The 60948-nt window shown below is 47.6% G+C and overlaps 3 protein-coding genes across 4 annotated transcripts; all 3 read right to left on the minus strand.

Annotated features, from left to right (window-relative positions):
- Nucleotides 1-4083: 4083 nt before the first annotated feature.
- On the minus strand, nt 4084-21557 carry FIGLA (folliculogenesis specific bHLH transcription factor). 2 transcript variants are annotated; one of them, XM_087863211.1, is made up of 5 exons: nt 21357-21557; nt 16916-17068; nt 15171-15324; nt 4399-4433; nt 4084-4161 (listed from the first exon to the last, which is right to left on the minus strand). In XM_087863211.1, the coding sequence occupies exons 1-4, from the start codon at nt 21555-21557 to the stop codon at nt 4429-4431; spliced, it is 513 nt and encodes a 170-aa protein (XP_087719337.1). In that variant the 3' UTR covers nt 4084-4161; nt 4399-4428. The 2 variants fall into 2 exon arrangements, with proteins under 2 accessions (XP_087719337.1, XP_045644372.2); XM_045788416.2 differs by having other exon boundaries at nt 15100-15324.
- Nucleotides 21558-27739: 6182 nt separating this feature from the next.
- Nucleotides 27740-41569, minus strand: CLEC4F (C-type lectin domain family 4 member F). Its single transcript, XM_087863508.1, has 7 exons — nt 41439-41569; nt 40449-40565; nt 40031-40141; nt 37313-38431; nt 30515-30666; nt 29482-29600; nt 27740-28309 (listed from the first exon to the last, which is right to left on the minus strand). Exons 1-7 carry the CDS (start codon nt 41497-41499, stop codon nt 28159-28161), a joined length of 1830 nt encoding a protein of 609 aa, XP_087719634.1. The 5' UTR covers nt 41500-41569; the 3' UTR covers nt 27740-28158.
- A 7474-nt stretch (nt 41570-49043) lies between these two features.
- CD207 (CD207 molecule) lies at nt 49044-53874 on the minus strand. The gene is made up of 6 exons (XM_045788400.2): nt 53799-53874; nt 53590-53706; nt 51857-52231; nt 50926-51077; nt 49829-49947; nt 49044-49395 (listed from the first exon to the last, which is right to left on the minus strand). Exons 1-6 carry the CDS (start codon nt 53872-53874, stop codon nt 49245-49247), a joined length of 990 nt encoding a protein of 329 aa, XP_045644356.1. The 3' UTR covers nt 49044-49244.
- Nucleotides 53875-60948: the final 7074 nt, after the last annotated feature.

Genomic DNA, 60948 nt, shown 5'->3' on the forward strand with positions numbered 1-60948 from the left:
CCATATTAATAGCCTATGTGGAATTTTAGTGGAAGTTCCTGAAGTTCTCACTCAATTCCAAATTCACTTTGAAATCCTACAAAAGCAACAAGAACTGCAGTTGGTTCCACAGGCTATCCTGGGAAGATCACAAGAATTCAGAGTCCCCACCACAGAAAACCCAAGATGCCTAGCCCTTAACTAGGTATAGGAAAGCATAGAAGACTCCACATCAGGCCCAGAAAATCACATTTAACTAGCCCCCAATGACCAGGTAATCTAAAATTAGATTTCCTAACTGATTTGCAATAAAGGTATTTCTAATCCCGTGGTCTCTTGACAGAAAAGGGTTTCTGGTCAGCAATAACTTATAAAGTAAGAAGATGGCAGTGTAAGAGACACCTGTGGTGCCTCCACCTCCTGGTATTCATGTCCTTGTGTAATCCCCTCCCCTTAGGTGCTGGCAGGACCTGTGACTTGCTCCTCACTGACAGAATACAGCAAAGGGGATGGGATGTCAGTTCTGTGATTGCCTTGCATAAGGTTCTTCATCTTGCTGACTTTCTTGATTACCTTCTTAGTTTGTATGCTTTGATTAATTAAATAGCAATGCTAGGAAGACCTACATAGCAAGGGACTGAAGGTGACACCTGGCCAACATCCAGCTAGAAACTGAGGTCATCAGTTCAAAAGTCCTAGAGGAAATGAACGTGGAAACAGATCCTTCACCAGTCAAGCCTTCAGCTGAGACCCTAACCCAGACCAACACCTTGATTTCTGCCTTGAAAGTGAGCTTAAAGCAGAGGACCCAGCTAAGCCATGCCCAGGTGTGACTCCTGATCCACTGAAATGGTGAGGTAATGAATGTGTTAAGTTGCTATGGTTGTGGTAATTTGTTACACAGCAATAGATAACTAATGCAGTGCCTTAGCACCCTCCAGGCACAGGCATACTTATCAATGGCCTTCCCCAGGGCATGTCAGAGGTGCTGGAGGGACTGACACCCCAGAGGACCTGCTCTCAAACAATGACCATCGGGAGTTGATGAATAGCCTGGTCCCTCATTCCTAAGTATTGGAAGGACACCTCTGAAGCATGTTGTACATAGTCTCCCAGAGTGCCTCAGCAGGACTGAGCCCCAGTGGCCCACAGCAGTAACCTGCTCAGTCATGCATCTTTCATAGTCCTCCTTTTCTTCTCTATATTACTTCCCCACTCCCCTACTGGTGGTTCCTGGGCTTGTCTCCCAAATAAACTACAAATCATGGCCTACTTTTAGGGAAATCAAATTTAAGACAAGGAGCGGGGGGCGGGGGGGGGGGGAGAAAGACAGTGCTTTCAAATCAAGACCAATGATAAATTCTAAATCTAGGTTTCCTGAATATGCCCCTCTCTGACAAGCAAAAGTATGGCCAACCCTGTGGCTGAGGACTGCTGTGGAAAGAAAAATGAACTGGGAGTCCAGGGTCTGGGGCTCCAGTCTCAGTCCTAGTGACTGTGTGGACCAAGGAAGACCTGACCCTGGGTCTCACTTCCTAGCTGTAAAGTAAGGGTAACAGCCCTTGCCCTCTGCTATGGGCTGAATTGTGCTCCCCCTACCGGCCCCCTGTCGCCAATTGCTATATCAAAGTCCTAACCTCCAGAATCTCAGAATGTGACTGTATTTGGAGATGGGGTCTTCAAATAGATAATTGAGATAAAGTAATGAGATAATTAGAAGATTAAAAAATTTGGTGATATGGATAGATCCTAATCCAATAAGACAGGTATCTTTATAAGAGGAAATATGGATACAGAGATTGCAGAGGGAAGACCATGTGAAGACATGGGGAGAAGTCAACCACCAATAACCTAGGAAAGGAAAACCAACTCTACTGACACCCTGATTTCTTGATCTCATGTAAACTTCTGTTGTTCAAGCCACTTTGTTATGGCAACCCTAGAAAACTAAGTCTCCTACCACTCAGGGTTGCTGCGCAGACAAAATAGGATACTAAGTGTAAGTACTTACAGTCTTATTACTGATCAGAATGAGACAACCAGCAGCCATAACCCTGGCCACAGAGGGAAGAGCCGCACAGGGTGGGTGGTAAAGCAGCACCCACAGCTGGTGGAGAGGCCCCAGACTCCAGAAGAAAGGCAATCCTTATTATAAAGTGGCACAGAAGTCGGCTAAATTGTGTCCTGGTGTTTTGTAGAAGGTAGAACGTACAAATGATAAAATTAGATATTTAACAGAGGAGATTTCTAAGCAAAATAGTGAAAGTGCAAATAGGGTCCTTCTTACTGCTTATAGTAAAATACAAGAGGAGAGATGAATTAAAGGAAGAAACATTAAACACAAAGGAACCAGAGCTTGAAGACTGGGAAAATTCTCATCTATATTGTAAAAAGTGAAAACGCTTGTTCTGAAGAGAGCACTAAGGGTGTGGCTGAATAACCATTTGATAAAGAGGTCATGGAATGTAACTCATGGACCTAACCAGCCATCTTAGCAGAGGCTAGGAATAGTGTTGGGTTTTTCCAGCAAAGACTGTGCTGGTTTGAATTAAAGGGGACAAAAAAAGCAGGACAGAATGAAGGAAGGATGAGACCACAAAGCTACTCAGTTGCAAACGTGTACTGCTCTTCCAGGAAAGGGAAGAATGACCCCAAAGACACTGCCATTCCAACCACAGGCCCAGGGGTCAAGTTGGTTTCCTCCTGGCTTCAGAGGGCAGGGCCACTGCGGAACTCTATGGGGTGATGCTTCCACCACAGTGGGCCTGGAAGGTAGGACACTGAGCCAAAGAGGATTTTTATAGGCTTAAGATATAATGGAATTTGCTTTGCTAGGTTTGGGAATTGCCTGGAACCCATCACTCCTTTCTTCTTTCTGATTTCTTCCCTTTGGAATGGGAATGTCTGTCTTATGCCTCCTCACCACTGTAGTTTGGAAGCACATAACTTGTCTGGTTTCACAGGCTGATGGCTGGAAGAGAATTTCACCTCAGGATGAATCATACCTCAGCTCTCACACATACATGATTTAGAGGATATTTAGATGACACTTTGAACTTCAGACTTTAGAACACATGCTGGAACAAGTTAAGACTTTTGGGGCTATTGAGATGAAATGAATGTATTTTGCATGTGTTAAGGGCATGAACTTTTGGAGTCAGGGGCCAAAAGCCATGGACTGAATTGTGTTCCCCTCCCGCCTTACAAGAGTTGTATGTTGAAGCCTAACCCCCCAGTATGACTATACTTGGAGATAGGGCTTTTGGGTGTTTGTTAGGGTTAAATGAGGTCAAAAGGTTGGGGCCCTTAATCCAATAGTATTGGTGTCCTTCTAAGAGGAAGGGAGACAAGAGTTTGCTCACTCGCGCACACACTGCTAATTCTCTCCACCCATCCCCACCCTACCATGTGAGGCCACAGAGAGAAGTCTGAAAACCAGGAAGAGCAGCCTCACCAGAAACCAAAACTCTTCTGACCTTGATCTTGGACTTCTCCGCCTCCTGAACTGTTAAACTGTTGTTTAAGCCACCCAATACAGGATTTATATTATGCCAGCCCAAGAAGACATACACATTCTGTGCCTTGGTTTCTCCACCTGTACAAAAAGGATCATCAGGTCTATCTCATAGGACTGTTACAAGAACAAGGTAACATATGGAAAGCATGGGAACAGATACAGCATATATTAAGTGCTATGTCTTTGTGAGCAATTGTTATAAAGATGAAGATTGTCTCCATGCTCAAGGTGCCTTATGGCCTTAGCTGGGTATTTAGACAGCCTTGAAAATAGTCACTGCCAGTGGCTAATGCCTACCACTCCATACTCTTCTAGCTTAAGTTTACATTCCTATTAAAGGTTAATTGCCCCAGGAAGGGTAATAGGCACTTATTCCTCAAGTGATGAAAACAGACAGAATGAAAAATATTCGATTTATGTCCTTGAAAGGATGGAATGGAAGCTGCATAGGGGTTGAGGGATAAGTGTGAAGCCTGAAGACCCTGAAATCTACTTCAAAGCATGAGATTAAGGAAAAAGAGTTGAGTAAGGCCATTTAAAGGGTAACTGGTAAACTTTGAATTATCACGATTTTTAAAGAGACTTCAGAACTTTCAAGACTGTATTTATTTGTCTCTAGAAGGTAGCCCTGGGCTGGCCTTTTCACTTTTCATATTTGGGGGAGCCTGTAACAGAGAAGAAAGTCCCTTATAAATGGCTAAACGATAAAAACAGACAGTTCCCAAAAGAACTATGTAAAAAATGTTTCATTAGTAACCAAAGCTGATTTAAACCATTTTTTACCTATTAAAATCCTATCATTTTAATAGATCCCACTCTTAGCAAGGATATAGTGAAATCAGCACTCAGAGTTGGCGGTATTATAAAGTGGCCCCATGCATCAAGTCATAGATTGTACCTACCTGTGAATCAGAACTTCCACTTCTAGGAATCTATCCTAAAAAAAGAAAGAAGGAAGAGGTAAACACATCATGCTACTTGCCATGTTTATGAGAGCAAAAAACTGAACACAACTTAAATGTCCAAAAATTAGAAAACCATTCCATTTAATGGACCATTAAAACTTGTAGAATAAGAAGAAACAGAACACACAGTGGTATATACCTGTGATTATTTCTTAATTTAGTTGTATAAGAAAAAAATTTTGGAAGCATTTTAGTATATTTCCATCAGTGGTTTTACTAAGATGGTAAGATTATTTTGGGTTTAATATTCTGAAATCTCAACTTGAAGAAAAAAACACTCATGATGAAAAACGAAGTCACTCCAATCAATCACTGTGGATAATAAAGTACTATAGTCACATGCTTTAATTCAGCTTATAAAAACACATTTACCTCTTTCCTAGTCCATTCTCATTTATATTTCAAGGGTGAGTTTTGTTAGAATGAAAGGCAGTAAAGAGTTTAACACTATTACCCATATGCCCTGATTCCATCATTCACTGACCCAGTGGATATTGGGCAAGTTCCTTAACTTCTGTTTTGTTTCCTGATGTGTAAAATGGATATAATTATACAGCACACAGTGGTCATGAAAATTAAATAAGTTAATATATATACACCACCAGGAATAGTGCCCAGCACAAAATAAGTATCAATAACTTTTCTGATCTTGATCTAGTCTTTCCACTATGTATGTGATTAAGCTAACATTTTGAGTTCCAGTTTAGCTTTAAAAGTTTCATTTAAATTTAAATTTTTTTTTCACATATCCAGAGTGTGTTAAACCTAAGAGACAAATTCAGGTATTGCTGGGTTTACCCAAAGAGTTAAAGGATAATTTGATCCTATAGCCTAGAATCTAGTGTATTATAGATCATTGTCTTAGTTTGGTTTTCAGTATTAGCCAGAAAATTCCAGGAATGTAATATTTAAGTATCAGATATGAAAACTTGAAGATTATCAATGTTGCTTTATTCTCATAGTTCATTAAAAAAAAAACAACCTACTGGCCTCATCTGAATAGTTGAAGGTCCAGGAAGAGGGTGGTCTGAGAAACCAGACTCAGCTTGCTACTCAGCCCCTCTGATAGGGTGGGCATACTACTGTTGTTGGTTGTATAGCTGCATGGTTTCACATATTATCCAATGTACCTTTCCCTCCCCCCACTGAGCCAATGCTTGGGGGTGGGAGGCAGGGAAAGAGGTAGATAGATACCAACCAGAAGCCCTCACTTACTTAGCTTCAGATTTCAGTTCCCAGCACACTAGTCTGAAAAGCAAGGCTCTCATTTGAAAGAAGCTGACTTCGTTGAAAGAGAGAATAAACATGAGGGTTCTGGTGGGCCAGAACTCAGATGGCAGCTCAGGTGAGCACAAAGCAGAGAGAAGGCAAGATATGATGTGGGAAAGATTTCCTACAACCAAAAATGGAGATGAAAGTTGAAACAGCAGGAAGTAGTTATTCAGAAGGGATAGAACTAGTTTGTAGAAGCTGGTTGATCCCTGGCGAAGAGTCTTACACCACGCCATCCTGGGCCTTGACCCAGGGATGGGGAAGAGTTACATAAGGGAACAGAACCCAATAAAGATAAAGAAGAATCTGAGGAAAGCAAGGATTTATACCCACTTCATGGGATGTAGCCTCTCACAGGAGTTTAGTGACCACATGGCTGAGGGACATCATCAAGTATGTGCCTGAGGGCAGCTGCATAGCCCATCTGGCAGTGGGAAAGTCAGGGAGACCAGAAGATGCCTGGGTTCTAAAAGGAGAAGGCCCAGTAAGCCTTGCCTAGTGAAGAGAAGCCACAGTGGGGCCATGGACATCCACAACAGATGTCAGCTCAACAAGACTGGGGGCCCAAGAACAAGCTGGGGAAATACACATGAGCATTTCCATTGTAGCCTCCATAGTCCATACGCTTTTTACTGTACCTAAACGAGGACAAGAGGATCTTCTATGGGAGCTGGCATAAGAAGCAAAAAGACCTATAGGGATTCTGAACATTAAACAGATACGGTATTTACTCAAAGAAGTATTTACCCTTAATGGGGTAAGCCAGTCTTCCCACCATCTGAGTCATAGGGTCTTACTGGGTTCTCAAAAGTAGAATTCAACATAGGAAGTTACATTTCTTCCCATCTAAATTGTGCTCATAATTGTCAGTCCTGCTTTGGTGTGTGAAAGTCCAGTCAGGACCCAGAGATCAGAACCAGTATTGTGACTATAGCCTTACCATCTCACATCTACAGGGAGAGCTGCACAGATCATATTCCAGCAAATGAGCTCCTTTATTATGAGCAGGGCTTTGGCCACCAAGGCCCATATGGTCTGTCTCTTCCCTTGGGTGCCTGATCCAACTTGTATGATGCAGGAAAACTCTACTCCTAGGTTCTTCTCACCTCAGAGCACCCCAGTGAGGCAGGTGCCCCAGGCCCATCTTCCACACTAGAAGGACACATTCTTGGGGACAAAAGTCTTCCAAAAAGGAAAGGAGTGATCCAAAGAGGACCAGAAGAATTCTCCAAAATAATCAAGTTGTATTTATAGCCCCTACCCTCCCACTGGAAGTTCTACCTTTAATACTCTGTCTTTGGAATCCATTTTATTGCTAATCCATTCTGTATAATACAGAGATTAGAACAAGCGGAGAAGGTGGAGGGTGGGAGGGCACACTGACTTCCCTCAGGGGCTAGCTACTGCGGTCCTAGTACTTGATGGCTTTCTGCTAACCCAAAGAGCAGTCTGTCTCAAGGGAGGTCAGTAGTACATCAGAGAAGTCCTGAATCTACCTTTGAGAGACCTTCTACTCAATTCTTGTAATTTTCCTCTGTATCTTTGTGGAACCAACGAGATAGGCCTTTTATAAAACTCATATAAATATTCCCTCCAGAAGTCCACTAGAATAGATGAAGACTTACTTCAATTAATTTAACCACCAGGCCCATCATAGGTCAGAGAAATATAAATTATTAGCTTTCTTGAATTATGTTCAGCTCACTGGCAGAGTTAGGAGCACATACCAGGTAGAGATCTCGTCAAATACACCAAACTTCACACACATACACTAAACCCACTTTTGTGACTGATTTAATTTTTCTGTGGGGACAGAAGATTGAGAGTTACAACAAAGGAAATCCCCCTCTCTTATTTTCATGAAGAAATTCATCTTCCCTCTAACATTCTCTTCTCATCCTGATCACAACAGGGCCTCAAGAGTCTTCCTTGGGTGCTGCTTGGATCTCTTCCTGAGTGGCTGCACCCTGGGGCACCCTCCATTGGATGTGGGCATCACCCCAAGGTTAGATGGATCCTGTCTTGTATGCTCCAGATCTCACCTTTCCAAAGTCCCAGGGAAAATAACCAGCATCCTTGTAATCACAGCACCAATCCCTAAACCTCCAAAGTTTAGAAGACACTGTAACATCCTGAGCCAACACAACCACTAGATTAGCCTTCACCCGGAGTCGCAGTATTCTTGGTCCAGGGCTTCAAACTCTAATGCCTAGACTGGTAATGCCAACAAGGGGTGGTGGGGCTGAGAAATCAGAGACCACCCACCCTATCAAAAAGAAGTTCAAGTTTTCAAAATACTCTGCTGGCTAAACCCATCAGAATATGCCCCATAGGCTACCAGTGAACACTGGGACAGACAGACGTGGTTCCCAAGGAGAAGCCTAGACCACCACACTGTGGTAGAGTTTTTGCTATCACGTGGAGCCAGCATCTGGGGGAACTATAAGATGGAAGACAGGAGATAGATGCTTCAAGGCCTTCCCAGGGTGTTAATGAATTCATCCCAGCTGGCTAGACCATCTCATTTCAGAGCTTAAAATGCTAGTAGAAGAAATATCCCCAGTGATTAATTTCATACACAGATTACCACAACCTGCCGATGGGGTAGTGGAAATCTACCACCCAGAGAGGCTTCCTTCTCTCAGAAATCCTTCCAAGGCATACTCCCAGAACAGGCTAAAATTTAGAACTGTGTGACGGCAGCACATTGAAGCCCCATAACAGGCACTTATGTTCATCCACATACTCCTTTCCAGAGCCCTTCTGACCCCAGCACAATTGGCATCTCACTCTACAACATTGAGGATGGTCTTTGTGCAGGGACATGCCTCTATAGATCACAGCCAACTCTGAACAAAATTCAGAGCCTTGCAGGATATGAAATGCCCAAGCCATAAACACAGGTGTCAAATAAAAGTAATAAACAATAGTGGGTCAGTGAACATCTTGGCACCCAAAACAGCAAAATCCTACACCTTGAAAGTCCAATTCTAAACGCGACTTGCCAGGACCTTGACATTGATCCCTATTCCTACCAAGGCCAGATGCCGTGGCTTCACACAGCTTGTGGCCCTCCCCATTTGCACACACACTTGCTGATTCAGTCCCCAAGTGAACCTGCTCTGGCCCGAGAAGTTAATCTCCATGCCTGCCATCAGCAGATTCTTATGTACTTCATTTGGGATTTTTGCCTCTCAGGAATGTTGTTGATCTTGCACAGCTTGTTCTGACCCCATCCTCAAATCCCCAAAAATGCCCATCTCTGCCAGCACCAGGATTCCACCCCTCTGATCCTCTCCTAGGGCAGGAAGAAGGGTGCAATGCCTGCACACTGAAGCTGGAGGGGGCCTGCCTCCCAGATCCTAAGCCCCTCTGTACATAGCATTTCAGTCCAACGAGTCACATCAGCTATACCCAGGTTTCCAGTTAGGGTGTCTGGCCAGGACCCTGAAACCCTATATAATCACCTGTTCAGGTAAACTGCACTGTACCCTTATGAGAATTGTTTGGCAAACAAAGGCCAGGCTGAGCTTTGTTTCCCTGGCCCCTCCCACTCCATCCTGGTTCTTGATTGTAAAATGTAAGCTTTTATAAAGTTATTAAAAGTGACTTTGAATAATTGCTCAAGCCACATGCCAATAAGGATCTTGGAGTTAAATCTATTAATAAGGAGAAAACGAACCAGAAAGATAGTCACACAGTAGGCACTTCAAAGAGAAAAAATCACTTCCCCCTCCCATCCTGAACAATTCAGTCCTAATGCTGTCAGCTCACAGTGAGGTAGGGGGATCCATGGTGGCCCTGAGTGCAGTACTGGAGGCTGAGCAGGGTGAGAATGGCATCCACACATGGAGATGGTCATGTCAGAGGATGTCAGAGACCAAGCAGATAAGGGAAGGGGCCACACAGTGGGGTGGCCCATTGCAAAGTGGTAAAGTCCAATCAGCAAGAGAGAGGCTTTGGAAGGGCAACCTGGCATGGAGAGTCAGACCCAAGCCAGGTAAGAAGGGTGCCCAGGCAGAGGGGCAGGGTAGCATGGGGAGAAGATGCCCATGCCAAATCTGGTAGGCATGCATGCATGTAGGTGACCTCACATGGTGAGCCAGAGTCCAAGCAGGGTGAGGAGATGTCCATGTGTGGGGTGAGGGATGGCCTGAGTAGAATGTCAGAGCCAGGGAGAGGGTTCTTACAGCAGGGCAGCTTGTCATGGGTGCTGTTATGGGCTGAATTATGTCCCCTCATAATTCATATGTTGAAGTCCTAACCCCCATACCTCAGAATGTAACTGTATTTGGAGATAGCGCCTTAAAAAGGGTGATTAAGGGACACTGGGTAGCTCATCGGTTAAGTGCCTGCCTTTGGCTTGGGTCATGATCCCGGGGGCCTGGGATGGAGTCCCTCATCGGGCTCCTTGCTCAGTGGGGAGCCTGCATCTCTCTCTGCCTGCCACTCCCCCTGCTTGTGCTCTCTCTCTCTCTCTGACAAATAAGTAAATAAAATCTTTTTTAAAAATGGTGATTAAGTTAAAACGAAGGGTGGGGAAATTGAGGGGAGATGGGCTAAATGGGTGATGGGTATTAAAGAGGCCACTTGTTGCGATGAGTGCTGGGTGTTGTACATAAGTGATGACTCACTGAATTCTACTCCAGAGACCAATATTGCACTATATGTTAACTAAAATTTAAATTAAGAAAAATAAAATATAATGGAGGGTGGAAACAAATCCAATATGACTGGTGTCCTTATAAGAGAAAATTGGGGCACACACACACAGAGGAAAGACCATTTGCAAGTCAAGGAGACAGGCCTCAGAAGAAACCAAATTTGCCAATGCCCTGATCTCAGATTTCCAACCCCTAGAACTTCGAGAAATAAATTTCTGTTGTTTAAACCACTTAATCTGTGTTTTGTTATGGCAGCCCTAGCAAACTAATACAGGTGCTAAAGCCCAAAAGGGGTCAAGAGCCACCATGGGGGAGCCATCACAGAGAGGAGAAGTAAGTTACACATGGGGTGTCCTTGATGAAAGATTCATTCCAGGGCTCGGGGTGGGAAAGTATATGATGTTCAAGCTCAGAACATCTTCTGCCAGAAAGGAAGTGATCAAAAAATGATAGTGACAGGTCAAGCAGAAAGGCAGTCCATTTGAAGGGGCCTTCCCTGGCCACAATGAGGACAATTTGCATAACAAAATAAATCGTGAAATACTATGATATTATGATGATAATCTACTGAATTAAATAGAAAACTATGTGTCTATCATATAAAATTATAAATGAATATAGAAACAACCAAAATGTTCTACAATTTAAAAATGGGGTACTTGGGTAGCTCAGTCAGCTAAGCATCCAATTCTTGATTTCGTCTCAGGTCATGATCTCAGGGCCGTGTGGTTGAGCCCTGCATCAGCTCTGTGCTAGGCATGGAGCCTGCTTGGGGTTCTCTCTCTCCCTCTACCTCTTTCTCTCTTTCCCTCTCCCTCCTTCTCTTAAAAAAGTTCTACAATAAGTAAATGGTTAAACTGTGACACATCCACCCCACGGGCTAATATTCAGCAATGAAAAGGGGGAACAGACTTTCAATACAACCACTGAGATGTTTTAAATGGCACTGTGCTAAGTAAAAAGCCAGAGGGGGTTAGGACTTCAACTCTAAAGAATAGCATGGAGGACATTAGGAGAAGGAAGGGAAAAATGAAGGGGGTGGAAGTCAGAGGGAGAGAAGAACCATGAGAAACTTTGGACTCTGGGAAACAAACTGAGGGTTTCAGAGGGGAAGGGGGGAAGGGGAATGGGCTAGCCTGGTAATGGGTATTAAGGAGGGCTCGTATTGCAATGAGCACTGGGTGTTCTATGCAAATAATGAATCATGGAACACTACATCAAAAACTAATGAAATATTGTATGGTGACTAACGAAACATAATAAAATTAAATTAAAATAGAATAGAACAGAATATATACTGCATGATTCCATATAGTATAGAACATTCCCCAAATGATATAGAGATCGAGAAGAGATTAGTGGTTGCCAGGGGGGTAGGGAGAGTGGAGATGTGGGGGCAGTGGGTGGGTAGCAGTCCAGAGAGCTTTATGGGGGTGGAATAGTGCTGTATCTTGCCAGGAGTGGTGATTCCACAAATCTACACATGTGGTAAAATGACAGGAAACTACAGACACATAGCACCAATATTGATTTTCTCATGGTGATATTGTGCTATAGTTACAGAAGATGTAACCATTAAGGGAAACCAAGTTAAGGGTATATGGGACTTCTCTGTACTATCTTTGTAACTTCCTGTGAATCTATAATTATTTCCAAATAAAAAGTTTCTTTTTTTTTTTAAGATTTTTATTTGTTTATTTGAGAGAGACAGAGAGCACAAGTGGGGAGGAGAGAGAGGGAGAAGCAGGTTCCCCGCTGAGCAGGGAGCCCGATGCAGGACTTGATCCTGGGACCCTGAGATCATGACCTGAGCCGAACGCAGATAGTTAACTGACTAAGCCACCCGGGTGCTCCAAAATAAAAAGTTTCATAAATATAGAATGTTTGGTGAAGAATAGGATACATAGATAGCTCCAAAGCACCTCCACACAAAACACTGATTACAAAGGGAAAAAGCTAACTTTAGAGAGGCCCAGCAGTCACTGCATTAAGCAAATGATTGAAGTGAACATATTAATAGATCAAATCAAAATGTACCCCATCCAATAGGATGCAATGAGTAGAAAATAGCATCACTTCCGTGATATCCCCGCCAAAGATTCATGTCTGAATCTAATCAGGAGGAAATAGACAAACACAAATCAAACATTCTACAAAACAACTGGCCTATAATCTTCAAAATTGTCAAGGTCATAAAAGTCATGGAAAGACCTACAAAGTGTTCCAGATAACCAGAAGCTAAAGAGAGATGACAATTAAATGCAACTCATAATTCTCAGGTGGTCCTTCTGCTAAAAAGGACATTCAGACTGTTGGTGAAAACCTGAACGGAGCCTGAGGATTTCATGGCAGTAATGCCACAACATTGACTTCCTGATTTTGACAGCTACACTGTGGTCTACAAGAGAATGTCCCCCATTTATAGGAAATGCACACTAATTAGGGGTGAAGGGGCATCAAACTGACAACTTACTCTCAAATGGGTCAGGAAAAAAGTTATTTTTACTCACAACCCTTCTATAAGTTGTTTCAGAATAAATGCTTTTATGTTAACAATAAATTATTTAGATGTCAAAGAATGAGAAACCCTTCACAAAACTGATGAAATCCTAGAACATTTCTGCAAAAATGGCACTCTTTATATTCAGGCCTGGAAAATCACACTTGGCAGAAGGTACATGCAGATCTAAAAATCTCAGAAACATGATTCTTTGTTCATTCTAAGAACTAGCACAGTCTTTCAACTAGCAATTTAACTGCATTGGCTAAAAGACGGAAATGTGTCTAACTCCCTTTTTTAAAAGAAAGTTCCGGTTAGAACTTTTCTGTGTCTTACTAGAAAATGTTGGTCCCCACTTTAAATCTACTTACTATAAACGGCCTATTTCCAGGATCAAGAATCCTTGGAAGATAAGGACATCCTGTACGTCCTTGCTGCTGGTGTTGCCAAGCATAAGGCTTTTCTGTTTCCATTCAGCTTCTAGTCCCAGTCCAGGCCCAAAAGGACTGTCAGGAAGGTGCAGCTGGGCAGCTCACCACAAGAAAGACATGGTAATACCAACCCGCTAAGGTTCAGTGAGGATTAAATGCAAGTAAGAGTCTTGTCTTAATACACAGAACATATTAAAACTAACATTACCATTATTAACAGAGAGCAGGTTCAAGGTTCAGCTCAGGCCACATCTTTGTCCTTACTTTTGTTCTCAGTCATTCCCTGTCAGCTCATATGGTAGCCATGGGAATTTTGTCTCCTAAGGGTTGACTGGCAAGGGAAGGTTTGGTTTATAGGTCAAGTGGCCAGAATATGAAAATCTAAAACAGCGTGTACAAAAGTAGAATCCTTAGAAAACAGTAATCAAGTCAGAAATGGCAGCCAAGGCCAGCCAGTCAGGAGGAAGCCTGTAATACCTCAAACCAGAATAGAGCATTATTAAGGGCCAAGTGAATGAACTCAGAACACTTGCTACGAGCAGAGCTAGGATTCCTGTGGCTTATTATTGATCACTCACCAATCAATACTGATTGCTCATGATGAGTCAGATTTAATAATGTATGTCCAAGTGAACACTGACATCCCAAACACTGCACTAGACACCTCACTGACATGACTCCATTTGAGCCTCACAATTACTTGATGTACAAGGTAGGTACAATTATCATTCCCATTCCACAGATGGGAAGACTGAAGATTAGAGAGATTCAGTAGCTCACCCAAGGTTACACAACTAGCAAGGGGTAAAACCAGCATTTGAACCCCAGTGTTTCGTCTCTAGAACCTGCACTCAACTGCTATTCGAAACTGCCTCCCACCACCAACCATCATTTGTGACTCCACAGCTCCCACCAACCCTTACATCACACTAAGCAACTTGCTTGTTACCGTATGCTGGGTTCCAGTGCCTACAAGCCTTTGTTTCTATAGCAGTCATGCTGTAGGATGGACCAAGGGGTCTCGTCAGAGTGTCAATGAGACATAGCAAGGGCAAAAAGTCTACCTTGTGGACTTGGAGAAGCAGGCTGCGACTTCTATCTAGCAGCTTCACTAGCTTGGCAAAGTAATAAGAGCTATTATAATAAACTCTTGTTTTTACTTAGAAAATGCTGCCTTCCTATAGGAAACTGAGGGTTGCAGGAGGGGAGGGGCTGGGGGATGGGGTAACTGGATGATGGGCATTAAGGAAGGCACGGGATGTAATGAGCACTGGGTGTTGCATGCAACTGACGAATCACTACACCCTACCTCTGAAATTAATAATAAACTATATGTAAATTACTTGAATTTAAAATAAAGAAAATGCTCCTTCCCACAAGGCCAACTATAAAATAGGTGTGCATGCCTGTGCACGCATGTGCATGGGGATGTGGTGTCACCACGGATCTTTATGTATGGCAACCTACTTCTTTTTCAGGAGACCTGAGTCAGAAAAACTTTTGATGAATTAATTAGGGCCATAAATAAGTAAACTTAGGTCTGTACTGGATAACTCTAGAGGGGTTGCCTTCTCCTTGAATTGCTTAACAATTAAGATGGAAACACAATAATAGATTTTCCAAACTAGCAATCTCCACTTTCCCACCTAGGTAACTTTCACAAAATGATCTTATTTCAATCATCTTTTAGCTTGGAAAATTCCACACACTTCAAGGAAAATATTTTGAGTTTTTTGACATCTATGTGGCTATTTAAGAAGAAACACATTACCAGACTCCTGGTTGGGGAGATAACTCCAGTCGTAGACATCACGCTCTGGCGACAAGTGTATGCTGACTCACCACTGCCACCATCTGCCCAGGGCCTTTCCTCCTCATTCTTCAAGCCCACAGTACAGCTGGCATGCTGGGTGATGTTTCTGGATAGATCTCTAGCCAAGGATATAGGTGGTTCAGAAGGATTGTTCCTATAGTTCTGGTGATCCGGATTTTGTCTCTAGAAACCATATTTAGTTGTCAAACAGTATAATAGGACAGTCATATTTTGAAGATTTAAGTCAATATATTTCAAAATTTTAATCAATGTAGCTTCATTTAAGTGATAAGGGCAATCTTAAGTTATTATGGATGGAAAGAAAATCATTACTCAATAGACTATATTTGTTTTTCTATAACCTTAAAATGTTGTGCAATTGGCAACTGCATTAAAAAGATTATCCCATGGAGCAGATCCTGTAGTTTATAATAAATGCAGCACAAAACAAAGCACTTCTGTTACCCATTCAAGGAAAAACTAAGGCAGCCACCAGCTCATGTGCAAACACTATGGTCATGCCACAACCCAAGCATCCAACTGGCTAACAGGACAATCCATTCCCACCCATTGGAGAATGTATCCCCTCAAGAGTCACCCAAGTAGTGGACAAGGAAAAAAATTGAAAATACCGTTATATACCTGGCCATTCCTGCCCTAAGCTTCTGGAATGATTGTGTTTCTCTACTCTCTAGTACCTGTCCTTCTCCTCTGTTCTTAAACACAATGACATCACTACTTAGAAAAGACTTTCACTGATCTAACCATTTTTCTTCTTCCATCTTTTTGATCCTTCTTTAAGGTCTCAGATTGCCAGGTTTAATGGACTTGAAGTTTGCCATCTGTGCTCTGCCTGGACTTCAGACACTCACATACACCCAACCCCCTATAAGTGGACTTCCAGCCCACTCCTATCCCACATCTCACATGCTGGGCCTCTCTGTAGCTTCTTGCACTACTTCCTTCCCTCAGATTCCCAAGATTCTCCCCTGCCCGACCTTAGGTCCTATCTTGCTTCTCCACCTCCCTGCTACCTTCTTCTCTCTGATGGCTCCTCCTTCCTCATGTCAATGGTGTCACTTAGGGCTCATTTCTAAGGCCTTCCTCTCTTTGTATCTTACCTCCTCTGATGACTAATCCACTACAGGTCTTCAAGGCTTGCCTGACCATGCAACTAGCCCATATAACTAGCCCATAGCTTCTACCGCCTAATGGACACTTCTGAGCTATGCACCCTGATAATGGTGGTGACAACTATGTGCTTCACGGTTTGCAAAGCAGGTTCAATTATTTCATCCCACCAAATGGTTGCAAACCCCATGAGACTGACATCATAACCACTGCTGAGCATTCCACCAGAGTTGTCCGTCAGGAAGGACCTGTCCAAGGCAAATGCCTCTTCCTTTCTGAGTCCTGTCTGATGGAAAACCACCACTACAGAGTGGGTTTGTGGAAGCCTCCTCTCACGTCCTAGCTATCAAGGTTCTATTAAAGATTCGGCAGTTAGGAGCTAGGTGCCCTGGGCAGTGACAGGAGGTAAGTACAAGGTAATCAGGAACTTGGCTCCAAAGCTCACATAGATCTGGATTCAAACCCCAGTCCTGATATTTCTCAGCTATGTGGCCTCTGCCTGTATTTTGGTTTCCTCCTCTATAAAACATGGATCATAACTAACTCACAGGGTTGTTACAGTCAACTGGAACATATAAGTTGTCTGGCACATGGAAAGGGCTCAGTAAGTGGTGGGTATTGTTCTTAATTCTTAAGCCTTTACCTCAGAGTCTTTGGCTCCTTCCAAAACATCACTGAGAACTTGTATGTATTCAGTTGCACCTTTCAGGATATCAACTTTGCTAGGCTTCCTGCTTTGGGGAAGAAATGGCACAAGTGCCTTCAGTTTGGCAAAACCACGGTTGAGATTTTTTATCTGGAAAACAAAAAAAACACACAGCGACATTTGTATAGATATCCCCCCCCCCCAAACCACAGAAGAGGGTTGTGAGGGCTTGTTTGTACAGCTCTCGTCTGGCTGATGAACCAAAGCAGGCACATGCCAGAGTCACCGCTCCACCAGCAGCACAGTTCCCGGCAATCGAGGAAGGAGTGGCATAAACTCAGCACTGTGGGTGAATGGGCTGGAAGGGAAGGGGGGTCTGTGTTCTTGCTGAACCCCCCGCCTCTTCCTCTTATAGCATACCCACTGTAATGTTCAGGCAGTGGGGTAGTGGCTAAAACTCTAAATCAAAACATCAGGATTTAAAACCCAGCTCTACCATGTGCTAGCTTACAAGAGTGTGTAGGATACTTCATATCACCAAACTATGGTTTGTTTATCTGCGAAGTGGAAAATACCCACCTTGTAAGCTTTTTTTGTGGTGATTAACATAATTACACATAAAACACATCCTCCTGACCTGTTGCATAGAAAGTCCTCAGTAAGTGGTACTGATAATGAATAAAATGTGCAAATACCAAGAGAGACTATGGACTCTGGGAAACAAACTGAGAGCTTGGGGAGGGGGGAATGGGATAGGCTGGTGATGGGTATTAAGGAGGGCACATATTGCATGGTGCACTGGGTGTTATAGGCAAGTAATGAATCATGGAATTTTACATCAAAAACTAGGGATGTACTGTATGGTGACTAACATAATATAATCAAAGAATATTATTATTTAAAAAAAAGAAGTGCTGCTATTTAAAAAATGTGCAAATACTTGTCTACTCAAGCACTGTGCCATCAACTCTTTAACCTCTTTCCCAGCCAAATTGAGTCAAGTGTTAGAGTCCAGAGAGTCTGTATGTTGGCAAGATTTGAAAGGCCGAATAAGGCTATTTATCTATATGTTTATAATTAATTCTCCAGGGTCTAATCCTTCAGTTCCGAAGGCCAGGAACAATGATGACCATCCCCCTAAGGGGAACTGGCTTTGGAAAAACTGGCTTCCACTACACCATAAAGCCAATATACTCATATTGATTGAGAGCCCTCTCCCACTCCAGATCAAAGTGAACAATGGATATAGTCATCTCATTACAGCAGAATATAAAGACCAATAAAAGTATGAAAATGTGGAACTTTGATAAGAGAACTACAAAACAAAATAGAAATTAGATACATTTTTCATGTGCTAAGCTGGTAATACTGTTGTTTTGTTAATCATACCCAGCATTGGAGATGAACAAAAGGAACAGTCTTCTGTCCCATAAGAAGGGATTAAAATTAGTAAACTTCTCTAGAAAGCAGTTGGGCAACTGGCATCAAAAGTTGTGAGATAGCTGCAACATGGAGGGCACTGGAGGAGATAATGCTAAGTGAAATAAGTCAAGCAGAGAAAGACAACTATCATATGATTTCTCTCATCTATGGAACATAAGAACTAGGATGATCAGTAGGGGAAGAAAGGGATAAAGAAAGGGGGGTAATCAGAAGGGGGAATGAAACATGAGAGACTATGGACTATGAGAAACAAACTGAGGGCCTCAGAGGGGAGGGGGGTGGGGGAATGGGATAGACTGGTGATGGGTAGTAAGGAGGGCACGTATTGCATGGTGCACTGGGTGTTATACGCAACTAATGAATCATCGAGCCTTACATTGGAAATCGGGGATGTACTGTATGGTGATTAACATAATATAATAAAAAATCATTAAAAAAAAAGTTGTGAGACTATATAGATCCTATGTCCCAGTAATTCCATTTCTAGCATTTTATTTGAGAGCAATTATCCGACATGAACATAAAACCAGTAAAAAGCTGCAAAAAGCATAAAGACTGGACGAATTATGGTCCATTTATATGACAGAGTACGCAGTAAAAAGCTATTCTTTGAAACTATGCTTAAGAATGAGGAAATGTCAAATCAAAACCACAATGAGATCACCTCACACTGGTCAGAATGGCTAAAATTAACAAGTCAGGAAACGACAGATGTTGGTACGGATGCAGAGAAAGGGTAACCCTCTTACACTGTTGGTGGGAATGCAAGCTGGTACAGCCACTCTGGAAAACAGTATGGAGGTTCCTCAAAAAGCTGAAAACAGAGCTATCCTACGATCCAGCAATTGCACCCCTAGGTATTTACCCCAAAGATACAAATGTCGTGATCCGAAGGGGCACCTGCACCCCAATGTTTATAACAGCAATGTCCACAATAGCCAAACTATGGAAAAAACCCAGATGTCCATCAACAGATGAATGAAGAAGATATGGTGTGTGTATACACACACACACACAATGGAACATTACTCAGCCATCAAAAAAATGAAATCTTGCCATTTGCAACGATGTGGGTGGGGCTAAAGAGTATTATGTTAAGTGAAATAAGCCAATCAGAGTAAGACAATTATTATATGATTTCACTCATGTGGAATTTAAGAAACAAAACAGAGGGGGCGCCTGGGTGGCTCAGCGGGTTAAGCATCTGCCTTCGGCTCAGGTCACGATCCCAGAGCCCTGGGATTGAGCCCCGTGTCAGGCTCCCTGCCTGGCCAGGAGTCTGCTTCTCCCTCTTCCTCTTCCCCTCTCTCCACTCATGCTATCTGTCTCTGTCTCTCTCTCAAATAAATAACTAAAATCTTAAAAACAAAACAAAACAAAAAACAGAAGAGCATAGGAGAAAGGAGGGAAAAATAAAACAAGATGAAATTAGAGAGGCCAGAGAGGGAGGGAAACCATAAGAGACTCTTAATCATAGGAAACAAACTGAGGGTTGCTGGGGGACAAGGGGGGGGGATGGGGTAACTGGGTGTTGAATAAAGAGGAGGGCAGGGGAAGTAATGAGCACTGGGTGTTACATAAGACTGATGAATCACTGAACTCTACCTTGATTAACGGAATTTTTTTTTTTTAAAAAAGAATGAGGAAATGCTTTTGATAACGTTAATTGAAAAAAATAGAAAACTGTGTACCATCTCACAATTTTATAATATATATCTGTGCACACACATAACTAGAAAAAAAAGATTTTATATATATAAGTTCATGGTAGTTGTATCTGTGTTATGGGAGTTTCTGTTCCCTAGCCATTCCTCTGTTTTTCAGGTTTACTAATTTTATCCTTGTAAAGAAGAACGAAGGTTACTAGCTTTAAAATAGAGGATAAAACCAGGACAAATTCTTTGCAGAAAGCGATTGCTTCCTGATGGAAAGGCCCATATAAAATGGAAACTACTGAATCAGAATCTTGTTCAAGGCCACATCATCACATAGATCGAAGGGTTATTTTCACAAGGGGTCTAATGCCTAGTGAAACCATGCTTTTCCACTCTTGCAGTTTCTCCAACTTCCCCTGGTCTTCTCTCACTTGGTCCTTTCTCCTCCTGCCCTTTCCCAAAGCTCCAAGCTGATTCACGGGGCTACACTTCCAAAGGGCCCCAGGCATGCAGGAACGTCCCCAGCAGAACCTCCCCCTCAAGTCCCCAGCTTGAAGGCGCGCCCTCTGCAACCACCCCCCTCCCCGCTCCCTAAGCCCGCCTGGGCTGCCGCCAAACCCCACGTTTACAGAGCAGAAGGGAGACCAGCCTGGACACGTTGGGGGCCCCGGTTCAGTTAGAAACACTAAAAGCCACCAGTAGATGTCGCTCGGACTACGGTCCACAAGACCACTGGGCGTTGTGATTCACCGCGTCCCGGCCTGCCTGGGAAATGAGACACGGACTGGAGTGGGAGTCCGGCGCACACCGGGGCACCGTGTTTCCTTACTCTAAAAAAGAGGGAAGAATAACTTCCACTGGGCCCCCTCACCCCATACTGGCTTCCAGGCAGAGATGCAGAAGGAGGGGAAGGGGCGGTGGGATTCCTTTGCGCCCCAAGCGCTCACCCAGCGCGAGCAGCTGGGAGATGGAGGCACAACTCCCGGGCGCTAATCTTTTTGAAAGCACCTGCCGAGGGGAGACATTTTTGACGTTGTCACGGGCCTCGCGTGCCTGCATCCCAGCCCCAGACCCCGCTGCAGGTGGTTAGCAGGTGAGGAGGCCATCCTAGGGTCAAAGAACGAGCAGCCGGACGAAGGAGGAGGGTAACAAGGCCCCTACCATTCTCCCAAGCTGGAGACACGAGTCAGGCCTCAGGAGGTTCGAGTCGCCTCCGAGCCCCGCGGGTGCGCGGTGAGTGGGTGCACCGGTTACTGGCCAGGTGTTTGGTGGGGAGCAGCGTGTCGTGGGGCGGCCGAGCCCGGGTGGCCTGGGGGACCCGCGCGGGGCAGGGCGCTCACCCTCTCGCGCTCCTTGGCGTTGGCCACGCGCCGCCGCTCCAGCACCAACTGGAGGTCCTCTGTCGAGGAGTAGCCTCCCGAGGGCAGCCGCTTGAGCCGGCAGATGGCGGCCAGCTGGGGCAGCGGCCCGAACTGCTCCCGCAGCACGTCCTCCAGCACCTCAGCGGGCGGGACGCCCAGGAGAGCGGGCGCTGCGTCCATGGCGGAGAGCCGCGGGGCAGGGTGGGGGGGCCCGCGCGGCCTTTCATCGCCCGCACCTGGGGCCTCACGAGGCACGGGGGCGGGGCCTGGACCACCTGTCGCTGTTCTGCCGCGGCTGATGCCAGTCGGCTGATGCCAGTCGGGTCGGGCTCTCAGGAAGACTGGCCCTTGGGGATCCGGGTTTCAGCAGCTCCGCAGGTGATTTTGGTGAATACGGGATTACAGATAGACAGCAACTGATTTTCAAATTGGGCTGCACACTGGAATCACCTGGGGAGTTGGGTTTTTCTTAATCCGCCCGCCTGGGGATTACCAGTACCAATCCCCCAAATTCTAATTTGATCAATCCAGGTTGGGGACTGAGCTTCGGGATTCATGTATACACCTGTATGCAAATATATGTATGTACATTGTATACATTTACCAGAAAGAGATGATGGCTATACACAAAACGTTTAAAAAGTTCATTTTGAAATAAATAAAAGTTGCAAGAACAGTAAGAGGTCCTGTAGCCCCTTCACCTAGATTCTCCACTTGTTAACTTTTTTCACATTTACTCCATTGCCCTCTTTCTCTATGAATATTCCCGTTTTCATTATTCTTTTTCTAAAGCATTTCCTAAGTCTTGCTTATGACCACGACATTTTAAAAGAGAAGTCTTTCATTCTGAAGGCCGTCCCTCAACTGGGGTCTGCCCAGTGTCATTTTCAAAAATGGAGCTGTCCTATTAGAGGCCTGTGTCATCGCCGGTGCCCAGAACATCAAAGGCCTCAGACCTTTCACCCCAGTCAAGATTCAGAGCAGGATCAGAAACTCTTCTAGGTATTCTTTTTTTTTTTTTTAAGACTTTATTTATTTGACAGAGAGAGAGAGAGACAGCCAGCGAGAGAGGGAACACAAGCAGGGGGAGTGGGAGAGGAAGAAGCAGGCTCTCAGCGGAGGAGTCCAATGTGGGGCTCGATCCCAGAACTCTGGGATCACGCCCTGAGCTGAAGGCAGATGCTTAACAGCTGTGCCACCCAGGCGCCCCTCTTCTAGGTATTCTAAGCAGATGCCAAGTGATTTAATTCGGGGAGTTAGTGCTTAACGCAATCACTGGGAGGGCTGGTGGAGCCCGAGGGGCTCAGTTGGAGAGCACACTACCAAAGCTGCAGTCAGGGGGCAGGAACCAGCGCTGCTGGAGCTGCCACTCAACTCCCCCAGAGCTGGGCAAGGGGCCCCCAGACACTGCTGCAGAGAAACGCCAAGTCCCCATCCCCTGGCTTGTCCACAGAAAATAAACAAAAGGACAGGGACTTGAGTTCTGCCTGATGTCCATGCTCACCAGCTCACACACCTGTTTCTAAGGAGGTCATCTTAATTGGCATCCAGAAACCTAGAAATAAGGGATTCTGGGAAACAGAATTTCAGCCTTCTTGCCTCTGCAATGCCGGGAGGCACCCTGGAAGAAGGGAAGAAGGAGGGAAGCGGGGGTGGATGGGGGTTGGAGGGGGGAGCCGATCCACTGTATCCTCCACGCTGAGACACAGAGAAACTAGCCCTTACTCTATCCTTTGCCCCAGTGGATTCACCTGATCAGTCTTTCCTGTTTCCTATCCTGGAGCCCCAGCTAAAAGGAACACTCCCCATATCTGCCTGGGTCCTTGGCAGCCCCTCGTCACACTGATCAGTTTGTGGCTCAGACACAGTTCCCTTAATCTCTATAGCTCAGTCAAAACATGAAAGAGCTGCCAAAAAAACAGCTTTAAATAAGGGAAGGCAAATGACATTTTTAAAAGGGATCAAATACTATCAAGAGACAAGTCTGTATTGCCCAGAATTCCTATGTAAATCAATTTGGCAATTTCATATTATTACCCAAATTAATATAAATTCATATTATTATTACATACTGTGTATTATCTCATCATATTCCTGGGAACTGGACTTTACTCCCATTGTACAGATGAGAAAATCAGTGCCAGAGAAGTTGAGTGACTAGCCAAGGCTGGTCAGTTTCTGAATGTCCTCTAACCCAGGGTCACTCAGCCCAGGCCCACACTTCTGGCTGGCCTGGTCCCCCAGCACACAGGCCCTGACTGCTTGCCATGCCCCATACTTCATTTCCCTTGAGGCTCCTACTCCCCCACTCCCACTGGGCACGAGCTGGGTTTACTATCTTGGCTACATCACTAGCAGAGTTAACTGTGGGTCAGGAGTGTTCTCCACCAAGAACAGAGAAAGGGAACGGACCCACAGTCTTTGTCCCCAAAAAGCTGGGGAGAGGTCAGGGACCCCCCCAGCTCAAGTCCTCATTTGAGCCAGTGTGCTCAGCAGCAGCCGGTGGCCTCCAGCTTTGACAAGATGCAGAAAGGTGCCTGACAGCCTCCTGAAAGAGTAGATGAATGGAAGCCTGGAGCCCTGCAGACCGTGGGGCCTCACAAAGAGTTGAGACTCGCAGGGCCTGAGGGTTAGTCAGGGGTCCAGGGGAAGAGCTGCTGCAGCACAGGAATTTATAGGACCGCAGGCAAGACACTCAAACCCTCTAGGCCTCCTCTTGCCATCTGTAAAGTGGAGATTGTGAGAGGACCTTCCTCAGAATTGTAGCATGGAGTCAATGAGGCCATTGGCACAATAGCAGCTAACGCTGGTATAATGGGATCCATGTGCCATGCAGTTTTCTAAGCTCATTTTATGGATTAACTTTCTTAATCTGCACAACAATCTCAAGAGAGGGGTACTCTAATTTTTTCACAGAAGAGGACATTGAGACATGAAAGGCAAGTAACCAGCTTTCCCAGCTAGACAGGAACAAAGCTATGATTGGACCCAGGCAATCTGGCCATGGAGCCTGGGTCTATAACCACCAATCACTCCCGCCTCACGTTGATTCCCACCACATTGTAAGTGATGACTACAATAGCAATGATAATATATGAACTACATAGAATGTCCAGAAACTTGGCTATTACACAGACAAGGCATAAGTGACCCAGGCAGAGGGTGTTCTGAGCGAAAGTACAGAAACTGTAATGAGAGCTGGTTGAGGAGACACTGAGGTCCAGGGCTCGGTTCTGGTGTCTCTAGCAGAGACATCAAAGGCTCGTTGGGGCTACCTTGAAGAGGGCCTGGAATCCCAATTCTGGGACCAGCTAGAATGAGAAATGCTTGTCAGATCTAAGAAGGATAACACTGCAACAAAAGCAAGGCCTTAAAAGATTCAAGAGGAAGTAGGCTACAGGCTGTTTTGGGGAGGGGAAGGGAACTGAGAGGCACAGCTGTGTGGTGGATACCCCACTGCGTGGCCCTTGTTCCTCAGGAGGAATCCTTCTTGAGGCCCAGCTAGCAGACCCCCTTCCATCCTAAGTCACCCCTCCCAAGAGTAGCCCAGGCCTCTTCACTCTTCTGTAACTCTCACTGGGGCCTGGGGCTCTCACTGGTGGTGGGTCCCTGGGCTTGGTTGGCTTTGAGCTGTAGGAATTGCTAGCAGCAGATAGAGGTAGAGCCACTTACAACTGGCCCTTAAATGCAAGAGCACCACAAAGGGAGAGGCTCTTTCCAGTAGGCGTGGTGTAGGCATATGAGGGGGTCGGACAAAGGCCCAGGCCCAAATCTGGGTATATGTTCTAAGAATTCCAGAGTATAGAGGGCTGGGGCATTCATTGGTAGAGGACACCCATACATACTATAAGCACAGGTAGATTTTTTTTTTTTTCTGAACTAGTGACTTATGTCATCCTCAAAATGCTGTGACATCTGCTTCCAGAATATGCTTACTCTCCTGACTGGGAAATTGTTCCCTGGCCCTAGAAAACCAAGCCTGGAAGGTCATTTCATGACAGCCAAGAAGTCTATGCCTTCTCCCTGTGCTAGAGTTGGGCTTTCCCCTAACTCACAATGAGCCCAGCCTCTCTCAGGTTGGGTCCTCATAAGCCAGAAGACTGGAAACCATGGCTCTGGGAGAAAAGGCTGTGGGCGTCAGGGTGTCAACAGCACACCCCATGTGGTGGCAGCTGTCACCGCCTATGTCTATTACCAATCTGTGGTCACCGAGAGTGGCAGCTATACAGGGTTCCCATAGCAGAGGCTGGGCGGGGCAGGCACTCCAGGGAAACAAGCTGACCACTTCCCCCAGGACAACTGAAGACTTCACTCTGTCTCCCCAGATGGCTCCACTCAGTCTGTAGAGAACTTAATTCTTCTGCCTTTCTGACTCTCTCTTGAGGAAATGGCAGCTTTCAGAACCTTCTCAGTAGAGAGAAAGGGCCAGCCCGGGCATGAGAATTGACCCTGGAGTGTATGTTTACCTGTCCCTGTTCCATTAGCTTTAGGCCACAGATCATGGTTGGTTAGACAGATAAAGAACAGCTAGCTTGCTACTCCAGGATGTCACCACCCCCAGGTTTCAGGCTCCAGAGGACTCTTCCTGAGGCTATGAGAAGGGGCTGGGTGTCCTAACTACCTCTCCTCTCTACTAGAATACTGGCTTGGGGGGGGGATTTTTATCTGTTTTGTTCACTTTGGGTTTGGTTTTTTTTTAAGATTTTATTATTTATTTTTTTGAGAGAGAGCAGGAGGATGGACAGAGGGAGAAGAAGAGAATCTCAAGCAGACTCAGTGCTAAGCACGGAGCCCAACATGGGGCTCCATCTCACAATCCTGAGATCACGACCTGAGCCGAAATCAGATGGATGCCCAACCGGCTGAGCCCAGGCCCCCCTGTTTCCTTCACTTTTGAATCCTGAAAACCTGGAAGAGTTCCTGGTACATGGTAGAGGCACAGTAAATAATCCTGGATTGTGTGAATATTGATAAAAGTAGAAGTCTTCAAGCAGACTTCATGGTTATGAATCTTTAGACATTAAGTTACACTGAAATGCATAAATCAAAAGCTATTACAAATATGACACGACAAGATGATAAACATAGATAAATGTTCTACACGGGAGAGTTAACACAAATCCTCCTAGAAAAATTGATGGGTTGTGTAGACAAAATATTAATGAGGATATAGAATATCTGAAAAATGAAAATCACAAGCCTAATCTAATAAATATTCCTGTGGAACATTTATTAAAAAGTGAGCAGACATGACTAGGCCACAAAGAAAATCTCAGTAAATTCCCAAAAAGTGGGACATATTAACATTGGCTCTTACCTTTTTTGCATAAGCTAGGAAAACCCTAAAACAAAGAACAGAACTACATAAAAAGAAAATAAGCCCATCCCTATATATCTATACTGCTATAGATGCAAAATACCAAGGAATAAACTGTCAGGAAATCAAATCCAGTAACATATATAAATCTAAAACAAACAAACACCCTATAAAGGTACTGGAAGAAATACAGCAAAATGTGATTTCAATCCTGCAACAGAGGAGGAGTTTCTAAGATTGGTGGAAAGCTAAGAAGCCATAAAAGAAAAGGCCAAAAGAAAAGCCAAAAGGGAAATATGAATACAAACAAATTAAAGTCCTGTTCAGCCACAGATGTCATAACAGATAGATTCCCATTCCTTGTCCTAATGGAATAACTGGACCAGTCCTTTTTCTGCCAGCAACTGGAAAACTGGACAAAATTCATGAAACAATTGGCATTGGATAACTATAACCCGAGTTCCGGGCTGGGGAAGCAGAGAGCATGAGGCCACCTGCTCCTTGGGATTCTTCCTAGAGGCTCCTTCCAGACCCCAGTGCAGGGAGGAGGGTCCCATGCAGGGTATGACAGTTTCACTAAGTGTGGAGAGAGGAAGATGGGAGTTGGGGGGAGACTGAGTGTGCTAGGATTTGGGGAGGGGCATGAAGGAAAGGGAGAGGAAGAGCTCCAGAAATCTTCATCGGGTTCCCTGTGCATGCTTGTGTAACTCCATGAGGCAGGGCAAAGAACTGCTCCAGAAATTCTCATTCTAAACTGAGCTGGCAGAAAGCCCAGTCCCTGGAAGGGGGGGATGGGGCCGCAAGAAGAGGCCAAAGCCAGAGATATGGCATCAAAAGTTAACAGTTGGGAAATGAGATGAGGCTAGACACAGGACAGGAAGAAGTTTGGGGAGTGGTTTGAAGGCCTGGCAAAATCCAGCTCCAGCCCCATCTGTAACAAAGGAAATGCAGGGAATACCTGGGATCACTATCACTTCTTGGGAATTTGTGCCCCCTGTATGAGGTCCCCGTAGTTTGTGTTAAACCTCTGCTGTTTTCCAATGAACTAACTAAACATTCATAGCTATAAAGCCCTTAAACAAAGATATGTTTATTTCAGGACAGAAGGGACATTGAGGAAGGAGACCGATTCAGGGAGAAAAGAGTGTGATGGCCATCGCAGAGACAAGCACAAAGCTTTCGTACACTCAGTCAGTATTTATTGGGGACCCGCTGTCTCACAGGCCTCTGTGGGTTGCTGAGGGGGTACAGAGGCACAGCAAGCCTTTGGCCTTGAGGAGCCCTTGATCCCACCTGGTTACTGAGATTAACATGTTTGAAGGGTTAAATGAAAGGACAGAGCAGGAAACACAAAAGGCCAAATGGAAAGCCCCAGAGAAAAAGCTGGGTTCAGAGGTTCACAGGGCGTCAGGTGGGGAGGGTCCAGAGCTGGCAGCGACGGCGACCCTTCAGATCTGGCCTGTCTCAGGCCACATGTTGGCTGATGGGCTTCTTACAGACCCAGTGATAGGGGGTGTCACAGCGCATGTCATTCCACTTCTGCTCAATATGGACACAGTCTTCCGTCTGCCCGTCCCCGTGCTGCCAGTTGTCTGGCTGATTTCTGCCCCAAAACCTGGAAACAAGAGGGCTTTATTCTGCCAGACGAAGATAGTGTCCCTACCCCCACTATGGCATAAGGAGCTGAAGTGACACGGGTCCTTCATCTCCTGGTGGCCCTGGATGGGGACGGAGCTGGGCCCAAGGGTGCTCTAAGGGTGGCTCTGCTGAGATTGTCTTTAGTTACTGAGGATCAAGGGATAGGAAGGATATCTGAAACTGTAAGCCTCCACCCCAGAATTCACATTCAGATACCTTCTGATGAAGGCAGGGCCTACAAAGGGTATAGGATAGACAAAAAACAGGGGCTCCTGGGTGGCTCAGATGGTTAAGCATCTGCCTTCGGCTCAGGTCATGATCTCCAGGTCCCAGGATCCAGCCCTGCATCGGGCTCCATGTTTAGTGGGGTGTCTGCTTCTCCCTCTCCCACTGCCACTCCACCCTCATGCATGCTCTCTCTCTCTCTCTCTCAAATGAATAAATAAAATCTTAAAAAGGATAGGTAAAAAACAAAACAAAGAACAACAGCAACAGGGAAAACACAGGAAGACCCACTCATAGGCTGCCTGCCAGTCCCAGGACCTATCCTGTTCTGATGCCCCCCGTGGAGGGGTCCACGCAAGGACCAATGTGTATACACATACCCACACACATCATACACATCATACATACACACATCACACATACATCACAGACACAATCATACGTCCACTCTGTACACACATCACACGTACACATCATACACATCATACATACACACACATCACACGTACATCACAGACACAATCATACGTCCACTCTGTACACACACATCACACATACACATCATACATACACACACATCACACATACATCACAGACACAATCATACGTCCACTCTGTACACACACATCACACATACACATCATACATACACACACATCACACGTACATCACAGACACAATCATACGTCCACTCTGTACACACACATCACACATACACATCATGCACATATATCACACACATCACACATACATCACAGACACAATCATACGTCCACTCTGTATACACACATCACACGTACACATCATGCACATATATCACACACAACACTAGCACTGACTGGGCAGGAATACACACACAAGACAAGGACAGAGAGTCTCTAGCCAGACTGTTCCTGGGGCAGCACCACACAGTGCTGGACTCACGCTATGCTCTGGGTCACACTGAATGGTGTCCCATCCACCCAGCGCCAGGAGCCCTCCTTGCCGCTGTCAGTGAGGCCAATCCAGTGGTAAGAGGTACTCGTGAACTTTATCAGATAGGCCTGTAGAGAAAAGGCAGTGTTGTTCGACCCTGTGTGAGGAGCTGGTTCTCCCAGCCATGTGGAAAAGGAGGCTGGGCTGTCCTCTCCCTGGTCCTGGGGCACGAAGCCCACTCCTCTGCAGGAGCTGGGCCCTTCCCTGCACCTTCCGTGGTCTGTCCAGGAGGGAGGGCAGGACTCAGGGCCCCTCAAAGAAAGCCCAGCCTCTCCCATGTTGACTTGATGAGGGTGGCTTCACTGAGACAAAGACCGACCTGGCCATAGTTTATTAAAGAGATGTATTTTATTTAAAAAAAAGATAGCACGTCCTTCGACAGACATACGAGAGCAGTCTCAGGAGAACCACAAAGGATGGGCAGTTCCATAAGCTGAAATGGACCAAACCCATGATGGTCCTTTGACAATAACCCTAGTAAATTCTGGTAAGGACCTTTGGCAGATGGGCCACCAGGCTCTGTATCAGCTTTGGTGGTCCTCAAACTTCTGTGTCTGGCTTTTCCAAAAAGCCTGGGTCTCCTGCTTGTGGGCCTTCCACAGCCATTGGATTCACTGACGTTAAAATCGGGATTGACAACTACAGCAGAAGCTAAAGGGAAAATGAGGGGGTGGGGAGGGAAGTTATACTCCCAACACGTTAAGGGCAGTCACCCAGCACTACCTCCCCTTGCCCTTCCTCACTGCTGACAACTGAGGGCCTCGGGGTGTCTCCCTCATTCATCAAGGACATCAAGGTTTGCTCTCAGTGCTTCTACCTCCAGAGCAAGATGCTCATGGGAACTCGGTCAACATTTGTTCCGACTGACATAAGAGACCGCAGCCCTCTGCCCGGCCCGCTGCGAGAGGAGGAAGGCGGAAGCGCCAAAGTCCCTGATCCCACACCAAGTCCATCAACACCACCCCAAGCCTGCGACTCTGACCTGCTCCTCCTCAGAAGTCACTGAGGCCAGGTGGGCTCCCTGGGACACACAGAACCGCTCAGCCTCGTGCCAAGACTTCTTGACGTGAGAAAAGTAATACAAGCTCCCGCCGTAGACATGCCAGCCTTGCAGGATCAGCTGAAGAAGTTGATCTGGAGCAAAGGTTGGGGACGAGAGAGAACCAGGGGCTGGTTGCAGATGCCCAAGAGCTGCCCTTCCTGACTGCTCCTGGGACTGGCCACTGAGGGTCACGAGCCCACACAATGCTTGATGCCCAGTGCTCCAGGGGCAAGGCCGGGGAGGCTGCACCCCCAGCCTGATACCCAGTACACCGGAAAGCAGCTCAGGACACCTGGCTCCATCCCCCCAGAGATCCTCAGATAGCTCTGCTACCCAGACAACACTTTCTTTTCCAGACTCCTGCTTTCTGGCCCCACGACCCTCTTTTGCCACTCACTGACTGCTACCACCGGACAGTCTGCTGCACCGCAGTTCCCGCCATCTCCCTAGGAGCCTTTGCGGCCATCCCACAGCGCCACTCACTTCCTTCACTTCATCTCCTTCCACGTCAGCTGCCCACACCCGGGACCATCCTCAGGACCTGCTCTACCCGACCTCCCCATTTCAAGCTCTAAAAGCTCATTCCATGAGCACAAGCCGCTTGTGCTCTCAGCTCTCTCCTCCCTCCCCACTACACACCCTGCTTTTTAACATCATCTGCACCACAGCTGCTTGAAATGGTGCCACAACAGACTCGCTCATTCATTCATTGATTCTTTTGTTCCACATCCACAGTTCAATGGTTTTTAACTGCTGTGAACCAGGGACTATTATACAAAGATCAGGAAGACATGATTCATGCCCTCAAGGAACTTACAGTCTAGTTAACAAGACAGAGGTGTAAAAAGGGCATTGAAGATGCATTTACGGAAGACCATGCACCTGTTAGAGCCGTAAAAGAGGGTATGGCCTATGTCACTTGGGCTGCACGTGGCATTCAGGAAGGACACCCCAGGTGAGATGTCACTTGAGCTGAGTCTTCAAAGACTGAGGAAGAGTTTGCCAGGTGATCAGTGCCGAGGAGAGCATCCCAGGCAGGGGGAAAAGTAGACACAAAAAGTGTAAAGGTGTGAAACAGCATGGCATGGCCTGACCTATTCAAGTGCTGGGAATGGCCTGTGCCTACGGGAGGGGAGATGGATTTAGACAGCTTCACCAGCACGATATCGACCATCTCGTGTGAAGGAGTTTGGGGTTTTTTTTTCCCTGTGAGCACTGGGAAGCCCTGAAGGGTTTTAAGAAGGATAGTACTGTGCTCAGATTTGCACTGTGCTAATATCAACCTGGCGACAGCGTGGAGACTGAACAAGAAGGCAAATCCTAACCAGGCCAGAGACACCAATTAGAACATAATTACAGGGGCGCCTGGGTGGCAAAGCGGTTAAGCGTCTGCCTTCGGCTCAGGGCGTGATCCCGGCAATCTGGGATCGAGCCCCACATCAGGCTCTTCTGCTATGAGCCTGCTTCTTCCTCTCCCACTCCCCCTGCTTGTGTTCCCTCTCTCGCTGGCTGTCTCTGTCTCTGTCAAATAAATAAAATCTTAAAAAAAAAAAGAACATAATTACAAATATCTCGGTAATGATGATGAGTGTATAAACCAGCGGTTTTCAAAATGTGGTCCTGGACCAGCAGCAGCATCACCTTGGAATTAAGTAGAAACGCAAATTCTCAAACCCACCCCAGACTGAATCTGAAATTGCTTCTTAACAGCTGGTGTTTCAACAAACCCTTCAGGTGATCCTGATGCATTCCAAAGCCAAAGAACCAGTAGTCTAAATGAGGATTGGCAAACTGCAACCTGCAAGGAGCCTCTTTTTATAAATACAGTTTTATTGGAACACAGCCACACCCTTTAGTTTATATCCATCTTTGGCTGCTTTATTGCTACAGTGGCAGAAATGCTGCAACAGAGGCTGTTCAGCCAGACGCCCAAAATACCTACTATTTGGCCCTTCAAGAAAAAGTTAAGCTAATGGTTCTCAGTCCTGACTGCCCATTAGAATGACCTAGGGAGCTTTTTAAAAAAAATTCTAATGCCCATACTGCATCCCAGACCCTCTTCCCCCCAAAAAGTCAGAGTTCTGGAGGTGGGTCCCAGTCATCAGTATATGTAAATCCCCTTGGGTGAGCCCAATGTGGCCCACAGTAGAGACACACGGGTCTCTGCTAAAGCAGTAGGTGGACATAGGAGGGCATTAGGAAGACAGCAGGGGGTACTGGAGAGGCATTAAGAAGGGCAGACGACCCGGCTTCTAACAAACCTAGAGTCTCTCTCTTTTTTTTTTAAAGATTTTATTTATGTAGTTTGAGAGAGAGAGCAGGAGCAGAGGGGAGGAGAGAGGGAGAGGGATAAGAAGACTCCCTGCTACCAGAAAAGACCCCGAATCGCCAAGGAAATGTTGAAAAAAAAAAAAAGCAAAGCTGGGGGCATCATGCTGCCTGATTTCAAGCTATACTACAAAGCTGTGATCACCAAGATGGCATGGTACTGGCACAGAAACAGACACATAGATCAATGGAACATAATAGAAAACCCAGCAATGGACCCTCGGCTCTTTGGGCAACTAATCTTTGATGAAGCAGGAAAAAACATCCAGTGGAAGAAAGACAGTCTCTTCAATAAATGGTGCTGGGAAAATTGGACAGCTACATGCAAAAGAATGAAACTTGACCACTCTCTCACACCATACATAAAGATAAACTCCAAATGGATGAAAGACCTCGATGTGAGACAGGAATCCATCAAAATCATAGAGGAGAACATAGGCTGTAACCTCTTCGACATCAGCCACAGCAACTTCTTTCATGACACGTCTCCAAAGGCAAGGGAAACAAAAGAAAAAATGAACTTTTGGGACATCATCAGGATAAAAAGTTGTTGCACAGCAAAGGAAACAGTCATCAAAACAAAGAGGAAACCCACAGAATGGGAGAAAATATTTGTAAATGAAACTATAGCTAAAAGGCTGGTATCCAAGATCTACAAAGAGCTTCTCAAACTCAATACACGAGAAACAAATAACCAAATCAAAAAACGGGCAGAAGATACGACAGACACTTTTTCAATGAAGATATACAAATGGCTAACAGACACATGGAAAGATGTTCAAAATCATTAGCCATCAGAGAAATTCAAATCAAAACCACACTGAGATACCACCTTATGCCAGTAAGAATGGCAAAAATTGACAAGGCAAGAGACAACAAATGTTGGAGAGGATGTGGAGAAAGGGGATCCCTCCTACATTGTTGGTGGGAATGCAAGTTGATACAGCCACTCTGGAAAACAGTGTGGAGGTCCCTCAAAAAGTTAAAAATAGAGCTACCCTATTACCCAGAAATTGCACTACTGGGTATTTACCCCAAAGATATGGATGTAGTGAAGATAAGGGCCATATGCACCCCAATGTTCATAGCAGCATTGTCCACAATAGCTAAATTGTGGAAGGAGCCGAGATGCCCTTCAACAGATGAATGGATAAAGACGTGGTCCATATATACAATGGAATATTACTCAACCATCAGAAAGAACTATTACCCAACATTTGCAGCAACAGGGACGGGACTGGAGGAGATTATGCTAAGTGAAATAAGTCAAGCAGAGAAAGACAATTATCATATGGTTTCACTCATTTATGGAATATAAGAAATAGGAAGATCGGTAGGAGAAGGAAGGGAAGAATGAAGGGGGGTAAACAGAAGGGGGAATGAACCATGAGAGACTATGGACTCTGGGAAACAAAGTGAGGGCTTCATAGGGGAGGGGGGTGGGAGATTGGGATAGGCCGATGATGGGTATTAAGGAGGGCACGTATTGCATGGTGCACTGGGTGTTACACACAAACAATGGATCATGGAACTTTACATCAAAAACTAATGATGTACTGTGTGGTGACTAACATAACATAATAAAAAATTTAAAGAAAAAAAAAAGAAGACTCCCCACTGAGCTGGGAGCCCAATGCGGGACCCTGAGACCATGACCTGAGACAAAGGCAGACACTTAACCGACTGAGCCACCCAGGTACCCAAGACTGGGAGTCTCTTCAGCAGCTGCTCAAACCACCCCCTCTATCACCCTTAGCAAGTGACCTCCTACTTTACCTAGGAAGAGACACCACTAAAGCTCAGCTCCCTCGGTTTCCTGTTCCCACATCTGCAAACCTGAGTGGACACCCACTGCCACACCTCCCCCTCCCAGCCTCAGAGGTTCAAGTACTTACTGTCCCACCCCTTCAAGGTCAATCCCTCAGAGGCTCGTTCCATTTGTCTCTCTGTCTCTCTCTCCTTCTCCTCCCACCTCCCTCTTCGCTGGTTCCCTTCTCCCACTCTCAGATCAAGCCTATCCTCTTAATCTAAAAAAACCCTCTCAAGGAAGTTCACCAAAATGCTAGCCGTGGGCTCATACAGAAAATGTAAAAGGTACATCAAAAACTAAGGATATACTGTATGGTGACTAACATAACATAATAAAAAAATTCTTATAAAAAAAAGAAAGGAAAAAGATAATAAATAGAAAGCAAACCAAATGGAAAAAAAAAGAAAATGTAGAGGGGCACCTGGGTGGCTCAGTCAGTTAAGTGTCCTACTCTTGGTTTCGGTTTAGGTCACAATCTCAGCGTCGCGAGATGGGGCCCCACATCAGGCTCTGTGCTCAGTGCAGTCTGATTGGGATTCTCTCTCCCTGTCCCTCTGCCCCTCCCCCTGCTTGTGCTCTCTTTCCCTCCCTCTCTCAAATAAATAAATAAATCTTTTTAAAAATGTAGAAATGTTCATGGAAATACAAGTGGTTATTTTCTCATCATTTTCTTTTTCAATATCTGCATTGTCTATAATCCATATGGAGGTTTTACAATGTCAACATCCATGATACGTGTTTTTAATCCCTCCTCTGCCATGCCATCCCCCCACCTCAGCCTCATCGCTCTCCTTCATTCCTCAGCCAAGGTCCTTGAAGGGCTCATGCACCTGATCTGTCACCCACGCCCTGCTGAGGGTGGTCTGGCCTCCAGGCCACACACTAACTCTCCACTGGAGCTTCATTCCCAATGACTTATTGATTGCCCAGAGTCAGTGGGTGCTTATTGGTTATTTTATGTGACCTCTCAGGCAGTCACCAGAACTAGCCACTTCCTTCTTGAAATTCCCTCTTCCTTGACTTCCCCAACTGCCCATCTCCTGGTTCTCCTTCTGCCTCTAAGACTGCCTTCTCTAGTAGTCTTCTTCAAAAACACCTCTTTTCATTCTTGCCTCCTGAAGGTTGACTTCTTTTTTCTGCCCTCAGCTTTCTTCCCACTAAAGCATTTTATCTCATGCAAGCCCCGCCCCCCACTCCCACTGCCACAACCAGAACCAATGTACAGAGGGCTCCCACAGCTGTGTCTGTAGCCAGGGCCTGTCCCCTACACTCCAGATGGCCTGCAGACGACAGCCACTTGAATACCCCCAAAGCATCTCAGGCTTAGCATGTCTCAATCTCGCTGCTCTTCTCCATTCTTCTATTTCCTCTCAGTATGGAGACCCATCTGGTCAGCCTTCTTGAAGCCCTCCAATAGACCCTCATCTCCTGAAGGATAAAACCCAAATTCAGACACCTTCCGCATCCATCTGGTGTCTCTCCAGGTCTGCCTAGCTTCCTAGCATAGTGACTTTCAAAGTGTAATCATCAACCCATTTGTGGGACGTATCAAGGTATTATTTTTTAAGAAGAGATTATAAAATATCAGAGTGCATCCATGTGGTGAAACTTTTGCTTTTGAAACGTGTGTGTGTGTGTGTGTGTGTGTGTGTGTGTGTGTGTGTGTGTGTGTGACACATAATTATACTGGGTCACAATATAAAATGAATTTCAGGCTTACATTCAAAACAGTTCAAAAGCCACTGTTCTGGCCCCCGCCTGCTATCCTCTCAGCCTACAACTCATCACCTGCCCTCTTGGCTATAGTCCAGTCAGATAGAACAGCCTGAGGTTTCCTGAACCTCATGGTTTCACATCTTCATGCCTGTGAACCTGCCATACTCTTACCCTACTTGTTTGGCAAATACCTACTAGTCCTTCAGGACTCAGTTCAAGGGCCATCTTCTCCACAAAGGATCTTTTGATCCTTTCTCCTCCAAAAGGTTTCTCTTCCACTCAGAAGATCCCTTTTCTATACCAGAGGACATCTACCTTGGAAGGTCCCTTCTCTCCCTTCTTTTTGCTCCTCTCCACCCCAGTTCCTAGACCTGTCTCTCACATAACACCTCTTACACCTCAGCATGCCTTCCACACATCATTCATTTCTCAAGTGTTGTTTTGTTACTCTGGCCAGATGACAACCCACTTGAGAGCAGGGACAGCTGCCTTATGCCACCTCCACCACTGCCTAGGCACATCGAGCCTATTTGGGTGGCTTCAGCCCTTCTCCAGCTCCCACCCTCCTTCCCAGGGGGATGCATGTTGAAGTAAGCAAAAGGCAGGGGCGCCTGGGTGGCTCAGTTGGTTAAGCGTCTGCCTTCGGTTCAGGTCATGATTCCAGGGGCCTGGGATCGGGCCCCACATCGGGCTCCCTGCTCTGTAGGGAGTCTGCTTCCCCCTCTGCCTGCTGCTCCCCCTGCTTGTGCTCTGTCTCTCTCTGACAAATAAATAAATAAAATCTTTAAAAAATGTTTTGAAGTAAGCAAAAGGCTGAAGGGACAGAAGACTCTACCCAACCAAGAGACTGTACCTCCCCGGCCAAGCTCTCCCATCCCACTTACTTTGGGTCCTCTGTAGCTGCTCCTGGGAACCAAGGGCCACACGGACTGTCTCCAGGCGACTCTGCTCCTCCTGGATTTTTGTAGTCAGTGTTTTGGTGTTCTCTAAATCTGCTTTTAGCCGCCGAATCTCAGCACTGGCCGTCTGCTGATTGCTCTCTAGCATCTGGAGCTTGGAACCTAAGGCCGCAGCAGCCTTCATTCCTTGTTTTAGGGTCTGTATCGCTCTGCTGGCGTTTTTCAAACAACCACTTAATACCCGAATCTTGGAATCTAAGGCACTGGCATTTTCAAGCTCCGTTTTTAATAACTGGATCTGAGCGTCTGTCTGCTCTAGACGGTTGCTTGTTACTTGGGCCTGGGCAGTGAGAGTTTCCAAATCTGTTTTTAACAAGTGAATCTCATCACCAGCCCTTTTGAAATGACCTCTTAATAACTGGATCTCAGAGCTGGTGTTGTCTAAACTGCCTCTTAGAAAAGTCTGGGTCTGGGAGTTTAAAGCATTGGCATTTTGCAGGCTTCCCTTGACCCTCTGGATCTCAGCATTGGCTCCTTCCAAACTGCTTCTTAAAACCTGATTCTGGGTCTTTAAATCATTGACACCAACCAGTTGGCCTCTCAAAACCTGGATCTGAGCGTTAGCATTCTTTAGACTACTGTTTGCCCACCGGGCCTGGGCATTTGCCATTTTCAGCCCTGCCTTCAATATCGCAATTTCAGCGTTGGCATTTCCTAAGCCTCCACTCAGCATGTGGAGACCGATGCTGGCATTTTCTAAACTGCTTTTTAAGAAACTGTGGGTCTGGGAATTTAAAGCATTTGCCTTTTCCAGATCTCCTTTTAGCTTTTGGATATCCGCACCGGCCCCCTCCATGGAGCTCTTCAACATCTGAGTCTGGAAACTCAAGGTATTGGCCTCCTTTAGAACGTCTTTTACCATCTGGATGTCAGCACTGGCATTTTCCAGATGACCACTGAGCACCTGGATCTGAGAACTGACATTGTCCACTCTGCAAGTCAACATTTGGATCTCCGTGCTCCAGGTGCTGGAATTCTCCACATGGCTTTTAAACATCTGGATAGTCTCTTGCAACGCTGCCACCCCACCAAAATGGTGGGGACCTGGAGGGAGGAAATCGAGAAGGCAGCCACAGAGGCCCATTACATAGGGAAGCATTCATTATATGGGACAACCATCGCGTTCTTACATTTTCTAAGGGAAATGTTTAAGGCACAACCCTGAGTGCTCCTCAAGCAGCCTCCTCCTCACTGCAGCCACCCAGACCCCGGGGGGTTGGGCCACCTGAGACTGTGGGCCAAAAAATAAAGGTGTACTTAGCTGTCCCCCATGAACTGAGGGACAGAAGGATTGAAATACTTGCCTGCTATAAACCAGCTACCACTAAGAGCCATGCTGGTCAGGCCTGGATTATTTTGCCATTGTAATTGAACTTGAAGGTAACTGATTATATTATGGAGAGCTGATGAAGTTTAACTCCACTGACATTGTCCACTTAGTTCAGGGAACTCATAGCCCCTTTCACCTGCGTGACCGTTCCCACCAAACCCACCTGCAGCTGCCTCTGGTCCTACAGCACCCTTTGCTCCCCCCACAAGCTAAGACCTTATCTCAGACATTCATGGTCTGAGACTCTTTAGGCCAGCCTTCTCTCAGGAACAGGGAGAAGAACCCAAGTCGGCAGGGACCCTTTCTGGAAGATTCCTGCCCTATTCCTCATGCCCTACCTAGGTAAATGTATGAGGTCTGAGCCACTATGCTGAGGTAAGGCCTCAGTGGTGGGGCCAGGGGGCTTTTGAAGGTATGAGAAGTCCAGTCAAATATTCTGCCTTGTAAGGACAGACAAATACATCAATGGAACAGAACAGAGAATCCAGAAATAGACCCACATATATATGGACAATTGATTTCCAACCGAGACACAAAAGTAATTCATGATAACCTTTTCAACAAATGGTGCTGTAACAATTGTATATCCATATGTGAAATAAAAATTAACCTCATACTTCACACCGTTACATAAAGCTTAACTCAAAATTAATCATAGACCTCAATGTAAAACCAAAAAATGCAAAATTTCCAGGAGGAAACATAGGTAAATGTCTTTGTGACCTTGGGATAGGTTTCCAGTATGAAACCAATAGTACAATCCATAAAAGAAAAAAATGACAACTTAGATTTTATTAAGATTAAACTCGTTAGAAGAATGAAAACACAAACCATTAACTGACAGAAAATATTTGCAAATTACCTGCTGATAAAGGAGCAAAAAGAGTACACACTATAGGGTCCTTTTTACATAAAACTCTGGAAAAAGCCAACTAATCTATATTACTGCAGGTAGATAGGTGGTTGCCTGGGGACGAAGAGAGGAGGGAAGAGGGAAGGATGACAAAGGGCACAAGTAAACTTCGGGGGGAGGATGATGAATATGCTCGTTACCGTCATTGTGGTGGTGGTTTCACAGGCACACACATAAGTCAAAACTCATCAGAGTGTGCGTGCGCTTTAAATATCGTACCTTATTATGTGTCAGTTACACCTCAATGAAGCTGTTTTTTAAAAAGATTGTGTCTTCTTGTGAGAAAATTGGAACCCATTCAGGGGCATAGGAGGCATCAGAGGAGAGGCTCCTCCTAGGGTCTGGGCATCTGAATGCCCCAGCTCCCCCACTCCACTCCTACCGCCCTATGGCTACTCACTGTGGGGTTCCACAGGTAACTGTCCGGTTGTGTTGTCGTCTCTGGGAATCGTGGCTGAAAACTCTTGGAAGGAGGCATATGGCTCCAATGGAGGTCTTGGCTTCTGTAGAACTGAGACACCATTCCTGGGTCAGCACACTCTCTCTGCACTAAGGCTGGGAGAACAGGCTGCCCCACCCTCGGTCAGGGTTCCAGAAGGACGGAGATGGCACCCCTCGGACTTTCCTCCATGGGCCTCAGCTCTTGGGAGACTCCCCTTGGATGGGGGGCTTGGTTGAGTTTCAGGTAAGATCTGGTTCAGGCCTGGGGCCAGAGGTAGATTGACTCTTCTGGGAGCAGAGGGTGGGCAACTCGTCCCTGTGGGACCTTTATGCAGGAAGACAGAGAGAGTCAGGTTCAGGTTCACCTAGGAGCTTACCCACAACAAAGAGAGCCACCAGAGAGGAGACAAGAGTCACAGCCATGACTGCCACGGTGGTCTGAACAAGCCTTGGCCTCCTGGGGGCTGCAGGAACCCCTGGCGCAGAGTCCAGCCCTGCAAGGGAGAAGCCAGTGTACAGGAGGACAGCATGCTGTGTGGGCCGGACAGGGTCAGTCCTCGGACTCAGTCTCCTGGACTGTCTGATGGGGATGAAAACACTGGCCATGCTTATCATGGAGATGGGAAATAAAGCACTTGGAAGCGTTCACCAGAGCTAATTGGGAGTGTGGTAGGAACACAAAGGCAAAGAGAAGACCAGAGAACCTGGAGGAGGTGCACAGGACACAGACCCCAGCACAGAGGAGGGCAACAAACAGGTAGTTTGCACGGAAGAAGAAAGGAGGGAGACGGGAATGGACAGAGCAGGAACCTGACCTCTGAGTCCGAGGGCCAGGCTTGCTCATGAACCCTGACCACAGCAGGACTCACAGCCCTTTGGGACTGTTGCCTCTCCCACAAACTGACACAGGTCAGTGCTGGAGTCTGCCTCTGCTGGGGTCAAAAAGCCCTGCATGGGTGTCCTACAAAGAGCTATGCCTATTGAGTCTGGGGGTGTGTAGGGAAAAACAGTATACAGGGAAATCCATTCTAAGGTGGAGAAACACCAGCCTGGTGCCCCTGAGGCCTTGTGGGGCCAACCCAATGTGCAGAGATGGGATTCAAAACCAGGTGCCTCTGAATTCAAAGTTCACCAGGTTGCCATCTCCAAGGGAAAGGGTCTGGGGAGGTTTCATGCAGAGACTGGGGTGTGCACCAGGCTCTCCGTCCTCACCTCACTCACCTTCAGCCCTTGCCTATTTATTCTGAAGGCTGAGACAGGGAGGAGCGAGCTCTGGCCTGCCAGGGAGGGGCTGACAAAAATGGCAAGGCTGGGGGACAAGCAAGCCAGTCGCTCAGGAGGATGGACTGACGCCTCGGTTTTCTCACCTCGGGGGCGCAGGAAGACCATCTGGTTGTCCGTGCAGAAGTGGACCCTGTCACCATTCATCTCTTCCTTTACCCTCCACCGCTGCTCCCTGCCACGGACCCCTCACCGGCTGTGCAGCGTGCCAGTAGCAGAGGGAAGTAAAGCCGAGATACTCCGGACTTATGTGCCCCTGAGTAGGAACTCCCTCCCCTGCTGATTCTGCAGAAGTCCCAGCAGGGTCCTGTCCTTCCAGACTCACAGGCGCCAGTCTGCCCTGGCCTCTCCCTCTCCTTGCCAGCATCAGCGCTGGCCCTCCCCTCAAGCCCCTCACCCCAACCTCCACTCTTCAGCAGAGTCCCCAAAGCTAGCCTCTGCACCCAAGTCACAAATACGTTTTCATGGCCACTCAGGAGGGGGTGCGGGGTCCTTCTCAGCTTTGCAGAAAAACATCCTTGTGACCTGTGGCTGACTCTGAATCCTAGCCCCAGACCCTCTCAAGTAACAGGAGGTCAGGTAAGGGAGGGAGCTGGGTCAGCGTAGCAGGTATCTACAAGTCAAAGGAAGGGCTGAGGTGACTCTTGCCCACTTAGGACCTCACAACTGACAGGGGAGGGAAGGGTCTGTGGCAGAATAAAAAGTGTATTTGATCTTTGTGCCAGTTCCTTGGAATTTCCTAAGTGATGGGACTATCTTTTATTACTCGCAAAGAGCCCCTTTTCAGCATACCTGAGTTTATGCTAATGAGGTGACTCAGGGTAGCCCCCTAGATAGTTTCAGGATGGGAGTCGATCCCAGAAAAAACAAACTCCCACCTGTCCAACTCCACCCCCACCCCCACCCCCACCCCGGACTTCCAGGTAGGAGAGGGGGCCTGGAGATGGGATTACAAAAGATTTGAGGAGTTTTCAAGGAGTTTCCTGGTTGGTGAATATATCCACTTGCCTGGAGAGTGTCACATCCCAGCTGCCCAGGAACAGGGGCTCCTCTGCTCTGGACTCTTCCAGACCTTGGTCTACGTACCTCTTCCTCTGGCTGTTCATTCGGCTGTTCATCTGTATCCTTTATCGTAAACTGTAATAGTAAGCATAGTGTTTTCCTGGGTTCTATGGGCCATTCTAGTGAATTTTCAAAGCTGAGGGCCGTCATGGGAGCCCCCCCAACTTGCAGTTGGCTGTGCAGAAGTGTGGGCTGCCTGGAGACCCCACTTGCAGGTGGCATCCAAAGTGGGGGCAACCTTGTGGGATTGCAGCCCTTCACCTGCGGGGTCTGGGCTAACTCCAAAAGTCACTGCGAGAATGGACTTGAAGTGCAGAATACCCAGTTGATGCAGAGAATTGGCTGGTGTCAGAAACAGCAGACAGGAGCCAACTTGCTCCAATTTCGCACCTCTGGCTCATTGCAACGGTGCTCCCTTGAGTTGATCGGGTTTGAGACTAACTAAAAAGAAACGGATGGCTACGCCGATGGCTGCTTTGCATTGAGCCCCTGTAATTTCCCTGCTTCAGGGGGTTCCTGCTGCTTGTGGGCCTGGACTTAGAAGACAGGGAAGTGAGGCGTCCTGGTGGAGCCACGCCAGCCCAAAGTCCCCAGCCCTCAAGGGGGTAAACAGATGAGCAGAACAATACTCCCTAAGTCAGTTCAAAGGTTAATGGCAGATTCTCATTCCTTGGTTCCCCAGCACTTCAGATGGTTATGATCTTATCAAAACGGATCACATTTTCTTTAACTCATAAAAATCTAACTACATATTTGTCCGCTTCCTCACCAGCGACCCGCTGATAAGATGTCAGTTACTACCTTGCAAATGGCTTGTGCCATCCTTCTTGTGTGGTTTCTTCCTATTTTCACTCTCCTTTTCTACACCCTGTTCCCACGGCTTTTCCCAGATCCTGGAGTCAGCCTCCCACACAGGCCCTCCAAGCCCTACGAAGCCTGTAGCCCAACTGAAATGGTGGAGAGGCTGTCCTGCAAGTGCCTTGTCCCGAGGGGGCTCGGGAGCTTCTGCCCAAGAGGGGCTTGTGTCGTGGAGGCCACTGTCACCTCAGCCAGCAGCTAGCTGAGGGCACAGCGGATATGCAGGGTGAGGAAGGGGGTGGCTGCCTATTTCCAGTTCATGAAGCCATGGCAGTGTGTGTGTGCGTGCGTGTGTGTGCGTGTGTGTGCGCACGCATGCAGAGGGTAGAGCCAGCATCCGTTGGCCTGTTACCTCCTGCCCATTGCACTCTGACCTGACAGGAAAGGACACAGGAGGAATTTGAAGGTACCCATTTCTGGAGCAGTCAACATTTCTGCCTGAGACCCCAGGAGTGTCTAGCAAACCCCTTCACCTCTGTGTGCAAGGAGAGTTGCTTGAGGTACCTCCCCAGAGGCCCAGAAGAGGCCCTAGGGTGGCAGAAGAAAAGCAAGAGTGGCTTTGGTTTCTATTTCCCCACACTCAGGAAGGGCCCCAGGCCCACTCAGGGCTGATTCTTCCTGGGGCCTGGGAAGCTGAGGGAACCTCAAAAGCAGAACTGGAAGGGTAGAGTCTGGGCCAAGGCACGGCATAGTCCTGCAGATGTGGCAGCCTCAGCCGTGACCGGCAGCATCCCCAGTCCTGCCCGCTCTTCGCTGTCCCCACTCCCCTGCCACTCCAGGTTCCCAGCTCTTATTTCTCCTGTAAGGAGACTGTGTGACAGCAGGAAACACCAGGAGGTTGCTCCATCCTTGCTGAGAGGTTTCTCTGTCCTCTGGCCAGAATAAATCAAATGGACATTTTATACATTAATATCAGAACCATTCATCCGCTGGGACCTCTAATACCTTGGTTTTTCCTGACCTACTGAAGGGCACAGGGCCACACTCCTAGAGGTGCAGACCCCTCGCTGCAGAAGCTTTCTCTCTCTCTCTCTCTCTTTTATTATTTATTTGAGAGAGAGAGTGAGAGAGACAGAGCACAAGCCAGGGGAGGGGCAGAGGAAGAAGCAGACTTCCCGCTGAGCAGGAAGCCCGATGTGGGACTCAGTCCCAGGACCCTAGGATCAGACCTGAGCTGAAAGCAGATGCTAAGTGACTGAGCCACCCAGGCGGGTGGCTGCAGAAGCTTCTCAGTCACTCATATCAACCCTTAACGACACAGGGTGGTCAGCTGTCTTCCAGGCAGCCGCGAGATCCAGCAGTTTTGATGGAAAGCGGAGACCTGCAGCCTGTAAGCTGGGGCCCTCAGCAGCTGAGAGCTGACAGTCTCCTGTCTCCTGGCCTCTCTGCCGGTCTTTGTCTTGAGAATAACCCTTCCCTCCTGCTCAGTCTGTCCAGCAGCAGGGAGGCTAAGCCCATACCCAATTCCCAGTCCCAGGAATGAGCTTGTGGCTCAACATAACCCATCTCCCGGATCTCCATTATTGCTTTAGGGATGGGCATGTCACCCCACGCTGGATTTCTGTTGGAACTGTTGGAAAGGGGACTTTGTTCCTCCGAAGCTACATAATCAAGAGCTTGTAGGCAAGGAGCCACCCAGGTCGCTACTGGGTAGACTCTGCCTGGCCCTGACGCTAAGCTGATGCAGCCCGAGGGTGGGGCTGGAAAGAGGCAGCTTCAGGGCGCGACATGAGTACCCAGCTGCACAAAGTATCCCAACGTTGCGTCCCATAGCAAATCCAACAACAGTAATAACAATCCCTCCATCACAGGCCCCGGTGCCCCATCTCACCTGGCTTCAATCTGGTTAATCTTTTGTTTTCCCTGCCTCTAGTCTTGCCCCGCTCAAGTCTTGTCACCATATTGCAGGCATAAGGATCTTTAAAAAAAAAATCAGGTATCCACATACACATTACCTCACTCCCTCAGCCAAGAGGATGCAATCACACCCCAGCTGCAGCGGCCACACACAGCACCCAGATCGTGGTTTCTAATACCATTATCCAGAAAAATGAAACCAGGGCTCTTTGGAGAAATGGCTGATTCTAGGATCAGGGCAGGACATATACACAATGAACCTGTATCTTGTTGTACCTGGAAGTAAAGAGATACTTAAAAAAAAAAAATGATGACAGGATGTCAAAAAAAGACACAGGAACCACCTGAAAGAGCTCTTACTGGCCAAAATTGGAACAATTAGAGCAAGAAAATAAAGTTGTACTGGACTACAACCCAAAGTATAAAACCCATGAATCCATACTGATAAAATAAATGTTTGAATAAATAAATAAATTTTCCCGCACAGAAAAAATCCAAATAATTTGTGTAGATACTCCATGTTCAAGAAAGTAGGGCATAACTCCCCACTCCTTAAGCGTGGGCTGCACACAGTGATTGCTACCGTCTGAATGTTCGTGTCCCCCTCCACATCTGTATGCTGAAATACTACCCCCCAATCTGATGGTATTAGGAAGTGCGGCCTTTGGGAGGGATTAGGGATTAGGGTGGAGTCCTCGTAAATGGGATTAGTGCCCTTGTGATAGAAGCCCCAAGGAACTTGCTCGCCCCTTCTCCATCTAGAAGACCACAAGACAGAAGAAATCCGTGACTGGGGGAAGGCCCTCACTCAACCATGCAGAAGGGCAGGTACCCATGAAGCGACCTCACTGGAGGAGTGAGCCCTGTATGTGGGGGTAAGTGAGTCAAGATCACAAGACCCTGACACATGAGGCACAGATTCCCAGTAAAAGTGTATCCGCACTGACTCAGGCTCTTTCTGTTTGGAAACATGACAATGGGGTGGAGGGGCGGAGCAAGTCTTGTCATAGCATCCACGGGAGCAGGACCCAGGAGGGTCAGGAGGGCTGGGCTGGATCTTCGGGGGCACCAGGAAACTCCGCAGCCAGAGTTCTTGGGCTTTCCCTCTGCTGCCCTCCCCTCTGCAGCTCAGCTACTCTCTCCTCTGCACCGTTCTCTTTTCCCTGCCAGATACACTCCCGTGGGCTCTGCCTTTCTGCCTGGTAGCTTCTGCTGATCCCTCGTTTCTGCAGGTGCCCCGTGATGGCCCTAGCAGCCCTTCTCTAAGTCAGGGACTTTCAGCTGGACTTCTCTGTCAGCTGCCTCATCCCCTGGGTATTTCTACGCCCAAATTCTTTCCCAGAGAAGTGGTCAGATTGTCCCGCTCACCTCTTCACACCAGGACCAGCCTTGTTCTGCTCACGGCCTGTTCATCCCAGTAGTGAGTGACGCAGTCAATTCAAGCTACTATATCAAGACTACTACAGACTAAGAGGCTTACACAAGGGAAACCTATTTCTCACCATTCTGGAGGCTGGGTAGTTCAAGATTAGGGTGCTGGCGGATCCAGTTCCTGCTGAGAGCCCTCCTCCCGGTTTGCAGACTGCCATCGTCTCATTGCAGACTGCCATCGTCTCATTGTAAACTCACCTGAGAGAGAAAGGCAAGCTCTCCTGTCTGTTTTCACAAGGGCACAAAGCCCATCATGAGGGCTCCACCCCCATGATCTAATTCCCTCCTAAAGGCCCCACCTCCTAACACCATCATGTTGGGGGTTAGAATTTCAACATATGAATTTTGAGGGGACACAACCATTCAGTTCATAGTAGTGAGGGAAAGATCTCCTGCCCTAAATAGTGGAACCTGTCCAAACAGAATATGGCATCTAACACTGAATGGATGAAAGTGACAGTCATTTCTAAGTCATACATCACAGTCTGGAGCAGGAGGACGTCACAATGATGCAGGGCCCCACAGGGGTGATACCCATGAGCACAGTGAACCAGCAAGGACTGTGGTAGGCAGGCACTGTCGTAACATGAAGACACAGCGGCCCTGCTTCCTGCAGGATGACGTGATTGGCTTGTTGGAAGAGCTTCCTGGGTTGGCAGGCAGGTGGGTTCGTGGAACCCAGCAGGTTGAAAGTTGGGTGGAAAGCAGCTGGTCCAGTGGATAGAGGAACTTAGCGAGGTAAGGTGACCATCTGAGGAGAACAGGCTCAAAGATGTCACAGCAGCACATGAAATGGTAGACCTTACAATACAAGTTTCAGAATCAGCTGTCCTGGTGACAAGTGCCACCTCGGGAGGAAGGCGAAGTGTGGACCAGGGCCACATGCTACTCAACATGGCAGCCCAGAGATCAGGACTAACATGGCAAGTGGGAGAGTGAAGTGGAGAGCAGTCCATTGGGACAGCTTCCTAGGAGCAGCTTATATTTAATTTCTGTATCAGCTCGTGCTATGACCAGAGAGTCAACACTGGGAAAAAATAAAATTCTCCCCTAATTTGCTGCTTGGAATTATGTTGTTCAACAAAATATTTCTTGGTGAAAATGTGGAATTTTCTCTTGCCTGTGGCAGCCACACTGACTTGCCTGTCTTCTCTGCCCTGACACAGCCACGCCCTCAGACCTCAGCAGTCTCTGGAACTGGCCCACAAATGCTCCTGCATGGATCACTGCCTGCCCATCGCTTATCCACTCCAATGGTTTAAAAATCCCATTTGTCCCATGTTTCTTCAAGCTTCCTCCTAATGCCTCTGCCCTAAGTCTGACCCCCTTGTGCCCAGAACACCACCTGCTGGTCACAGTCATTAAAGGAAGATGTCCTGTCCCCAAGACCCTACTGAGGGCCCTAATGAGGACCTAAGGAGAGGAGGGTGCTCTGCTGAGCCCACACCTGTGCTTATACCACATCCTCCCTGCTCCCCCTCTGCTCTACTGCTGGAGGGTACAGCCCCTGCCTGGATCCCTGCCTCGGCCACCGGATCAGGGTTTGGACCTGATACCCACGAACAGGGTCTTCATGAAGAGTGGGAAACATTGCCAAGTCTCCCCCTCAGGAGTAAAGCCAGGCAACAGAAGACTGTCCAGTGAACATCGGAGGGGAAAGACCACCAAGAGGGTCGTGACACTGCAGAGCTCACTCTCCTTTATTTCAATAAAAACCAGGGGTAAGTACTGCTTATATTTTGTGGCATTTCCAGGGCTGGGTCTTCTCCACCCCTTGTCATTTTTGAACCCCCAACTGTTTCCTGGGGATACCCCAGGACTTCGTGTCCAGCAGAGGAGATGGCCTTGCCGGCACGTTCACCTGTACATCGACGAATAAAATATGCTCGCAGAGGTAAAACATGCTTTACCCAGGCAGGATTTTATTCTAATGAAGTTTGCAGGTGAACTCTCTAGGGACAGAGGACCACCTGCTCTGTACCTAAAGGGCAGAGAGGAAACGCAGCCCGAAGAGGATGTGCAGGAGGGGAGGCAGAGGGGCTGGGCGGACTGCACAAGAGAACTGGACCACGGAGTTTGCTGAGTGAGGCCGAACGAGAAAGAGCGTGGATACTGATCCAGCTCTCAAGAAGACTCGTTTCCACATCAGCCCCTGACCTGACCCAGTTGCTCCCATCTCAGAGAAGAAGGGGCTCAAACGTCAGGAGATGTGGATGGAGTGGACAGTGGGGTCACAGCCTGGACAGGGTCACCAAGTGCAGAGCTCTTCCCACTGAGAACACAGCCCCCTAGACAGGCAACTGGGAATTCTGTGGGATCAACTGGAAAAGCCCTGATATCAGGAAAATAGTCTGGGTGGTCTGAAGCAACCTTCATGTGATAAATCTGAGGCTTCTCTGAAGGGACAGGGAACCCCAAGGTCCTGATCACCTTACTGAGGCAGTTGGAACTTCCAAATCCTCTCTGCCCTCCTCTCCCTTTCCAAGATCTCCCTTCCAGTCCAGCTGCCTCTATGGGGTCGGAGAATTCCCAGCCAAAGCAGATGAACTCCAGGATGCCTCTAGGACAATTTTGAAGCCAGAAAAATGAAGGTGCAAAGTCACCCTGGAATTGGAAGAAAGAGGGGCGTTTTCTCGAGTTTGACAAGCATTGGAGCTTAATGTGCGAGCTTGGAGCCAGTCCTGTCATGGTTCTGACGGGATGTAGGGCCGTTTACAGATGAAAAAGAGCTTGTTGTCACAGGAGGCATCATTCCATGACTGAAGCGAGGATGCCTTTATATTGGCACAGTGTTCATTGTTCCCAAAATTGTTGGGCTCACCTGGAATCCAGAACCTACCAAAGGGAAAAACAAAGAAAAACTTTGTTTCCAGTGAAGAAATGAATGGCTTCAATCCCAGCTATGATCCTGGGTGATAGCATCACGTTTTTGTACCCTTGCCTGAGAGGAAGGGAACTGGTGAGCTGTCAACCTCAAAACCTGCAATCACTCCCCCAAGTTAGGGCCATGCCAGCCCACTGTTCTCAAGGCCCTACGCAAACCCACATGGCAAAGCCCAAGACTTAGAACAAGGGCCCTGCTGAGGCTGGGTGGAAGGCCATGCTGCCAAACCCTAGAGGCCATGGAGAGGCCACAGATTTGTCCCCAGTCCCATGGCAATGAGTGGCAGAGAACAGGGAAGAACCACAAATCCTGTAGTCACCCCACCCATTGTGCCCTGGCCCTGGCCCAGGAAAGTCAGGCTGGGAAGGAGGCCTTGGGGCTTACCGTGCACTCAGGTCCTTGTCAAATGGAGTATTATCTACCCAGTACCAGTCCCCTTCACTCCCGGCTTTGGTCAGGCCGATCCAGTAGAAAAGTCCACCTGCCACCTTGTACAGAAATTCCTGTAGGGAAGGAGAGGGAGTGAGACACTGCCATGACTCGCAGCTGGAACATCTGTCTCTCTGGGTGTCCTTCACCAGTCCTCAGTGACAGTCCCACGGACACACCACACACACTGACCTCTCTCAAGCCCCTTCCTGTCCCTACCGAGTCCACCCTCCAAATTCTGATTTGTCTTTGCCCCACAACTAACAGATTCAGGACTCAGGCTTGTCGGCCCCTCAGGAAGCAGGCGCCGGGGCACAAGAAAGACTCAGCTAAACCCCAGAGCGGGGACCCCAGGAGAAGGGCCCAGATCATAACAACTAAATGTAGTGAGCCCTTAATATGCATCTACTCAGCTATTCTCTGAAGCAGGGACTATTATCATGTGTGTTTGAAGTTAAATAACCTACCCAGGGCTCTAGGACTAGTCAGGGACAGGGCTGGGGCTCTAGACTCTGACTCCAGAGCACACACTCTTACCTGCTCTACTAGCCCAGCTCCCAGATGAAAGGGACTCGTTCAATATTCTGCCGACCAGGTAGGAGACTTCTTGGGTTACGCAGTGTTATTAATGCTATTCACAAATGCCTTTGTTTTCTGGGCCCATGGAAAGACTGTATCTCCCTGCCCTCTCTGAAGCTGGGACTCCTGCATCATTTGCTTTGGCCAATGAAATGTGAGCAGAAGTGACGTCTGCTATTTCTGGGCAGAAGCTTAAGAGCCAACATATGATTTGGCATGTTCTCTTTCCCTGCTTCAGCAATTGCAGAAACCTACGTTGAGATGAAGTCTTTTGGCATAGGTCTTCGAGTAACCACAACGGACAGAACCACTTGCAGGCCTTTGTCGGACATGCACTGTAACTGAGAAGTAATCCTCCATTGTTACGTCACTGATATTTCGGGATTTTTGCCACTGCACCGTACTCTTGCCCATCCTGCCTGATACAGCTGTTAATACACCCCCTTCCTAGAACCCATCGGAACAGCACTCACCTGTTCACTCTCTGAGGTCACTGAGGTCAGGTGTGAATCCCTGGACATACAGAACTGCTGGGCACTGTACCAGGTCTTTGGGATTCGAGAAAAATAATAAAAGTTCTCCTTGAAGTACTTCCAGCCTTGAGAAACCATCTGCAGAATGTCATCTGGAGAACAAGGGCAAAAGATGAACACTGGGGTCCCTGTTTCCTCTGGGTGCTGGCTGCAGGTGGCTCTCAGGGGGGATCTCAGAGACAGCAGGGGCTGGGGCTGGGCTCTGGGGTCCTGGGGTCCTTGTGTAGGGGCTCAGAGACACTGCCCCACCTGCTGAAGGTCTGGTTGAGAGTAGTAGAGTCCCTGGGTTCAAACAGGGCAGAGAGAGACACTGATCAAGAATCTGTCTCTCCCCCGAGGGGGAAGCAGTTCTCTGTTGACCATCACAAGGGGCTGAGCCCCCCAGCTTTGGGGAAGGAACTCAATGGATAAATAGCTAGGTTTGAGGGGCGCCTGGGAGGCGCAGTCGTTAAGCGTCTGCCTTCGGCTCAGGGCGTGATCCTAGCGTTATGGGATCGAGCCCCACATCAGGCTCCTCTGCTATGAGCCTGCTTCTTTCTCTCCCACTCCCGTTGGCTGTCTCTATCTCTGTCAAATAAATAAATAAAATCTTAAAAAAAATAGCTAGGTTTGGGCCAAGACTCCCTAATGCCTTCATCCTCTGTGCCTTGGTGTGAGAGCCTATGCTGGCGCCTGGCCCCTTCTCTCCTGAACAGCCCCTAAGTCCTCCAAGCCCACTGCTGAGCCCTTGCTTCTTAACTGTCCAACCATGCCTGCCCGGCTCCTCTTCCCCTTCCTTCCACATATACCAGCCTGACGACCTCATGCCTGAGGCTGGTAAGGCCCCATGGGCCACTGGTCAGCTTGCAACATTCTCTTCTGAGTCACTTACTTTGCCGTTTGAGCAACTTGCTGATGTTCTCCAAACTGCTCTGGAGTCCCCGGACCTTTGCATTTAAAGAACTGGCTTTATCCAAATCTCTTTTTAACGCTGGAATTTGGGCATTTAAATCAATGACCTCCTCCCATCTTCTTGTTAATATCTGGATCTGTGCATCAGCTTTCTTCACACCAGCTTCCAACTTCTCAATCTGAGAACGCATATGATCCAGGCTGGCATTCACCATCCGGACCTGAATGCCGGTTGCCTCCACGCTGCCTCTATTCCTCTTAACCTCAGAACCCAGAGTGCTGATGTTGTCCACACGGCCTTTCAGCAACTGGGCATTGGTCTTTACATCTGATATTGTGCGCATAAACCAGGGATCTGGGTTTTAAGAAAGTTAAGAGGTCAGCCAAGGGGATTCCCAGGGACTGGGATTGTTGTCAGGGTGATAAAAGGAAGGGAAAGGAGGGGATAGGCTCGAGCTACCCAAAGACCTGTTGCTTACCCTCCATTCATTCATAATGTACTCATTCAACAAACATGCAATGGGTACCTAGCGCTGGCCAGGAACTCTTGCAGATGCAGATAATGCAAAGATTAATAAAACATGGGTTCAGTTGGAGGACCTCACAGGCAAGCAGAAGTGGGGATTAGTAGCCAGTCCTAAATTATCTTTGCATGTTCAGGGCACAAAGGATGCCCTAGTTACCCCCTTGTTGCACCCCGGGGGCTCCATCACCCACTTTCCAGCTCTCTCCGTTCAGAGGCCTCTGCAGTGGCATCAGCTAGGACAGCACCCTTCCCACATCTGCCCAAAGGCCCCCTGTGGCCAGGATGGGAGCCAGCCATGAAGACTTCCAATCTGAAAGTGACTTCTTCTCCAGAGAATATGGAAAGAGGGAATTATGAAACCATTTCTCCCCTTCCCTTGTCCCACCCACCGTCACACTCTGCTCAGGTCACAGGCTTGGGTGCCAGACAGGAGACCAACGACAAACCAAGAGGAAACTTGCTCAGAGGCTCCAAGTCTGAGACCAAATACGTCCCAAAGACTTGAAGGGAGAAGACAGATGTTCCCTTCCCCTGCTTTCTGGAGACCTGGTGCGAGTGAGAAGGCTCTGCTAGCAGAGAACATGAGGGGCTGGGCAAAGCAGAAAAGGAGGAAAGATAAGTCACACATCTGGTGAACAAGTAGGAAGTCTCCCTTGATGTGACCTTGGCAGGAATGGAAGAAGAATGAAGAGAGCATGAAGGGGTCCTGCTGAGAATGGTGAACCAGGAGATCTGTCCACTCATTGGCAGATTCTCAACCTCATCGGTTGGGGCTGAGGACACAGTTGGAAGTCCTTCTTTTGTGGGGTCAGGAAACATTTTGCTCACTGCTAGTGGCTGCCCACAAGGCTCCAAATAAAAGGGACACAGCTCGGGGGGTGAGGATGACATGGGATGAAGAAACGGGTGAATGTTTCCTGGGGACAAAAGAGCATATCCTTGAGCAAAGCATGCAAGTACTGATCCCAATCAGGAAAATCTTCCTGGAGTCAGGAAGGAGAAAGCAGCAGCTCATCTTACTGGGGACAAGGAACCCCATGACTGCACCTGGAAAGAGGAGAAATGGGACAAATGGAAAAGCCAGAGGTGGGAGACACAACTGGACAGTAGGAAGAAGACGGTCTAGATGTTGAAGGAGCTGACGGTGGAGAAGGACCGAGCTGGGACGATAAAACCCGGGGACTTACAGAAAATGGCCTGCAGCAGGACGGAGGCGGTCAGGCCCAGCGTCAGGATGATGACCGCAGCCCGGACCGTGAGAGGCTTCCTCAGAACCAGACATGGGCCTGTCTTGGGAGGAGGCTCTGCCAGAAGAAGAAGAGAACGTTTGTTGGAGGACCCGCCAACAGCAGAACACACAGCAGCAAGCAGATTCTGAGCAGAGCCTGGTGCTTGCCTCGGGGCCAGAGGGAGACATTCTGCTTATCTACAGTAAAGTGCGCATCCGGGACCTCGCTCTCAGCAGCCTTCATCCTGCACGCTCACCCCTGTAGCACACGTCCTTCTAGCTGGCTGGCTCCCCAAGGACTTTTTATCTAGAAGAAACGGGAAGTGAGTCCCCCAGGAGGTAGTCCTATCATCCCAAAGTTCCCCATTTCTGGCTTAGACACCTTGCCAGGCCTCAGCCACAGCTCAATCCTCTCTGCAAATTTCTGAGCTCTCAGGAAGAGGCCATTTGTCTTCTTTTCTGGGGGCCTGTTACACGGACACTTTAACCCTATTATCCCAGCGCTACTCTAGTTCTCCTATAAGAGTCCCTTCATCCATCATCCATCCACGCATGCATTCATCCCACAAATACATATGGAGTGCCTCCTACGTACCAGGCACTGTACAAGGACTGGGCCACAAAGATGACTAACTCACAGTCTGTACTCCAGCAGCTCACGATCTGGTAGGAAAGACAGACCAGAGTAAATAAATGGCAATACAGTGTGATGAGCATAACAATAGAAGAATATGTACCAGTCAAAGGAAGTACAAAGATGGAATAATGGTAAAAACTCCAGGGAGAAGGATTAGCATATTCAGAAGTATGGGGGCATAAGACAGCATGGAGGGCCAATTGGTGGTGTTGGAATATAAAGTATCTGACAGGAATGGGAAGGGCATGGGGCTAAAGAGGCACCTGGGGTCATATTAAGAAGCTTGAACTTTGACTTCTGGGTGACAGGGAGCCAATGAAGGCCTTCAGGCAGGAGAGAGACAAGGACAGGGGCACTGAAGGAAGTTCACTCTGACAGTGGTGAGGAACATTGAATAGGATGTGGGAAGCCTGGAAGCAAGGAGACCAATAAGGAGACCACTGCAATACAATACTTGCTGTTATAAGGCATTTTAGATGACACAGCATCCCTTTATAAAAGTGGGGCTTGGAGATTCTATGTATAAGTGGAAAATGTGGGTTCTCCTCCCTGCTTCTTGCACTTGTGAGCTTCTCAAAGTGGGGAGGCTCAGTGCCATCAGGCCAGAAACTGTTCCTATGTGGGAGAAGCTAAGGGCAAACAGGAGCTGATGTGGGGCTCAGTGAAGGACGAAGTTCTCTCCTGGGAAGATTCTCATGCTTTGAAGAAGTCTGCCACATCTGAGAAACCTGGTACATAATAGATTCTAAACAAATAATACTTGGAAGATAGGAAAGAGAGGATGGAAAGGAGGAGAGGAGAGAGGGAGGGAAGAGGAAAAGGAAGGGAGTCGGTCCACATTAGACGGATGGATGGTTGGCTGGCTGGCTGGCTGAATACATGGGAGATCAGAAGATGGAAGAGTTGATAGCTGATCATTTCTCAACCCTGAAACCTACAGTCTGTGGATCGGGATCTGTCTTCCAGAAGCTACTGCTTCTTTCTAGTTCTCATTCATTTCCACAGCAAAGACACGAGAGAATTGTGATTTATACCTTACCCAAAAATGCATGACAATTCTGGCCCCGGGACTAGAAAGTTGGCCCAGCCTTGTTGAATCTGAGCCAATGGACCTGGAAGACAGGGTGGTGTCAGGGACAAGGGTTGGAAATAAATGAGGAAGGCCAATGAAATAGCCACCTATCCTTGCAGGGGCCTCTGCTGCTTGGATATCTGAGAGGATCTTACCTCCCTACTCAGTCCACTGTACTTACGGGCCCCGTGCTGCTCTCTCCAGGAGGACTGGGCCTCAGACTGGAGCTGCTCCCCTCACTGGGTGAGGACTGACACAGAGGGGAGTCCTCACCACACTCCCCACATGGTGGGAAAGAAGTTGGGCCACAGGGGTGGTGTCCCTTTCACCCTATCTCATCTCCTCCCTACCCACATTCTGTCTGTACCTTCTAGGACTGCTACCTCTTCTAACCTTTGACATTAGCTAATCCCCCAAACTGAAGGCCTCACCCTAACTCACTGCCTGTCTCTGAACACTTAGGACTCTACCCGCTCTCTTCAGGCTGCTCATTTGGTTGCAGAACCTTGGTTCCACCAGTGTTCCAAAGGGGTTAGAATGTTCTGCTTCTGGGCTATCATGGACGGGACCCAGTCAAACCCCAGAGTCACCTCAGCCCCTCTGCTGCTGGCTCCTGGCCCTACGTCCACAGCCCGTCATAGTCCAGGGCCTGGGGTAGACAAGAAGCCACGTTACTCAAGGCTCTGGTAGAAGGGGCTTTGGGGATCCTGGTCCCCTCCTGAGGCATGTGAGGGACAGAAGCTGCCACACAATAGGACCTGGAGTGTGTGGCCTCCTGCCTGTCAAAGAGGTGACTTTTCCCAAACCTCTGCTGGTGTGTAGCATGAGGTATTGATGAAATGCCGTTAGGCCCTCTCACTGGTCCCAGGAAAGGATCCAAAGGCCTCACTACATAAGAAGGGCTGGGCTTGGGGGGCATTTACGCTGAGTGGTGGACCTGGGAGCCTCACATAGATATTCCGCTGATCCAGCATGAGGAAGCTAAGCAAGAAGCAACCCAAATCCTGGGCTGTGGGCCCACCGGGGTTTTAGAGATGGCGCACGTAAAAGTCCCAGCCGTGAGGAGTTTCACTTCTCACTCGGAGGGAAAGGAGTGAGTCACGAGCTCTTTTCCTATGGCTGTGCTCATCTATCCGCAGGTACTGACCGAGCACATCTCCCGTGCATCCCTCTGGGGGCCTTTCTGGCCCCTGACCTGACAGCCCGGGAGGAAAAAAAACAGAGCAGGAGGCAGGTGCCTGAGCCATGCTTTCCTGCCAGGAAAATGGGAGGTTCTCTGAGACACTCAGGCAAGTCCAGCTCTTCTAAACAGAGGAGGAACTTTGGGCCAGACTTAGAGTGGCCAAAAATCACTGCTGTGATGAGAGAAAGGGAAGTTCATACTCATCTCTCTGTTTTTCCACTCGCCATGCCCCTGGGGTTTGAAGACTTTTTTTGGAGAAAGGCGGAGGAAGGAAACAGTTTGGCCACTTTTCCCCTTCTCTGGTCAGAACTCTCCTTCTGCTTGGGGGTGGACCATGGACACAATCAGTGGGAGTGGAAAAGAGACCTGGGTTGCTTGAAATGCCTCAGCAGGGCACAAGAGTCATCTCCAAGGAGAGGAATCCAGGTCCCTCCAGTCAAGGCACGGAGGACGGCAGAGTGGACAATACACCGGGAAAGGGGGTGGGGAGGGGGAGGGGGACACAGAGAGGAGAGAATGGCTATGACGAGAGAAAGAAGACATTGTGACAGCTGGTTAGTCTTGTCCACAACCTCAGAGGGGACCCTTGTGTATAATGTGATGCCAGGCTTGACCAGAAGACCCCAGATAATCAAGGGATCCCAGGATACCGTCTGTGCCCCGGCAACAGGGGCGAGGGCAGAGAAACCAACAGGAACGCAGTGTTCGGTGAGACCACTCATGCTTGCATTCCTCTAGGACACCCACCATGCACCAGGTGCAAGGAGAAAGACATCCAGAGACCCTGCCTACAGAATAGTGTTCCTCTTATTGAAAAAATGTGCATCTCCCAAGACTGTCCCAAGATTGAAAAGGACCAAGGACCAAGGACACTGCAGGGGGCCTCTCCAGGTCTCCTCTGACCTTGGGAGTAGGTTCCTCTTTTTCAGGACATTATGTAGGGGCAGGTTTCTCTGGAACAATGCATGGGCCAGACGTCAGCGAGCAGGCCGTACATCTGGGGGCATCGTAAGCAGGGTGGTGTGGGTCTGGGTGAGTAGCCCGCTATATGGAGGGATCACTGTGTTCCAGGCAGAGGAAGCTGCTCTGAACCACCCAAGTCAAACAGTTCCTGCCTGTGACTTAGTAGGAAAGGCAGATGCATGTCCGGAAAGTAACAAAGGACTCTTGGGAAAAGTGGGCGTAGTTTCTTTTTCAATCTTTTATTTCTTTACCATATCACTACTGCTGATATTCATTATAGGAAAAAATTCAGATAGGCAAAAAGAAAAAAAAATTTACCTACTCCCCCCCAAAAAAAGCTGTACATACAGTTCATTCTTCCTAACTATCTCCATGTAGGTATGTATGCATGTATGTGTGTATACGTGTATACATATCCGCAGCTGTATCTAACTATGTGCATATATTTATGTAAGTATCTAATAGGACAGCTCCTGCTTATTGTCCCCAGCATCCTTCCCATCCCCATTTCTGATATCAAGAGTCCCCTTCCTTTGGGAAATGACTCTCCCTTTTTAACCTCAACACTGCTTGGTTCAGAGCATCAATAGGTTGGGTTCTTATCACATCCCATCACTCTGACACCAAGCCTTCTGCTTCTGTTTCTATTTTTAAGGACCTTTATATTGGGCCCAACCAGATAATCTAGGATAATTTCCCTATCTTAAAGTCAGCTGATTACCAACCTTAATTCCACTTTGCCATGCCACATAATATACTCCCAGGCTCTGGGGATTAGAATGTGGACACCTTTGGGGCCATTATTCTAGCATAGCCTTAATAGAACCATTTAGAAAGCTTGGTATATATCCGTAGAATTTGAGAGATAAATAGTCTGGTACTTGACACATGAAAGAAAAGTCTAAGGCCTTCAGTAGGTGAATGGATGAGTAAACTCGTACGCACCCAGATAACAGAATATTATTCAGCACTGAAAAGAAATGAGCTATCAAGCCATGAAAGGACATGGAGGAACCTTAAATGCATATTATTAAGTAAAAGAAGCCAATTTGAAAAGACTACATACTATATGGTTCCAACTATACGACATTCTGGAAAAGGCAAACTATGGACACAGTAGAAAGATCAGTAGTCGCCGGGGATAACATGAGAGGTGAGAAGGGATGGGTGGGCACAGAGGATTTTTAGGGCAGTGAAACTATTCTGTATGCTGCTGCAATAGTGAGTACGTATCATTTTTTTTAAAGTATTTATTTATTTATTTGACAGAGAGAGAGAGACAGCCAGCAAGAGAGGGAACACAAGCAGGGGGAGTGGGACAGGAAGAAGCAGGCTCCCAGCATAGGAGCCCGATGCGGGGCTCGATCCCAGAATTCCAGGATCACGCCCTGAGCCTAAGGCAGACGCTTAACGACTGAGCCACCCAGGCGCCCCATGAGTACCTATCATTATACATTGGTCAAAACCCATAAAATGTACAAGAGGGAACCCAAATGTGAACTACGGGCTTTGAGCGAGAATGGCTTTGAGCTGTAACGGAAGGACTGCTCTGGTGGGGGATGCTGAGAGTGGAGGAGGCTGGGGGAGGCTGGGTGGGGACTGTAGGATAACTCTATACTTTGTTTAATTTTACCGCAAACCTAAAACTGCTCTAAAAAATCATCTGTTTAAAGTGAATGGGAGAATCTAAGGCTAGGAGCGTCAGCCAGCTACTGCCTTGGGACCGCAGAGTGGGAAAGAAAGGCAAAGTCCGCTCTCCCAGAGTTTGGTGGGGAAAGTGATGTGCGTCGATGGATGGGAATTGGGCCCCCCCTAGTAGGAAGGTATTCTTAATTGATTGAGGGGGGCTGCCGATAAGGACCATGGGGGGAGGAGCGTGTGGGGGGACCATGGGAAAACAGGGGCCAAGGTGAGGCCAAAAGCAGACAGCCAAAAGAGCCATCACCTGTGCCAAGAGAACAGCCTATGACAGCTCCTCAGGAGTGCAGGTCTCCCCAAAACCCCCAAAAGTGCACCTACGCAAATGAACAGGCAGGTAGGAAATGGTCCACCTACGTGTGGCAAATACCAGATTTCAAGGGTCCCTGTCAAGGAAGACCTTCCTGTCACCCAGAGCAAAGTACAGTTTGGGGGTGGGGTGGGTAGGAGTGAGGAGGAGAGAAGGGAGGGCAACAAGACAAAAAGTCAAGCCCTCCCTCCACCATCTCATGCTTCCGCGACTGAGCCTGGCCTGGGGAAGGGGAGAAACGCTAGTTCGACGACAGTGTGCACTTTTGTGATTATCTGACCGGACTTGGGGGCTACACTAACGTGAGCGGGAAAGCGAGAAGAGCTGCCTGAGGTTTGGTGCCGGCGTGAGGAGGAACAAGAAAGGAGGGCGGGTTAGAAGGGGAAATGATGGGGGGCGCCTGGGTGGCACAGTGGTTAAGCGTCTGCCTTCGGCTCAGGGCGTGATCCCGGCGTTATGGGATCGAGCCCCGCATCAGGCTCCTCTGCTATGAGCCTGCTTCTTCCTCTCCCACTCCCCCTGCTTGTGTTCCCTCTCTCGCTGGCTGTCTCTATCTCTGTCGAATAAATAAATAAAATCTTTAAAAAAAAAAAAAAGAAGGGGAAATGATGGGAAATCATAAACGTGCTGTCTAACCAGTCCAGCTCATCCAGGAAGCCGGTTACTGAAGGCTAGTTAACTGTTAGGAGTCCCCACAGCGCTAGGGACCACAGACCCAACATGGGTGAGAACCACAGGCTCTCTGGGCACCCTGCATCCCCCGCCCCGCTGCTCCCAATCAGACAAAACTTGGGTAACAGTGGAGAGCTGCTTGTTATGGTCTTGAACAGAGAAAAGGACAAGAGGTGAAAATAAGTGAGCCTCAGCCTTTGTGGGGAAGAGATGTCATGAAACACCCGGAAGAGCATCCCCAGAGTCAAAACCGTCCCCTGAACCACACTGAGTTAGCAGCAGTCACTGACCAAGGAGAAATGGGAGAACTGATGTGGACAACACGTCACCTGTGGCATATATTTCATAATTCATTCATCCATTTTTCACACTGTTCTCGGCCAGGGTCCCCTCCCCTAGAAAGGCAGGGGGAGGGGTGGAACGAGAGCTGACCCTTCCCACCAGGCACACTGCATAAATAACTTGTAAAATCATCACTTGTTCCTTGAGCACAGGGACCTGCTTGGCAACTGGAGTCAAGTTCCCAAAACCCAGAGTAAGGAAACCCAGCCGGCATCCGGTTCTGTCTTAATGCAACTTCTGTGACGCATGTGGTACGCAAATCTGCACCCAAAACCCCCAAAAAGAACAGGACCTCCGAAAACCCCAAATCCCACAATAATATCTCCAATGCCGCAACAGGGCTTTCTGTCCTCTGCAAACTAAAACCACTAAGCCAATAAGTTTCAAAATCCCAACCTATGCCCACACTCTAACAAATCGTAACACCGTTCACTTCATATC

The sequence above is a fragment of the Ursus americanus genome, chromosome 7 (assembly GCF_024610735.1).
Source record: "Ursus americanus isolate L20-20 chromosome 7, mUrsAme1.1.p, whole genome shotgun sequence".
Taxonomy (NCBI): Eukaryota; Metazoa; Chordata; class Mammalia; order Carnivora; family Ursidae; genus Ursus; species Ursus americanus.

What these genes read in the sequence shown, in the direction of transcription:
- FIGLA (XM_045788416.2), bottom strand. Translation starts at nt 21,557, where the DNA reads ATGGACGCAGCGCCCGCTCTCCTGGGCGTCCCGCCCGCTGAGGTGCTG. An exon ending in ACGCCAAGGAGCGCGAGAGG is followed by an intron (nt 17,069 to 21,356) that starts GTGAGCGCCCTG and finishes TTTGTTTTCCAG; the next exon opens with ATAAAAAATCTCAACCGTGG. An exon ending in TCTCCCCAACCAGGAGTCTG is followed by an intron (nt 4,434 to 15,099) that starts GTAATGTGTTTC and finishes TTCTTTTTTTAG; the next exon opens with GATAGATTCCTAGAAGTGGA.
- CLEC4F (XM_087863508.1), bottom strand. Translation starts at nt 41,499, where the DNA reads ATGAATGGTGACAGGGTCCACTTCTGCACGGACAACCAGATGGTCTTC. An exon ending in GGTCTTCCTGCGCCCCCGAG is followed by an intron (nt 40,566 to 41,438) that starts GTGAGAAAACCG and finishes TCTCCCTTGCAG; the next exon opens with GGCTGGACTCTGCGCCAGGG. An exon ending in TGACTTCTGAGGAGGAGCAG is followed by an intron (nt 29,601 to 30,514) that starts GTCAGAGTCGCA and finishes TTTTCTCTACAG; the next exon opens with GCCTATCTGATAAAGTTCAC.
- CD207 (XM_045788400.2), bottom strand. Translation starts at nt 53,874, where the DNA reads ATGAAGGCTGCTGAGAGCGAGGTCCCGGATGCGCACTTTACTGTAGAT. An exon ending in CCTGCTGCAGGCCATTTTCT is followed by an intron (nt 52,232 to 53,589) that starts GTAAGTCCCCGG and finishes CTTAAAACCCAG; the next exon opens with ATCCCTGGTTTATGCGCACA. An exon ending in GACAAGGACCTGAGTGCACG is followed by an intron (nt 49,396 to 49,828) that starts GTAAGCCCCAAG and finishes TCCCTTTGGTAG; the next exon opens with GTTCTGGATTCCAGGTGAGC.